The sequence below is a fragment of the Miscanthus floridulus genome, chromosome 6 (assembly GCF_019320115.1).
Source record: "Miscanthus floridulus cultivar M001 chromosome 6, ASM1932011v1, whole genome shotgun sequence".
NCBI classification, from domain to species: Eukaryota; Viridiplantae; Streptophyta; class Magnoliopsida; order Poales; family Poaceae; genus Miscanthus; species Miscanthus floridulus.
The window spans coordinates 71,773,622-71,845,710 of record NC_089585.1 but is presented as its reverse complement, the minus strand read 5'-3'; the positions used below and the strand labels follow the sequence as shown (position 1 = coordinate 71,845,710).

Genomic DNA, 72,089 nt, shown 5'->3' with positions numbered 1-72,089 from the left:
GGAGATCATCGAGGAGTATGAGGAGGAGATTCTCATGTAGGAGGAGGTCATAGAGCCACCGACGACTGACTCAGCTGACACTGTGCCTACCCAAGGCAAGCCCCGGTGCATAACCCTTATTTTTGATAATCACTGAATATATATGTGATGTGCATTTACATTATAGGAATTTTATGAAAACCACATGCATAGATATATCTGTCCTATGAGTCTTACTAGTGTAGGTTTGAGTAGATGCTATGCTTAGGTTTTTAGTAGTGTGAGTAACCTGCCGTTACTCACAATAGGTGATTATTATATTTACTCTCATGATAAAATGATGAAAGTAAAAATATAGATCGGGCAGGGATATGGTATGCGTATTGGTGGGTGTGACGAGTTGTGTCCTACGGCCATGTCGCTTAGCTTGGTTACACTATTTTCCCTGTCCGTGTCAATTGAGGACCGTCCATTGCTGTGGATGGTAGTCAGGTCATAGACTTATTATCCTGAGCACATACTTGCTTATGGGAGCGGAAAACTATTGCCTATCATACTCGGAGTTGGGAAACTATTCCCACTAGTCGGGTAAGTCTTGCGAGTACATTATGTACTCAGGGTTTATTTTACCTTATTGCAGGTATAGTTTGAGGAGTAGCTCTTATGTGGAGGATTCTTTTGGTGGGCATAGACGAATCCTTATATCGTTTTTGCTAGATGTTTAATTTCATTCCGCTATTTAATTATCGCACTCTGAACCCTGGTATTGTAATAAATAATTTCCAAGAACTCTTGTTGTATGAAATGGACTAAGTATTATAAGCTCGTACTCATTATTGGATTCTTGAGGTAAAACATGGATTGATTCGAGTTCTCCCATGGGGTGTGCTCAACAGATCTATCAGATGTAGCTAACTTTTGCGGTGCTTAGTTCTAGTGGAAGACGAGCGCCTCCAAAAACATGTTATTTTGGGTGGTTTTGCCACACATTGGACCCTTAGGACTATATACCAGCCCCTGCCCCCTCCCTCTAGGGAGATCCTAAAACCCTAATTCATATTCTGCTCATGAGGATTAGAGCTAGCTATCAAGAGAAGATTAGACCTCCATAGGATCTAGTCTTTAGAAATAGAGAGATGGAGAGTGAGGAAGAGTTTGGAGGAGATACTGACCTATCGGTGCTCTCTCTATGGCTTGTACCTTGGCGGAAGTTAACCTTGCATCTGAGATTTCTCTGGTAATCCATTTCTGATCAAAGTAAGTAACATGTTTATATTGTTCTTCTGGTTTGCGAGTCTCTTTTGAGTGCTTTAATCTATTGGCCTTAGGTTAAAGTATTATTCATAGTGTAAGTGTGGTGCTTAGACTCGGGTAACTCATGGATGTACCCTACATTCTGGATCAGTGGTAGCTCGCGAGGGTGACTCTTATAGCCTTGTTGAATCCTTTGTAGTCCACCTCCTGTTTGTAGGACTAGCAGGATTTAGTTATTGTAGGAAACATACTCTGTCTGTGCTTCTCTTGGTAATATCCTTAGTCGAACAATAGAAGACATAGCTTACTGAGATAAGAACTAGAAGACCTTAGCAATCTCCTCTACACTCCCAACTTTCTTAAATCTTGTTGCTACTCCGGGTTAAGTTGGACCGTAGTTAACCTCACACGTTTCCCTCTGGATACGATACTTGCAATACCTCCGGTTAATAGCTACAGCGGTATCCATGCGCTTGTAGATTTATCTACTGTGGGTGAGCTCGTGTAGGGCTCTAACTCGTTCAACTAGTAGCCTAGGCGTGTGTGTGAGGTCGAGGGAAACATGTAGGTGTAGGTCCATCAGTGAGAACCCACCGGTCAATGGCCGTGTGCACCATGGTCAACATGGGCACACTATGCGCTGACCACACGCCCTGCCTGTCAGTCTCTGTGGCTGACTGTGCTCGGGTAAGAAACGATTTTTATTCCTTTTTTAATTTTAGAAAAAGATTAAAAGTACTAATTCTTGTAAAATTCATATAAAATCATTGAAGTGTGATAAAATTATAAAAAATTTTGTGTAGCCTCTTCATGATATGCTCTATCTAGGAAAAATATGAAATCATAAAAATCAATAGTTTTTGCATGCTTAAAACTTACCTCTTTTAATTATAAAATGGACCTTGTATAATTTTTATAGGATAAAATAATTATGCTTTAATCATGAAACTTTTTGTGTATGCTTTAAATGCTAATACCCACCTTCACAAAAAGTTTGGTACTGTTTTGATAATTCTAAATTGGTTAATTAATTTAAGTGTGTTTAAATGCCTTTTTATTAATTAAATAAATGCCCAAATGATTTCTATAACTATTTAAATAACCTTGAAGTGATTTTGGACTTGATTGTGGATCTTGGAACACTAACCCCTTGGATGTTCCTTAGCAACTTAATCACTTTCTTGTTATGATCATAATCAACTTGGTGATAATGATAATAAGATTGATTTGTGAGTAATCAACTTAATTAACCCATGAAAGAAAGTTGTACTCAAGTTAATTAATCTTGTTTGATCATCTTAATCCATGTTGCATCTTTCATACATCATTTTTATTGCATATCATCATGTCAAGCATGCATCTTTTATCACGTGTAGTGACCGAATATTGATAGAATATCATCGACAGTCCTCCGAGGGGTATCCCACGATGGTAGATTGATCGGCAGAGATGTGTGTAATCGAGAACAAGACAATAGAGACACAAGAGTTAGACAGGTTTGGGCCGTCAGCGCGATGTAATACCCTACTCCTATGGTCTATTGGATTGTATTGGCTTTGTATGATGTTGCCTATGTTTTGAGCGTGTCCCTGCCCGCCTTATATAGTCTAGGGGAAGGGTTACAAGTCAGTTAGATCCAGGAGATAACCGGAAAGTAATAATAGATTACATGAATCATGGGATCGAATGTATCCTAACAGATCTCGTAATATCTTTAGGATATCACCCTTGATGTCTTGCGGTGCACGCTGAGTAGTGCCGTGCACCGTAGGTCTTCGTCTCATGGGCTGGATCACCCCTGGGAGCATGGGCCATGTAGTCTGTCATGGGTATCTGGGATCGTACCCCCCACAGCTAGTCCTCGAGCGCCTTGTATCCGCTATGCAGCACCATCTTGAGCTTGTCCAAGCTAGTGTAAACAAAGCCAAGCAATCAGACTCATGGTCCGACCACCATAATGAGTCACCGAGTAGTTGTGGACTGTAGCCGACCAGCTTAACTGTCCAGCCGAGCATGAGCTGTCCCAAGTAAGGCTTGCCAGAAGGATGTAAGGAGCTCAAGTTCAAAATTGAAAATTTCCTCATAGTGGACCAAGTGTGCCCACTTAGAGTCCAACCACAAGAAAGGGAGATAGACTTCTTCAACTTCAGGAGCCATAGAGTCTTCTAGATTAAAGAAAAACACACTCACCGCAAGGTGAAGTGTGTCCACATAGTCCTCGAGCCTGACAGTAGGTGACGTAGTCACATGGTGCTAGGGTCAGAAACAACAGTAACCAGAAGAAAGTCCCCAGTATGGTGAGAAGCCAAGTCATAATGATAATGATGTCCCTGAGCCACAAGTGGAAATTGTGGATAAAGCAAATCATGGAGAAAAAACTAGAGTAATGGCTATACAGTAGTAATTACTGAGCCTTGATGGTATTACAGAGAAGTCGGTGAATATTCGGTGTGCAGTTCCAAGTTACAGCGAAAAATGAGCAATATGGGTTATAGTTCCATAGAAGCCTAAATAACGGCCCACCACGCTGCTTCAGGGAATTTGGACGGGCACAAATTGTGGTGCGATTTCCCAAAAACCCTTGAATGCAAAAAAGTGGAGATGGTGCCTTTATAACTGAGTCACTGCACTCTGTGCTCCCACCTTTGCCACTCTACCACTTTGTCTTCCTCCTTGCCCTTACGCTCCCCCATCTGCATTCACACGTGCTTCCACCACCAGTTCCAATCCAGATATGAGGAATGGCGCTGAAGACGGGAGGTGGTAACACAAAGAAGGTAGCCATTGGGATGAGCCATGACAAGGAGTGGGTACCATCCCTGATAGGGGAGATGGAGCTTAATGAGATGGTGGAGGTGGGCATTCTTCCTCATCGTGTCACCATCGGATGGCGTTCGATCGACGGCGATCCCTACCCGATGCCGCATACTGACGAAGTTGTAGTTTTTGAAGATTATTTCTAGCGCGGATTAGGACTTCCTTTTCATCCTTTCTTGTGGGATCTGTTGGAGTATTGGGGAGTAAGCCTGTGCAATCTACATCCAAATACTATCTTGCATATTGCTGTCTTTATCCATTTCTATGAGGCGTATCTTGGTATTCTTCCCCACTTCAACCTCTTCTGACACCTATTCTGGCTAAAGAAGAAAGGCGAGGGTGGTTCTAGAGTGGTCGACGATGTGTATCTATAGCTCCACGATAGGATGGCGGGCGAGTACATTACTATGCTGCTAAGCACTTGCTAAAGGGGTGGAACGCTAGGTGGTTCTACATGAAGCAGAGTCATCCTGCCATCAGATGCGACATCGACCAGGTTCTAGAGAACCAGAGGAACTGGTCAGAGAAGCCGACTAGTGCTGATATGGATTAGGTGAAGGAGCTCCTCGAGGTAATGAGGGGTATGAAGATGAATGGCGTGGTCATGGCAGTGAACTTCATCATGCGCCATGTCTAGCCCTACAAAGAGAGGGCCCACGTGGGCTTTGACTTCAATGGGGATACCGATGGCACCCAAGAGAGGATGAAGAAACTAGTGAGGGAGACTATGCTGCACCGGGCCACTAAATTATTTGCCCCGAACATGCCATACACCATGCTGGGTCAGCCAAGACCCTTCAATAGCATGAACCCACCTCCACAGGTAGGAAACTCGACTATTGGTCCTGGTGTTTTTTTATCATGTGTTGTGCCGAGCAGTGGACTGATTCTCTTGTTGAAAGATCCATTTGTAGGAACGGGCGGCGTACTTCTTGGGCATGCCGAGGAGTGATTGGCCAAAGGCAGTAGATGCCAGGCCAGCCACTTAGCCAGAGGAAGGTACCATCAGTGCTTCATCCAAATCCCAAGATGAAGGTGCCGGTCGAAAGGAGAGTCCCCCCCGATATCGGAGAAGGTCTAGGGGAAAAGAACGGTGAGAGATGAGCCAGCCCGAAAGAAGAGGAAAATGGTGGGTGTAGCTCCCCGTAAGCCAGGCGGCATCTCGCTTAGTGGCGATCAGACCACTCGGACACGGAGTGCAGCAATGTCTAAGTGGTCAGATGACGATGGGGCTCTAGTAGCTCCTCCTCCAAGCACTGAGGCAGCACCACGCAACACGCGTGCAGAGGTGCAATCGGAGGGAGGGGAAGGAGTCCTCAAGCAGCAGGCAGAGAAGACGTCGACGGTGGGGGCTACACCTTCAGCCTAGGACACGCGGGTTGACCCTAGAGCGGTGCCTAGGTGCTCAGGGATGCAGCGCCAGTTTAGGACCATCTACCGGGAAGCTCATGTGTAAGTATTTTTGCCTTGGGATCATTTGTTGTCTGATCTTTATAGTTGCAGTGATTGATGAGCTGATCTATTGCAGAACAGGGTTCGTGGAGGATCTAAATCCTTCTAGCCAGACTGGCGAGCAACCGAAGGCTATTCCCGGCATGGAGACCATGCTGGCGGACTCTGTCCTAGTGTCCCAGGGTGCTCGACAGTTTGCGGAGGAGTAGACCGCCACTGCTGATGGAGTTGGCGGCAGAGAACGGTTGGCGATGATGGTGGCCGATGCGACGAAGATGGTAGGAGCAATGGCGAGAGCCGCTAAATCTTTAGAGGCGAGAGCGAGAGCTACTGGTGTTGTGTCAGAGCCTGAAGTGTAGAGGTTGGCAGTGTCGAAGGAGCAAGCGACATGCCCTGAGATGTCAAAAGGCATGGTCGAATGCTCTGTGCGGCCACTGAGCCCCTAGGGAGCGCCACCCACTACGGAGGATGAGGACAAGGTTGAGGAGATTGAGCGTGAAGAATCATGACCTCAAGCTGTCTGGATCCTCCACAAGCAAGGGGATGAAGAGGTTGTTGTGGAAGAGGATGACACCACCAGGGAGGTGAAGGGGCAGTGGTCCACCGTTTCCATGATTATGAAGCAAATTGTGGTTAGTATTGCGTTGGCAAAGTCCATCTTTGGCGTTGAAGAATAGGGTCCTTTACAATCTTGGTGCTTTGCAGGGCATAGCGCGAACTACCATACAATGGCAGCAGTTGATGAAGAGGATGGAGCCCCTCACCGAGGAGAACGAGAAGCTAAAGAAGGCGATGGCACTGATGGAGAAAAACGTCCAGAGGGCCTAGCGTGAAAGGGACCTTGCTGAATCAAACGTGAGGGACCTAGAGTACTAGAAGGGTGCCTTATCCGAGCAGCTGATGACCATCTCTGAGCAGCTAAGGCGCAACTCCGAGCAGCTAGAATGCAACTCAAGGGCAGCTGAGAAGCGTCTCCGAGCAGAAGAAAGGTATTGCGGATCGGTAACTTTTGTTCTGCATTGCCGAACAATCTTGATGTTGCTGTTGACCATTATGCTTGTAGAGCAAGATGCAGAGCTCGGCTAGTTGCATTTAATCATCTGTCAACTCCAAGAGGAGAAGGAGAAGGTGTCTGGGCGAGTAGAGAAACTGGACAAGAAGCTGAAGGGTGAGTAGTTCGTGGTCGGAGTTATTGCTAAAGTGATTTCTTCGTTTGATGGATCCTTTTGGTGCCTGTAGAATACCGTCAAAGGACTAAGGCATAGTTTGATGTGCTAGAGCTAGAGGCCAGAACCCAGAGGGGGAAACTTGATACCATGGTGGCTGGAGTCAAGCCTATGCTGATGGAAATGGGGGATCCTGATCTTCCATCAGGTAGAGGTAACTATCGTTGTGGCAAAGAATGAAACACCGATCTAGCTTCAGATTGAAAGATCAAACCCTACAATCTTAGCACCACAACTCCTCTAGTTATCAACCAAGACACAGATCTAGTTGACCTCACCAAGAAGGCTAATCCCTGCCTGCGCAACGAAGAACTCAAGCAAGAACAAGAAAGAAAATAACCAAATTGTAGATGAATGATTAATCTCACGAAGTTGGAGTCTCACAAACCGATGTACGGCAAAACTGTTTTTGACAGATTAATCTAAGCAAAACCCAAAACCTAATGATGGTGGTGATGTATGATTATAAAGGTCTTAGGGTCATTGCCTACCCTGGATGCGCCGCCCTAACGGGCTCAAAGATGATACATGGCCCATTGGACCAAATACTTGTTTCAATAATTCCCATGGATTCTGAAGAGCTTTTGATGTGAGACCACTTGCATTGGTTTCCTTATCAAATTATCTTTTCAACCATATGTGGATCGTTGAAAACGGAGTCCGGATGCGTCCTAGGTGACCAGTTTAAGGTAGACTGGTCTGGAGGCCGAGGTAGACTCGAAATCATGTTGGACTGGGCCTCCGATTTCTGTTGGACGTCCTTGCTGGTCACCATCGCCTCCACCTCTTCCTCTAAGTCCCTCATGACCCTCTCCAATGTTCCTAATTAATATAACATCATTAGGTAGCAATCTATTCTCAAAAGTATGAAAAGGATCACTTAAGAACGAGCTCACCTTTAAATTAAGTTGTCGCCTTCGAGCTCAGGTCATTGGACCTTGCATAATGGTTGGAGGATCAATGGGTGCATATGAAGGAGTGATGTCGTCATCATATGCTTGACTGCATTGACATGGAGGTGGCTCCCCTGTCCGACGATAGGCCGCCCCGTCCGGACGCCATCATTGATAGGTGCAGGGCGGCGTGAGAGAACTTCAAAGGGTTCAACTGAGACGCCACTATCTTCGTCATGATGCATGACCTAGTGGTGGTCCGGTCTCATTACCCTGCGGTCAATCTTCAAGCGATAGGGGCCAAATTCACCATAGGGACGGGCGCGACGAAGCAGGAGCAGCTAAAGGATGAGGTGAAGGATGTGGCGAAGAAGCTGGCCGGCGATGTCGATCTGTTTGGCAAGGTGGATGGTGATGGCCAAGCCCACCTGAGTGGAGAGGAACCTATATGCAACATCTGGAGAGGAGAGTTAGATGCGCGAAGGCATAAGTGAACATTTATGTATTGGTATAAATGTTGTAAAGTGACATGTGCATGTTTATGCATCTTGCTAACATGTGTTGTTAACCCTAACGCGTTTATACTTGGTACAAGTAGCGTCCGAGCAGTTAGCTCGTTACTAGGCTCTTGGCCTCGGCTAGCCTGTATTCCATGATGTTGAGCGCGGAGCCCATGCATGAGTAGGAGGAACAGACGTGACCAAGGAACTACAACCGACCACCCATAACACAGAGTGCGGAGCCCATAGCACGTGTAGGGAGAGATCGAAGACTAGGTTTTCTCCAAAGAACATAGAGCAGAGCGTGTGCTGCTCGATGGTTGGCAAAATATCTTAGACATATTTTAGTTTGAGAAACGTGGCGGAGCATATACGGAGATCACGTATAACTGTCGGAGTTTGTTAAGGAGTAGCATAGAGCTAGCGACCGCAAATGGAGATTAAATCAGAGCGGAGAAACAATGGAGACAAAGTATGGCGACGAAAACTTTATTCATCATGGAGTGAAGAGTACATATCTAGAGCATTTCAGGGATAGAAACATATGAGGTGCTTGATGTGCCACAAATTGGGGATATCGATTCCTTCCATGTCACATAGCCAGTAAGACCCTGGTTAGGTAACCTCTTTGACCATGTAAGGCCCTTCCTAGGGGGAGGAGAGCTTGTGCATCCCTTCAATTTTCTACTTTCTATGGAGAACGAGGTCACCGACCATAAATGAACGACCTTTGATATTGCGATTGTAGTATCTTCGCAAGCCCTCTAGGTACTTGGCTATGTGGATGCAAGTGATCAGCATTATTCTTGACTCTATCGACGTCCTCCGTCTGAACAGTTGTGGCTTGCTAATCATTATAATGCTCTACTCTGGGTGCTTAGAAAGCAATGTCCACGGGAAGTACGGCCTCTGAGCCATAAACCAAAAAATATGGAGACACATCGGTGTTGCGACTAGCTTGAGTGCGCAGTCCCTAGACCACAGCTAGGAGCTCTTTGAGCCATCTGCCCGGATGCTTTTCCTCTTTCTAGTATAGCCTCTTTTTGAGGGCATCGAGGATCATGCCGTTCACTTGTTCAACCTGGCCGTTGGCTCTAGGATGGGCAACAGAGACGTATTTGACGGAGATGCATCAGTCTTCACAGAAGTCCCAAAAATGGTGCCTAGTGAATGTAGTTCCGAGGTCAGTGATAAAGCTATTCGGGAGACCAAATCTATGGATGATATCTTCGAAGAGCTCGACTACATTCTTTGTAGTGGCCAAGACAAGTGGCTTGTATTCGATCCACTTGGAGAATTTGTCGATGGTGACGTATATGTACTAAAAACCGCCTGGCATAGGCTTGAAAGGCCTGATCATGTCTAGTCCCCAGCATGCAAAAGGCCAAGAAGCTGGGATTGTCTGCAATTCCTACGCCGACACGTGTATTTGCTTGGTGAAAAATTGACATCCTTCACAACATCAGACGAGGTCTTCTGCATCGGCGATGGCCATGGGCCAATAAAAACCAGCTCAAAAAGCTTTGCCGACGAGGTTTCTCGAGGCCGCGTGATTGCCATAGGAACCAGAGTGAATTTTGAGAAGTAGTTTCACTCCCTCTTCTTGGGTGATGCATTTCTACAGTGCCCCTTCCTTGGCACTTTTCCCCCATCAAGTTCCCATCCACCAGCACATAATGCTTGCTATGGCAAATGAGGCATTCGGTTTCGGTCTTGTTGGCAGATATGTTGGCGCTGGTGAGGTATTTGATGAACTATTCCCTCCTATCTACGAGCAACGAAGGCACTACAAGTACTAGCTGCTCGGTGGGGGGCATTTCTTGAACTTCCTTCTCTTCCTTAATAGATGGCGTAAAGAGGTCTTGAATGAAGATCCTAGGTGGAATCGCGGTGCGAGAAGAGCCTATCTTAGATAGGTGGTTGGCGAGCTGATTTTGATCTTGTACCACGTGGTGGTACTCGATACCGTAGAACTTCCCTTCGAGTTTTTTGATCTCGGCACAGTACGTGTCCATCTTCTCACTAGAATAGACCAATCTTTGTTGACTTGGTTGATGACCAGCATGGAGTCCCCATATACCATGGGGCATTTGACGCCGAGCTCAACGGCTATACAAAGTTCATGGAGACAAGCTTCATATTCCGCGGCATTGTTGGAGGCTGGAAAATGAATTTGGAGGATGTATCAGAGCTTGTCCTTAGTCGGAGTAATGAATAAAATGCCAGTACCAGCACCGTTGATGTTGAGGGCACCATCGAAGTACATCACCCAGTACTTAGGGCAAGTAGTGGGGATGGGCTCTTGGATCTCGATCCACTCAGTGACAAAGTTAGCCAGCGCCTATGACTTAATAGTAGGTCTGCCTCTGAATTCGATGGAGTAAGTGCCAAGCTCGACACTTGATGATGCAGCCATTGGCCTCTTTGTTATGGAGGATGTCCCCTAGAGGGAACTCGGTAACCACAGTGATCTTGTAGTACTCAAAGTAATGGAGGAGCTTGCATGACATGATCAGAATGGCATATAATAGCTTCTAGACCTGAGGGTAATGAGTCTTGGACTCATTAAGAAACTCACTAATGAAGTAGACTAGGCATTGTACCTTATAGGTGTGTCCAACTTCCTCGCGCTCGATGACGATAGCTGTGCTAACGACACGGGAAGTGGTGGTGATGTAGATCAGTAGGGTTTTGTCTGGTTGAGGCACCGTCATGATCGGAGGCTTCGTTAGAAACAACTTGAGCTGCTCGAAAGCCATATCAACCTCCTCCAACCAAGAGAAGCACTCGGAGGCCATGAGTAGTTTGAAGAACATTAGTCCCTTTTCACCGAGGCATGATATAAAGCAGCTGAGAGCAGCCATGCATCCTGTGAGCTTCTGTATATCCGTTATATAGGTTGGCCATTTCATATTGGTAATGGTGGAGACCTTGTCGGGGTTGGGTTTGATGCCGTGGGCGCTGATGATGTAGCCCAGGAGTACGCTAGATGGAACTCCAAAGATGCACTTTGAAGGGTTCAACTTCCATCGGTATCTTTTCAAGTTGGTGAACGTTTCTTTGAGGTCGGCGATAAGATTATCGGCGGTTTTGGATTTGATGACTACATCATCGATGTAAGCTTTGATGTTGTGGCCTATCTATTGATCAAGGCACATCTAGATGGCCCTTTGGTAGCTCGCCCCGGTGTTTTTGAGTCCAAAGGATATGGTGGTATAGCAATATGCACCGAAAGGCATGATAAACGACGTTTTGATCTAGTCGTCCTATTTGAGAGATATCTGGTGCTAGCAGGAGTAACAGTCGAGGAAGGAGATGAGTTTGTAGCTAGCGGTGGAGTCTACAACCTCGTCTATCTGAGGCAGACTAAAGGGGTCATTAGGGCAGTGCTTGTTGAGATCAGTGTAATCAACGCACATTCTCCATTCTTTATTCTTTTTTTGAACAAGAATAGGGTTTGCTAACCACTCAGGATGATACACTTCTTTAATAAATCTAGCAGCTAGGAGCTATTTTATTTCTACCCTAATAGCCTCCTTCTTGTCTAGCATGAATCGTCAGAGTTTTTGCTTGATCGGTTTGGTAGTCGACGAGACATTCAAGGAGTGCTCGATCTTCTCCCATGGTACCCTCAGCATATCTGCATGTTTCCAAGCAAACACGTCGGTGTTGGCACATAGGAAGGAGATGAACACGCTTTCCTATTTAGGGTCAAGGTGAGCCCCAATCTTGACAGTCTTGGTGGGGTCATCGAGGCCGAGGCCGACCTCCTTTGTTTCCTTGGACTTGGCGGAGGCATGAGGAGGCTCTAGCGCTAGGATCTCCAAGTCATTGGTGGGCACCGTCTTGGCGTCAGTGACCACGCTAGCCATCTAGATGGAGAGGTCGGTGGCTTCGGCAAGGGCGAGACTCTCTATCTCACAGGCATAGGCGATGGAGAGGTTGGCCCATAGGGAAGAACTCCTACAGGCAAAGGCATCTTCAACACCAGATAGGCATAATGTGGTATGGCCATAGACTTGGCCAGAGCTGACCAACCAAGTATGGCGTGCTAGGCGGTGTTGAAATCAGTGACATAGAAGTTGATGTGCTCAACACGGAAGTTGTTGGCCATGCCGAATTGCACTGGGAGGGTGATCTCTCCAATTGGCTTGGATGCCCTACCAAGTACCACACCCTAGAAGGAGTCAGAGAGAGTGAGATCTTCTATTCCAAGGCCCAACTTCTTTAGGGCTCCCGCAAAGAGGAGGTTCAGGGTGCTTCCGCCGTCGATGAGCACTTTGCTAAATAGTACTTTCTTGACGGTGGCATCAAGAACGAGGAGGAAATGCCCTATGTAAGGGATGTCCGCCGACTAGTCAGCCCTACTAAAGGTGATGGGGACCTCAGACTAGGGGCGATAGCTGGGGTTGGTGATGGCATCTTCTATGTCGACGGCGAGCACCCGGCGGGCGGTGAGCTTTCGATCTCTTCTGCTTTTGGTAGCGACGGGGCCTCCAAAGATAATGACGACCACTTTGTTGTGATCCTAGAAGGCATTGTTGTTGTCCCTAGGTGGTCGGTGGCCTCAAGTTCTGTCGTTATTGTTGTCGTCCGGCCTTTTGGCCTGTAACTCCTTAGCCAAACCAAGGCAGTCCTTCATCTTGTGCTTGTTGTTCTTGTGGAGAGGGCACGGGCCTTTGAGGATCTCTTGTACTGCTCGTCATAGTTGTGCTTGGCACAAGGTTCATCAATGGTGGCGATGATGTTGTCTAGTCGGCAGCGGTGATATTGACTAGCCTTGGACCCCTCCAGTCGATCATGGCCACTGTCCTGATGGTGACTGCGGTCATCATAGCGGCGGTCATTGTGGTGTCATTCGTTGGGGCGCTACTCGCTGTGGCAAGTTGAGTGGTGAGTGCCCGCATCCTCATTGAAGCAAACTTCAGCCTCTTCAGTGTCGGTGTACTAATCGGCGGTCGTGATCATCTCACCAATCCCCTTTGGTGGCTTGCGATTGAACTTGGAGCAGAGGTTGCGGTGATGGAGTCCTCAGACGAAGGCGGTGATGACTTCCACTTCTGTGATGTTGGGAATAGAATTCCTCATCTTAGAAAAATGCCTGATGTAGCTACAAAGGAGCTCGAACGGTTTCTAGTAGATGCGGTTCAGGTCATGCTTGGTGCCCGACCGAGTACACATAGCCATGTAGTTGTTGGTGAAGACCTTCTTCAGCTGTTCCCAAGATCCGATGGAATCCGGAGTGAGGCTTGTGAGCTAGTTCATTGCAGTTGGTGTGAGCATGATGAGAAGATAGTTTGCTAGGACACTGGTATCTCCCCTAGCGGCATGCATGGTAGTGGCATAAGCCTGTAGCCACTATGTGGGGTTCATCTGTCACTCATAGGGCTTGACCCCAGTGATTTTGAAACCATAGGGCCACTGGAGTGTTCAGAGTGCCCTTATGAATACTCAAGGGCCTTCAGGATCGTCACCGTCGTGATCTACGGCATTGTCGGCATTGAGTGGCTAGAGGGCTATGTCTGGATTACTGAACTCTTGCTCATATTCCTGACGCCGGCGTACTTCTTCTTCATGGCGAGAGAAATGGTGCCCATCGATATGACATCGCGCATCTTGGACATTGTTGATGTGTGCTCGGACATCTTGGTTGACTTCTTGGTCGTGTTGGCAAGGGTAGTCAATGTGGTTCCCTCTAGCTCCCCCTAGAGGGGTTGTCCATCATCACGATACCGGTCAGTGAAATGGCTTTTGCTAGGGTGGCGATTAGATCTTGGCATGGCAGATCAGCGAATCGAGCTTGTCAAGTAAGAAGGTCTTTGATCCTGGTGGATCTCATTGACCTGGTAGTGAGCCGCTTTAGGCATGGCAGCGACCGTGGTGACCTCTGGTGTTTGCTCAAGCCGGGCCAACTCATTAGCGGCCACGGCTAAGTTGGTGCTTGGGGTCTTGTAGACATCATGGCCATCGACATGGATGAACTCATCGTTGAGGTTGTGATGGACTGGTCATGGCCTTCCTTGTAAGTCAAGCTACTCTCCATTGCAAGCAACCTCGGCTAGCACAATGGTGGCCTCATTTGCTTGGCACTATGCATGGTTGGCGTTCCTGTTAACACGAGCGGCGTGGTCCTTGTTGGTTTCTCCATCCCGTGAGGGCTGTCAATGCTGATGTTAAAAATCCCACCTCCTCAGAAGGGTGGGAAAGGAGATTGGATGGCGGCAGTTTCGGTGTCAGTCTCCGTGGAGCCCTAGGACTCAGAGTCTGGGTTTTCCTCCATGATGGTGTGGATGGACGCTTTGGGACATTGGCCGATCTGCACCATATTGATAGTTGGCGAGAGCTGGTCGGCGATCGGATCGGCGAGGGGATAGATGTCTCCCACCTGGTCGGTGAATTTGCCCCTTAGGGCATCTTGATGGATGGTGGCCGTAACCACTGGAGTTTCCTGATCAGCCTCTGATAGATCTGAATCGGAGGGTGGTCGGTGCTAAACCGAAGTGGTTAGAGCCAATTATGTGATGGAGAGGTAGTCGGCGAGCTTCTGGCCAACCTGATCGATGGATGCGATTAGATCGTTGTTGTTGATCTACCTCCTCAGGTAGCAGGGGATCAAGCGGTGAATTGTTGATGAAGATGACCTTGGAGGTGGTTCCAAGATTGGATCTACAGTCATAGGTGTTGGGGTGATCGGCACAGAATTGATCTACACCAGCTCGATGAGCTCTCCATCTCCATCAGTGTTGATGACCCAGGAGACTGATCTGACCATAAAGATCTGGCCGAGCTAGGGGAGGGACGAAGAGCCTACAAAATGTACCATCTTGTTCATCATGGAAACAACACGCACACCCCTACCTAGTGCACCAACTATCGATAGAATATCATCGGCAGTCCTCCGAGGGGTATCCTATGAAGGTAGATTGATCGGTAGAGATGCGTGTAATCGAGAACAAGAAGGCAACAGAGACACAAGAGTTAGATAGGTTTGGGCCATCAGCGTGACATAATACCCTACTCCTATGGTCCGTTGGATTGTATTGGCTTCATATGATGTTGCTTGTGTTTTGAAGGGGTCCCTGCCCACCTTATATAGTCTAGGGGGTAGGGTTACAAGTCAGTTAGATCTAGGAGATAACCAGAAAGTAATAACAGATTACATGAATCATGGGATCGAACGTATCCTAACAGATCTCGTAATATCTTTAGGATATCGCCCTTGATGTCTTACGGTGCACACCGAGTAGTGCCGTGCACCATAGGTCTTCGTCTCATGGGCTGGATCACCCCTGGGAGTGTGGGCCATGTAGTCTGCCATGGGTATTTAGGGTCATAATCCCCACACCAAAGGTGAGGAAGTGACCGTTGATCAAGTTCCAGAGGAAGAGAATCCACCAGTGGAGGTTGGTTTCGATATTTGTGGTTCGTCAGGAGAACCTAACACCTCTACTAACCAAGGCAAGCCCTGAAACATTTAAACCCCTTCCTTGTGTTTTACAAATGTTATTACTCTTTAAGTCCTATGCTTTGTTCATTAAGTGATTAGGGTTTGGCTGATTACCAACTGTTGTAAGCCTGCCTTGATATTTCAATCTTTATCCTTGTCAATCTTGAAGTAAAGATGATATGTTAGCAACCCTTAGCCATGCTTAGATTATAAGAATTGAGTGATGAGTTCATCATTCACAATGGTTCTATGCTCGGGAAATGTTCTGAGATTAATAATGAATATGGATAAACTAGAGATCGGACGGGACATGGGTTATGTCTCTAGTGGTTAAGCCAACATGGTTGCCTGGCCGTGCTTGTCTCGTCTATGTCAGTTAAGGATTGTCCGTTGTTGGCCCTTGGATTAAGATTTTTGTAGTACTAGCCACATACTTTGGTAAGCCTAAGACCTCGGCTATTCCATTATGTGAAAAGCTAACTGTGCACTAGGAGTGGGAGATGGCGAGAGTAGCGTGTACCCACCTTATGGAAACATCACAGATGATGTAGGATGGTGGAGTACTGTATTCTCAGGTAGCGCAGACTGGTTCACGTTTTGAAGGATCCGAGTGAAGGTTGATATATGTAGGCCCGAGACCTGCATATGTCATGTGGTTGGGAATCCCTAGCTGGGTTTAATCAGTTCGAATCATCGTTTGCTCTACGATAATAGGAGACTTGATTCTCGCACCATCATCGTAGTTAACTAATAAAACAATGGTACTTTTGATCAAGAGAAGTGTTGGTTAAAGAATTGATTGATTTAGATCAGGTGCAAACACGAGACTTATAATGACTTAACTTGAGCTAAAACATTGAAAGTAAGGATAAATCTTTACTAAGCTTTCTATGCAAAAGCAATTCTTCATTCTTACTAAACCCTCCTTGTACCCCGTAAGCTTGCATATCCTTGGAGTCTTTTATTTTCGTCGGGTAAGTCTTGCAGAGTACAATTCAGTACTCAAGGTTTGTTAGCCCCTGTTGTAGGTGAACCCCAACAGCAGGTAGGCTTTTGTCCCTATTGTATGTCGGTTCTAGAAAATGATAGTCAACAGTAGATGTGTGATACTCTCATCCTTGGGCAGGATGATACCTTTATGTAATGAATAAAGTTGTGTTAGTCATGCTACCCTACTTCGTTTGAGAAGGCAAAAACTTATGGTTTGTAAAACTTAAATAAAAGGTTTGTAAACTTATGGTTTGTAATACTTCTACTCTTTAACTCTGGTGTAATATATTTGTATCAACTGTTGTAATACTGCAATGTCTTCTGTAATGATCCTGATCGGATGTGAAAAGTGGATGATTCGGGATCCCCGAGGACACCCGACAGACTACCAGAGTTGTGTGAGTCCCACGCATAATGGTTAGAAGTCTTTAAGACAATGATAAGTGCATGTGAATCATCATAACTCAGGCAGTTCTACACAGCCGGGACCGCTGCTCCTCGCCACCGTGGGGGAGAGGGGCGCCGTGGGAGAGAGCGGTGGGGGAGAGGGTCGCAATTTAGAGCATCGTAGGGGAAAGGGGCGTGTCTGGAGGAGAGGGGCTGGAAGAGTGGGCTAGGGTTTGCTCAGTATATATACTCCTAGTCAGAAATCGAGCTCTTATGGGCTTCGCCAACAATTAGTGGGTTCGGTCATATTAACCGAGGTGGGCCATTTTAACCACCTCAATTAATAGATTTTATGAGACGGTTATTTTTTTAACCGCCTCCGTAAATTGATTTTGCGAGGTGGTTGATTGTGACCGCCTCGGTTAATAAAAATGACCGCCTCTGTTAATCCCAGGCATTAACCGAGGCGGTTCAAATGCCCGCTCGCCTCCGAGATCATTTTCCAAACACCTCGCATAAGTTTTTCTGTAGTAGTGAATATAATAATACTAAAAGATAAAAATTGCAATTACTACTTGATATAGTATATGCTTTAGTCGTGCGTTGCACGGAACATGGTACATATTGGAATTGGACTCTGTATATCGCTAGACACGAGTTATTCTATATAAGCACGGCTAATGAGACCAGGTCATGTATACAAGATATCGACAGGGCGATCCAATACGTTTTGGACTCAGACTTTGTATCGATCATCGTTAGAGACACGTTATTCTAACTTGTATGAGCATGATCCCATGCGAGACATGGAGGTGTAAGTACAGTTTGAGAAATAAAAGAAGCAGGCTACAAGAAACTATTCACTACTTAGTAGTTAGAGGGAAGTTGAAAAAAATATAGGATAAATTTTTGGCTCTTTATTAGGTACTAGCAAATATGCACATGCATTGCAGTGGGGTTACAATCTATTATGCTGCTGGCAGCCTGAGTGTGGCTACATGGCAGAGTTGTGCATGGGCACGACTACAACGAGGTGGCTTGAACTTTTAGCATGGCGACCACAATAGCACGCGTGCAGTGTCACCAGCCACGGTCCAGGCAATTTAGGCTAGCGCTGCGGCAGCCACCATGTGGACCTGCCTAGCAATGCGAGGCGGCGCGGTTGGGCAGCACAGCATTTGTGCAAGCATAGTTTCAGTAGTCGCTGACCAGGCATGACTCCTGCGGTGATGTGCACGTGGCCTGATGACCGCTGTTGAGCAAGTGGGCAACCTTGATGGTGTCCATAGCGATTAAGAAGAGTAGTGCACATAGAGAAGAACTAATTGTGCCATCGGTGTGCACGATAATGGAGTGGTTTGTGGAGGTCAGATTGACAATAAGTAGCCACAGACGGATAATAAAACCTCACAAGGGTTCTTGCTCTCGATTCTCATTAACATTTCAGTTTTTTTATTTGTTAAGGATAATAAAAACTTAAAAAGTCAGAATAGAAAGTACTCCAAATGGATAGAAACTAAAAACACAAAAAAACTAAAAGGACATCTCGAAATGGAGGGCACTTGGAAGAAAAAAGACAAAAAATAGAAAGTAGACATAGACGGAAGCGTAAAATAGAAAAAAAAACCTCCCACAAGGCCACAACTCACTACTTGAGGACAACCGGAAAACTAGGTCACAACTATATATGTCCAAACGGGCCAGGCCCGCTAGGCTAGCATGGGTCCAGTCCGAAAAAGCACGGCACTATCCCGGTGCGACACGGCCTGCCTCGAGCTTGTGCCTGGCCCGACCCAGCATTGTGCCTATGGCTGGGCCGCCTCACCGGCCCATAGTGCTAGCATGGGCATGGCACGTTTTCTAGGCTGGCACGATGTGGCCTGGCTATTTCCAATCATTGGATCCTCTTTAGATGAATAACAGCCGTTGGATGAAACCCTAACAATAAAAGCAATCTCCCACACCTCTGAGTTTCCTATCCTCATCCTACCACTTCCTTCGACACCCTCACGCACACAGGACATGGCTTTGCTCTAGGCCGCCGCTCCCCATACCCCGTGCCTTCCCTCCTAGGCCGCCGCTCCTCGTTCTCCATTCCCTCCCATAGCCTATCCTCATGGCCTCCTTCACTGCACGGCTCTGGTGGCAGCGGTGTAATGGCTCTAGCAGTGATGGTGTGGTACAGCAATGGCTCCTCTGCTCCCTAGGTCGATGGTGGAGTGGAAGATGATGGCGGCATGAGGTCTGCAACGGTGTGGCGTGGCAACATCATGGGGCACGCGGTGGCATGGCGTGGCCTCACTCATCGAGCCAGGGTCGGCACACGGGCACTGCGGGTCGCCATGCCCAGCTAGCAGCATGGCACGACACTATTCTACGGCCATAGTGCCATGCCTGGGCTACGACCTTGGCATGACGGCACTATAAGGCACGGCACGGCTGCGCCGCCATGCCCCGTCGTGCCATGCCTCGTCGTGTCAGTGTCATGCCATGCCTAGGTAGCCCATTTGGCCATGTATAGTTGCAACGCTAGGAACACCTAGCTTCTATCTAACAAAGAAACAACAACCAAAACACTACTACACTCGCACCATTCATAGCCACATCGTAACCCACATCGCAGTCCAATTTTGGCCTCGGTAGTAAGCTGTCGACAGTGATGGTCATAGCCTTCACCATCGGCATCTGGGACTGACTGCGGTGTACACTAACACCACCAAATGGCTTATGATCCATCCGTGATTAGGTCCTTACTTCAGTCGTATTGGAGCACGACCCGGCTGTGGATATACACTAACACTACCGCATTGGCAAATGATTCGCCTATGTCGAGGCTATCAAAATCTTCATGTGGGCACATCAACCGCCTATGTAGTGGTCACTAGCACCGTTGCCTTGTACTTTGACCCGACTATCAGTGGTGTGGGTTCACTGTCGGTTCGACGGCTGAGACGCCTGTGTAGAAGTTAACACCACCATCGCTTCAGCGTATGATCCGCCAGTACAAAGGTCATGGTCATCGTCACCTTGCACTACGATCCGCCTTTGATGATCGTTTAGTCGGTGTCGGGTTACTAAAGGATTCGGTAGTGATATACTTTTCATCCCTGCCGCATGATACGTATAGCGACGATGACAGAATTTCATCCAGTTTCACAATAGTTACTAATTCAGTAGGGCCCTTAATAGCTTCATGAACACAAAGCATATAGATATATAATCATTATATCCATAAATCATGTTCACAAACAAGAGTACTTTTTACAATAACAATGGGCGCTACCATAACATCTTTCTCAACTAATGTCCTAACACAAGCGGTACATAGAGCATACTAAATGTACTGATATATACAGACTTACATAACAAAATGATGTAGCTATGCTCCTTCTATGTGGCACTCCTGCTTGCAAGGAAAACGAATATAATTAGTGCATCCATCGGTTTGGTAGCCAATGCACCATTGAACCCCTCTTATTCATCTCTAATCCACAACCTGAACAAAGTAGTAGAATTAATAATATTGAACATACCATTCCTTTAGTTAACAAGCCAAAATTGTCCTATACATAGATAGAATGAAAACAACTCCCTACCTAAAAAAGACTATCGTGACGATGAAATGCAGGAAATGCACCTTTACTGTTCTGCTAAAGACTCCATGAACAAGGGAACATAAGGAAGATAGTAAGGCCTGTTTATATGGAAACGCCCACTTGATCTACAAAAGCGGATGATACAAGCATGGATGACATGAATCTTTCTGCGGTCCATGTCATATATAATCAATGTTCTATCCTTCCCAACAAGGAAATTGAATTCCATTCTAGGTGAACTGTAATCACTCTGTACTCCTCATCACAAAGCTCAGAACCAACTTTAATATTCATGCGTCCAAACAGTTCCTCCATGTCCACAACATGCTTCAAACTCTAGTTATCAGTACAAAAGTCTTCAAGTATCCACACTAAAAGCCTAGACCTATTGCAAAAATCAGCACAACACACACACAGGTGACCCTGAGCTTGATGGATGGACATTTCAGCACCACCTAGTTTATGAATCTGAAAGCTCTAGTTTGGTTTTGGTTAATTAATGAAACCCTAAGTGCTAACCTAGTTTATCAAGATGATTATGAGATAGGTAGCACTACTCCAAGTGATGAAGCAATGGCGAAGATCATGACAATGGTGATGGCATGGTAATGGTCAAATGCTTAAACTTGGAAAAGAAGAAAGAGAAAAACAAAAGGCTCAAGGCAAAGGTATAAAATGTAGGAGCCATTTTGTTTTAGTGATCAAGACACTTAGTGAGTGTGATCACATTTAGGATAGATAGCCATACTATTAAGAGGAGTGAAACTTGTATCGGAATGCGGTTATCAAAGTGCCACTAGATGCTCTAACTCATTGCATATGCATTTAGGATCTAGTGGAGTGCTAACACCCTTGATAATATTTGTGAAAATATGCTAACACATGTGCACAAGGTGTTTGCAGGGTTGAGATGTCTATTTTCTATTGCGCCGGATGCAAAATTCTTGGTGGTTGGCACATTTGAGCAAGGGTGAAGAAGTTAGAGTTGAAATGGAGTTGGTCGAAATGATGCTGGCGTCGATCTACTGACTGGACGCTGGGTCACTCAGCGATCGGACGCTGAAAGGCTACGTCCGGTCGAGCTGTCAGACGGCACAGTGGGTAGGGTTGAGCACCGGACGCTGGTCTGCGTCCGGTCATGGTGGACCGGACGCGTCCGGTCGAAAAAACATGCCTCGGGGAGCTTACTAGAAATGACCGGACGCTGGGGCTTCAGCGTCCGGTCAGTTTTGACCGGAGCGTTCGGCCAGCTTTGTAGCCGTTGAAATCTGACGAACAGCGTTTGAAGCTGGTGACGCGTGGCATCCATCAGGCGACTGGACGCTGAGGGCCAGCGTCTGGTCGGTATGACCGGAGCGTCCGGTCAGAGCGTGTTTTGCCCAGTGAAGGGGTACAATAGCTCTATTTGATGGGGGCTCTATTTATAGCCCCATGGCCAGCTCAAGGGTAAACTCTTGCACATTTTCATTGACATAACAACCTTGTGAGCTTAGCCAAAGCCCTCCCACTCATCTCCATCATTGATCCATCATCATTGTGAGATTGGGAGAGAATCCAAGTGCATTGCTTGAGTGATTGCATCTAGAGGCACTTGGTATTCGTGTTGCGCTGCGGATTTCGCTTGTTTCTCTTGGTGGTTGCCACCACCTAGACGGTTGGAGCAGCGGTGAAGGATTGGCATGAGTTGGTGATTGTTCATGGCCGCCTTCAGTGATTGTGAGGGGAGTTGTACCTTCCCCGGTGGAGCGCTGAAAGGTAACTCTAGTAAATTGCTCGTGTCATTGAGTTACCTCACTTATGGGTCGGTTCTTGCGGTGTCCAATCGTATGGACAAGGTTTGTGAAACACCTCTTAGCCGCCGAACCACCAAGTGTTGGTCGACACAACGGGGACGTAGCGTGTTGGCAAACACGTGAACCTCGGGAGAAAATCGATTGTCTCTTGTCTTTGGCATTCTCCCGGTGATTGGCTATATATTCATCTTGTGATTGGTTCATCCCCTACACATTGGTATAATCACCTTACTCACTTATTTACATTCTTGCAAACTAGTTGACACAAGCTCTTTAGTGTAATTAGATTTGAGAGCTTGCTTTATTATTTATATTCATCTAGTTGAGCTCTTTAGAGTAGCAAGGTTGAGAGCTCTTAGTGAGTAATTACATAGCAAGTTTGTGTGCCTAAGTAATCATTGCAACTAGAATTGTTAGATAGGTGGCTTGCAACCCTTGTAGAGCTAGAGCAAGTTTGCATTACGCTATTTGTCATACTAATCAAATTGCTCTAGTTGATTTGTAGATTTTTAAATAGGCTATTCACCCCCCCCCCCTCTAGCCATATTAGGACCTTTCAGAATCGTCCTCCATGTCTTTCCCTCCATATCCACAACAACTATCGCAGAGCACTCAAGCATGTGCATAAAACCATTAAGAAAAACACTTCTCGATTTTGAACATAGAACAATACTCTCCTCGCCCCATTCAGATTCCTTAAAGATCAATGCTATAGTTTTAGATGAGTATATCTCCACACCTACACATGTACACTCCACCTCAACAAATTCAATCACATGGAAGTGCGAGGACGTTGGGTCAAAACCTAAGCGAGCTTGACCAACAGAGTGGATGCTACATGGTAGTACATGCCATTTGTGGGTTGTTGGATTGCAGACAACATAGCGATATAATCCATCAGGCCCAACACACCAGCAAACGATGAGGTCGCCGCAACAATCTGAGACTAGGATTTTTAAGGGGAAAGGGCAAGGACAAGGTGGGCCATTCATCGGTGATGCTGGTGAAGTGGTGATTGCCCTTCCACCAGTTGCCATAGAAGAAGCCAATGATAGTTTGTGAAAGCTTCTTACATTGATAGGAGTCAGAGATTGTAACACCTCGGGTGTTAGCCTTGCATAACTTGACTTGCATAACATGAGCATGAGCATCAAGCATTCATAAATCATCATTTGCAATTGAAACATTTGATCGAAACATATGAAACATTGCTTGTTATTTCATGTTTCTTGGAACATATGCATATGATCATGTACAAATGAATGCAAGTGGGTAGTGCTAGTCCCTACAACACCTTAGCTACACTTAGGTTAACAAAAGGAACCTTGTTCATGAAGGCCACATTTCTTGATCAAAGCATTTAAGTGTTATTTCATGTGTTAAACTAAATAGCTATATGAGTGGCAACTACTTGGAATGCTTAGATGACCTTACAAATTGTTTTAACATGCTTATAGTATCATCATGAACAACTTTGGTATTTAGTGCTAGGGCTAGTTTGGTCATTTGGCCATGGTTTGAATGTGCATCATGATTTTAAAGTGACATGTTTGACTAAAGTTGAACTAGGTGTTAGGAACCTTGCATGGAGGAGTTCACTAAAGCAAAGTTGTAGTGTTGGACATAAGGAACAACTTTCATTTTTATGTCATGGACTGATTTTGCTTCTAACATGCTTGAATGGGTCCCACAAAAACCAGCAAAATCCAGTTTTCAACACTTAACAAAATTTTCTAAGTCTAGATCCCTGACAGCCTGACAAGCCCACCTTGAGCACGATTTTTCCACGTTTCTGTTGCGAATCAGAGCTTACTCTCTTAATAAAAGTTGAAGCTGGTACATGGGGCTAGGATTTTTGTTAAGATGGTTTACGCTTTGGAGCCTTGGATTAGCCGTTGTATCATCGTGAAAACTCGGCGTCAGGCTCGGCTTCGGGTGTCTGAACGAACTGAATCAAGTCCGGCACGTCGACTTCGGTGGCCGACACCGTCAGGGCGTGCGCGCCGCGTGGAGCCAGCGGCGGCCGCGCGTCACCAGCACCCTGCCCACCGCGGCCAGGGCAGGCCAGCTCGCGCCTTTACCCTCCCAGCGCTCGCCCGCACTCAGCCGAGCTCACCAGTCGCCTCACCTCGGCCTTTTCCCTCGCCGCAGCCGCTGCAACCCCGGTGCCGAGAGCCCGCCATTGCCATTGGAGGCGCCAGCTCGCGCCTAGCTCGTCCATCCCCACCGCAACCCTCCACCATCTTCCCAGCAACCCCCTGCGCCCTACCGTGCCCGCTGTTAGCGCTCGGTAAGCCCCAGCGCCGTGCGCTAGCTCGCCGGAGCTCCGCCGCCAACCTCGTCGTCGCGGCCACGCCGTTTTAGTCTACCACTCCACGCGTTAGTTGATGCGCTAGGTTTCCAGTAGCTCGTAGATGCTTGTCCGCGCATTTGATTGAGCCTCCGAGGTCGTCACCGGAGTAGCGCCGTCGTCCAGCGTCACCGGTCCGCCATGGCCGCCGCCGCTAGCTCTAGGGTCAGCAATAGGGCCGGCCAAGTGGCTCAATAGGTTCGCCAGGTCATGTAGGTCCTACCCTGATGACCTCGCCGCCGGCGAAGCTCGCCGTCGTCGAGCCGCAGCCGCGCAGTGCCCAGCAGCGCCGCTGCTCTGCTCTGTGTCGATGACGTGTGGGGTCCCCTGACCAGCGGGTCCCACCTGTCAGCGACAGCAGTAGTGTAGGCTAAACCATTTTTGAATCCAGTTTTGAGTGGTTTTGTTATTTTTGTATCTGCAGATTGGTAACTCCAAAAATGTTGAAATAAATATGGTTGTGTTCCTTAGGAAGTGTAGTATTTAGGAAAAATATGTTCTTGGCTTCAACAGTAGAAATTTTTGGAGATTTAAATAGGGATTTCAAATGTGCTTTTGAATGCATTCAAATTTGTTTATTTTATATCTAGAGTTCCTGTGCTCCAAAAATTATGAAATTTTTGTGGTAGGCTATTCTTGTTATACATGAGCTTGGATAAAAATTTGAGGACCAGTGCATGTGTAGATCTATAGTTGTAGATTTTTCTTTTATAAATAGTTAATCCTTGCATGAATTTTTATAAATTAATTATAAGTCCAAAATTCATGAGATTTATTGGAGATGATACTAGTACCATATGGATGTTAGGAAAAATAAGAAATCTGTTGCTTGACACTTTTCAATAGGATTTTCCATTTATGCTATTTCAAGCCTTGCTTCCTTATCATTTTTGTATAGAATGTTTTACTGAGTAAAATGACCTGAAATTTTTATAGTAGTCCTTTGATAGCATTATTAAGGCTCTGTAAAATTTTGGGAATTTATTAAGCACATCTGATATATATTTATTATTTAACCTAGATATCTAAATAAAATAATAAAGGCAATTTAATAAATAGTTTGGGCTTCACCATTATATTATCTTAACTGTATTTGGTATTCTTACACTGTTGGTAGGTTCTAGGTTGTCAAATTTTGAAGGATTACATAAAGTAGAAGTATTCTTACTTATATTGCATGTTAAGTCATTTCCGGACTGATTCTAGAAAATGATGAGTTGCATGTTGAAACTGATGTAGACTGTAAAAATGGTTAATAACAAAGTTGTAGAAAATTTGATAAGCTTTCCAGAAAGTCCAAGATCACTAGATTTGGAATTGTCGAACTCCATTTATGAGTGAAACAAGTAGATACTGTTTATGGCATAGTCGATGCATTGTAGGAGTAGTTAAGTAGTAAGCGAGAAGAGATATGCACCTACTCAAACAACGTGATGCACTTGTTAACATATATGCATTCGTAATACTCATACCATACTCATGCATCTAGGATCGGAGGAAGAGATCACGTTGCTGGAATTCGAAGAAGCCGAGGAAGGGAACCCGCAGGAGAATCCGCAAGTCCCCGCTCCCGAAGGCGTGGAGCAGAACCCTGAAGAGCTTCCGGAGTGCCCTGACCATCGTCCTACTTCCTTTCTGCGAGGCAAGCCCCGGAGCATTATAAGTCTCCCAGTAATTTACAAATGTTTACTTACGTATTTATGATTGACGCATTAGGTTATAAGAGTTGAATGAAACCACTTGATGCATGTACATTCCTTGTCCAGATATTAACCCTTTAACCGGTATAGGTCCAGGATCGAATTTATGCTTAGCCATGCTTAGACCGGTAGAAGTCGGGTGATGTCCTGTCACCTGCGAGATATAGGTGGATACCGGAGCACGGTTGGCTATATCTGCTATCGTGGAACAGAACCATGTGGTAAAAGTAAATTGAGACCGGACGGGAGGTCGATAAGGAGACAACAAGGCATGGAGGTCTTGGGTGTGGACTTATCCCCGTCTGTGTCGATCAAGGACCGTACCGTTGTTGGAACTTCTGACAAGATTGAACGCATGCCTCTCACTTAGCTGGCCGGATAACTCGTTCCGACCGCGAAGCCGAGTAATTCAACTCAGGCCGGGAATCGTTCTGTTGTGCGCTCCTTCCGGGGAACGATCAGACTGAGCCCAAGGGCAGGCTTGGCCTGAGCATCCTGGCATCTGGTGTTCCAGATTGTGCGGCGCAGTACGAACCCGCGAAATGTGTACCTGAGTTGTACCAAAGGTGACCTAAGACTATCGTGGCTGGTAGATCTGGGTTTGTGTTAGGAATAAATTCCCAGCTGGTTGAAATCGATTCGAATCGCCGTCTCTCCCGGATAGTGAGAAACTTGGCTAGCTCCAACATCGTAGTAACTGTGTTATGAAACATGATGGTTCAAATGAATATGGAATTACAATACTTGCTATGGTTACTATTGTATGATTCTAAATAATATACCACATGTTTGGCATAGGATAGTTGCTAACCTAGAAATGGATAGTTATAATTAACTTGATAAAAGAATCACAACTGTACAACGGTTAATTGCTTTTTTCGCAAAATGTTGTCCAGATACGTCCACTTATACAGCCATGCATAATCCTTGGAGTCATTTTATTTCTGGTTCATGACGGGTAAGTCTAGCTGAGTACCTTCTCGTACTCAGGGTTTATTTTCCCATTGTTGCAGATGGCACTGTGTATCATGGTTATTGCAAGAGTTGCTTCTATCCCGCTGTGGATGAGGAGTAAGCCTTGGGCAGGCTTCCTTAGTAATTCCTATCTTTGCTTTTGTGGATCGTGATCTGGCATGGCACTGTATCAAACTACGTTGGAAACTTATCTTCGAACTTATTTGCTTCCGCTTAAATTATCAAACTCGGTTTGTAATAACTTTCTATTCGCACTCTGATGATGAAAAGTATCTGTGAACTTTATGTAATATGTGGCATGTATGTTGAATCCTGTACGATCTTGGTTGTTGTAAATCGTTTATCGAGACCCGTCGTGGTACTCGACGGACTACCGGGTTTATATGGGTTCAAGTATGACAGTGCGACCGCTTGCGGATTGCCATTATACTTGTATTCTTATAAATTGGTCGGTTCTGCGACAGCTGGTATCGGAGCAAGATTCAACGTTAATTGTCACAAGTGTATTTAAAACAAAAGTTTTTGTTTCCGAAAACCCTTCTTTAGCAACTAATAGTTATATAATAGGTATTTGAAATCTAAAGTGTGCCAATGATCACTTTCCTTATGCCCAAATTAAGGACTATTAGGTGGCTAATTAAGTACTAACATGGGGGTTTTTACTTCGTCGTCCATACGGCGTGCTATAGTATGGATGCCATTCACTTGAATGGTAATGTATGGATCACTGCCTCTACGCCAAGGTAAGATGAGTGTATGACCGCAAGATGTGAGCGTGCGGTCAGGAAGAGTTAGCTTTGGTACGGCTATGTATGCATGCTTGCATGTGTAGATGGTACGTATTTAATTGTGGGTTTAAATTCTTGTCGGGTAGATTGATATGGAAGTATATGTATGGGTATACATATATGGAAGTATTTACAATTACATTCTGCATATTCTTTATGGGTTTAGGGCTGAAATGAAATTTTATGCAGGTACACTAACAACGAAACGTGTAGCTCGACTAGTTACGCTAATTATGAGAGAACGTATGTACGCCACCGTGTCTACCGTTAGAAACAAATTTTTCCTAAGTTTGTGAGGACGTACGGCACGAGCATGCATCATGTTAAAATACTATTCACATAATTACATTTGTTCCTCCCCTTATAAGATTCTTACTCGGTTATGTAACTCTTATCCATTATGGCATTGTCTCACCAAAGGGTACATGTTGATGGTGCAGATGGCACGCACCAAGCAGACTGCTCGCAAGTCCACCGGAGGTAGAGCTCCTAGCCGTCAGCTTGCTCCACGTACCCGTCAACGTCACACGTTCCTTGGAGAGTTTGGGATGCCTACACTCTTGTGGAGAGTGCTCAGCTATGTAGGCTATCCTGATGGAATGGAACCCCGCTACTTCTGGGCGAATGAGCGGTTGGGAGAAGGTCTCTTAGTTACCGTGGAGGCCGTTGTCCGTCCCCGAGGTGACGAGTCTGAGTGGACAGGTTGGTGTTATGAGTCGACTGGCAGGACTGCTGAGGAAGCAGCTGGCAGGGCAGCCTTTGGAATCTTGAGGAATATCATGGAACGTTTTCCTCAGGAACTGGCAGCCGCTTTGGTTGGAGTCTTTCCAAGAGGTAATCCCTCCACTGACTCATGGCAGCAGGCAAGAGGAAGACCCTTGGAAATTGGTGCCGTAGAAAGGCAGAACAGCGATAACCCTGCAATGAGCGCCATGTTTGCAATGATGAGAGTGTTAGATGGAGTTGAAGGTAGCCTCAGACGTGTGTCTGGTGCTCTTGGTCATGCCCGCGAGGACCGACGTCAGCTTCAGAGGGAGCACGACGCCGAGATTGAAAGGCTTACCGAGGAGATGACTAGGTTAACTCATCAGCGGAATGCAGCCTGGTCCCGGGAAGATGTCCTGAGAGCTCGACAGTTTGAGCTGGAACAGCAGCTGGCCAATGCGGAAGAGTACAATGATAATCTGCATGAAGAGGTTCACCTACTGCACAATCAGCTCCACCCTTATGTACCACCTGGAGCCGCAGAAATAGATCTAGAAGGGTACGAGGAAGAAGAAGAAGTGGCACCTGAAGAAGAAGTAGAACCTGGGGAAGGAAATGATTCTGCGTCCGACCTCGATAGTGATCATGATGAGGATTAGATCACTTAGCGTGTAGTGGGAAGACTAATGTATCGCCTTTATTTATGTAATGGACCTGTAGTTCCAAGTTGGCATTAGTAACCAGACTATCATGTAATGCTAATCGCACGTTTGGGTAAACGTTAATGCAATTTTAGTTCCTTGTCGGTCATCACGCTTTAACTTGCATGCGTTATGAGCACGATAAGTGGTCAAATTGGCGATGTCATGTTGCGAGAATGAATTATTATGCCTCTGTTTTTATTGTGCTTTCGAGAATTTTTCTCCAGTAATTTCAGTTTGGCATGAGTACCTAATTCGTCTGCAATCTCTTGGCATCGACCCATAATCGCTTATTGTTGCAACTTCGCAGATGACGCGCACCCGTGCAGGAGCTAGCAGCAGCCAGGATGGCAACCATGATGACTTGCCACCCCCACCGCCACCATCTGCTCAGGAGTTCTTTACCTAGTTCTTGGGTAGCCAGAGGACAATGGAAGAAGCCTTGCGCCTCATCGCGCAAAACACTGCTCGTGGCCACCCACAGCAACCAGGGGCCGAGCCAAATCAGCACAGTACATTCAAGGAGTTTCTGGACACGAAGCCTCCGATCTTCAAAGTGGCTGAGGAACCACTGCAGGCCGATGAGTGGCTGAATACCATCGAGCAGAAATTTCGTCTGCTAAGGGTCACCGAGCACCTCAAAGCTGAATATGCTTCTCATCAGCTGCAAGGACCAGCAGGAATCTGGTGGACGCACTTTCTGTCGTCTCTGCCTGCTAATGCGAGAGTGACCTGGGATCAATTCAAGCTGGCTTTTAGGGGACACCATATTCCCCCGGGCCTGATGCGCATGAAAGCAGCAGAATTTATGAGGCTCACTCAGGGAACCAAGTCACTCACAGAATATATGCACGCATTCAACAACTTGTCAAGATATGCTCCCGGTTTCGTGGACACAGAAGAGAAAAAGATTGAGAGTTTCAAGCGAGGGTTGGGTACCAAACTAATGAAGACTATGGCAAATTCTCGATGTGCCACGTACAATGAGTTTATTAGTGATGCCTTGACCCAAGAAAACCACAACAACCTGCATGCAGTTGCTAAGGGTCGCAAGAGGGCATATGAGGCCAGTGCATCCGAATCTTTTCAGTCAAAAGCGCCTATCGCAGCTAGGCCACCATTTCGTCCACCTGCATCCAAGTTCAGGCCTCCACCACCGAAAGCTCAGAATAACAGGCCACAGAAACCGTTTCGTAAGGCGTTTACTATTGCCTTACCAAAAGGGAATGGTAATCAGGACAGCTCCACCGGATTCAAAAGTAATCAACCTTGTTTCAACTGCAACCAACTAGGTCATTGGTCCAAGGAGTGCCCCCACCCTAAGAGGAATGGCAACCCAAATCAGAACAATCAAAGGCAGATGAATGCCAGGGCACGTCAGGGACAAGTGCATTATACCGCTGTGGAGGAAGTGCCCGCCGGAGAAGTTGTCACGGCTAGTATGTTTCTTGTCAACAAACACCCCGCTGTTGTTTTATTTGATTCAGGAGCTTCTCATTCATTTATGAGTCAAGCATTTGCATCTAGACATGATCAAGAAATAATTGAAGTAAGTAAAGGGGGTTTTAACATAAGTTCAGCAGGGGGAACTGTTACTACCAAAAAGATAGTCAAAAATGTACTCATCTTGATACAAGGGCGGGAGTACACCACAGATTTGATAATATTGCCGGGATTGTCGATAAGTGTAATCTTAGGCATGAATTGGATGAAGTATCATGGTGCTCTTATTGACACTAGCACCCGTACTATCATGTTGAGAGAACCCACGGGAGGGAACGCTTTTCTAGTTCCACTCTCCCGCGATTTCGAACCCCAACATTTAGCCTGTGCTATCCAAGCCACCACCATATGTGATATCCCAGTGGTTTGTGAGTTTCCGGATGTATTTCCAGAGGAATTACCAGGTCTACCACCGGATAGGGATGTGGAATTTAAGATCGAATTAGTGCCAGGTACCGCACCCATATCCAGAAGGCCCTATAGAATGCCACCCAATGAGTTAGCAGAACTCAAGGTTCAATTGCAAGATCTATTGGACAAAGGTCTTATCCAGCCTAGCTCATCTCCGTGGGGATGTCCAGCATTGTTTGTGAAAAAGAAGGATAAGTCACTAAGAATGTGTGTAGATTACAGACCACTCAATGCTGTGACCATCAAGAACAAATATCCGTTACCCCGCATCGACATCTTGTTCGATCAGCTAGCGAAGGCAAAAGTATTCTCCAAAATTGACTTAAGATCAGGTTACCATCAGATAAAGATCAGACCGGAGGATATACCGAAGACTGCCTTCTCTACTAGGTACGGCTTATACGAGTATTTGGTTATGTCTTTCGGACTAACAAATGCTCCAGCCTACTTTATGTACCTAATGAACTCGGAATTCATGCCCGAACTTGATAAGTTCGTGGTCGTGTTTATCGATGACATATTGATTTATTCGGAAACTGAGTCAGATCATGAAGAGCATCTGCGGATTGTCCTATCCAGACTCAGGGAACATAAGCTTTATGCCAAGTTTAGTAAATGTGAATTCTGGATGAGCAAAGTACCTTTCTTAGGTCACATTTTATCCAGAGATGGAATCTCAGTAGACCCATCAAAGGTGCAAGAGGTCATGGATTGGAAAGCCCCAACTTCGGTGCATGAAGTTTGGAGTTTCCTAGGGTTAGCAGGATACTATCGTCGGTTTATTCCAGACTTCTCAAAGATAGCTAAGCCTATGACCAGACTACTTCAGAAAGATGAGAAATACAAGTGGACACCAGAATGTGAAACAGCTTTTCACACCCTCAGAACCTTGTTGACTACAGCACCAGTGCTAGCACAACCAGACATTGAAAAGCCTTTTGATGTATTTTGTGATGCATCAGGAATAGGTTTGGGATGTGTACTTATGCAAGAAGGGAGGGTAATTGCATATGCCTCTCGGCAACTGAGAAAACATGAAGTCAACTACCCTACACATGATTTGGAACTTGCAGCCGTTGTCCATGCACTAAAGATATGGAGACATTACTTGTTGGGCAATGTATGTCATATCTATACTGACCACAAAAGCCTCAAGTATATCTTTACCCAGCCAGAACTGAACATGAGACAACGTAGATGGTTGGAATTGATTAAGGACTATAATTTGGAAGTGCATTACCATCCGGGTAAAGCAAATGTAGTAGCTGATGCACTTAGTCGGAAGTCCCATTGCAACACTATGGAAGCACTATTGGAAGATGGATTCAACTTGTTACATCCTGCCGTACTCCACAATATCACAATCAGTTGTTCGCTTGAGAGCCGAATCATAGAGCTACAGCAGACAGATGTAGGAATAAGTCACATCAAGAGAAAAATGCAAGAGCAAGAAACAAAACACTTTAGATTGGACGAAAGAGGTATATTATGGTTTGAGGACCGGCTAGTGGTGCCGAAAGACCATGAGCTAAGGAATCAGATCTTAGAAGAAGCTCACTCGTCCAAATTGTCTATCCACCCGGGTAGTAGTAAAATGTATCAAGATCTAAGAAATCGTTTTTGGTGGACTAAGATGAAGAAAGAGATCGCAGCCTATGTTGCTAGATGTGATAACTGCAGCAGAGTGAAAGCCGTCCATATGAAAACCGCTGGATTACTTCAGCCATTGCCTATTCCAGGATGGAAATGGGAGGAGATCAGTATGGACTTTATCACAGGCCTTCCAACGACGCCCCAAGGTCACGATTCAATCTGGGTCATTGTTGATCGTCTCACAAAGTCAGCCCATTTTGTACCAGTTCACACAACATATCACGCGGGCAAATACTCTGAGTTATATGTTTCCCAGATCGTGAAATTGCATGGAGTACCCAGGACCATAATCTCAGATAGAGGACCACAGTTCATAGCTCGTTTCTGGGAACACTTACACCAAGCTTTGGGAACCAAGCTAATCAGAAGCTCGGCTTATCATCCGCAAACTTCAGGACAAACAGAGAGAGTAAACCAAATCCTAGAAGATTTACTTAGAGCTTGTGTCATATCTTCAAAAGGCTCATGGGAGAAATGGTTGCCTTTAGCTGAATTCTCCTATAACAACAGTTATCAAGCGAGTATCAAAATGGCTCCATTTGAAGCCTTGTATGGCAGAAAATGCAGAACTCCATTGAATTGGATTGAGCCCGGTGAAAGGAGATATTTTGGTATTGATTTTGTCAATGAAGCCGAAGAACAAGTACGTATCATCCAACAACACATGAAGGCAGCTCAATCAAGACAGAAGAGTTATGCCGATAGACGAAGAAGACCACTAACTTTTGAAGTAGGTGACTATGTGTACTTGAGAGTATCACCCATGAAAGGTGTAAAGAGATTTGGGATGAAAAAGAAGCTTTCACCAAGATATGTAGGGCCATACAAAATCTTGGAACGAAAAGGAAACGTTGCGTACAAGCTACAACTGCCACCAGAGATGAGTGCAATCTTTGATGTGTTCCATGTTTCGCAGCTAAAGAAATGTCTTCGAGTACCGGAAGAAGCTATTGCACCCACCAACGTGCAGCTTCAATCGGATTTGACTTATGAAGAAAAGCCAATTCAAGTATTAGAAGTGATGGAGAGAGTAACAAGGAGTAAGATCATTAAGTTCTATAAGGTGGTGTGGAACAATCATAGTGAACAAGATGCTACATGGGAAAGAGAAGATTATCTGCAAGAAGTTTATCCCGCCTTTTTCCAAGAATGGTAGGTCTTGCAAATCTCGGGACGAGATTTTTATAAGGGGGAGGGGCTGTAACACCTCGGGTGTTAGCCTTGCATAACTTGACTTGCATAACATGAGCATGAGCATCAAGCATTCATAAATCATCATTTGCAATTGAAACATTTGATCGAAACATATGAAACATTGCTTGTTATTTCATGTTTCTTGGAACATATGCATATGATCATGTACAAATGAATGCAAGTGGGTAGTGCTAGTCCCTACAACACCTTAGCTACACTTAGGTTAACAAAAGGAACCTTGTTCATGAAGGCCACATTTCTTGATCAAAGCATTTAAGTGTTATTTCATGTGTTAAACTAAATAGCTATATGAGTGGCAACTACTTGGAATGCTTAGATGACCTTGCAAATTGTTTTAACATGCTTATAGTATCATCATGAACAACTTTGGTATTTAGTGCTAGGGCTAGTTTGGTCATTTGGCCATGGTTTGAATGTGCATCATGATTTTAAAGTGACATGTTTGACTAAAGTTGAACTAGGTGTTAGGAACCTTGCATGGAGGAGTTCACTAAAGCAAAGTTGTAGTGTTGGACATAAGGAACAACTTTCATTTTTATGTCATGGACTGATTTTGCTTCTAACATGCTTGAATGGGTCCCACAAAAACCAGCAAAATCCAGTTTTCAACACTTAACAAAATTTTCTAAGTCTAGATCCCTGACAGCCTGACAAGCCCACCTTGAGCACGATTTTTCCACGTTTCTGTTGCGAATCAGAGCTTACTCTCTTAATAAAAGTTGAAGCTGGTACATGGGGCTAGGATTTTTGTTAAGATGGTTTACGCTTTGGAGCCTTGGATTAGCCGTTGTATCATCGTGAAAACTCGGCGTCAGGCTCGGCTTCGGGTGTCTGAACGAACTGAATCAAGTCCGGCACGTCGACTTCGGTGGCCGACACCGTCAGGGCGTGCGCGCCGCGTGGAGCCAGCGGCGGCCGCGCGTCACCAGCACCCTGCCCACCGCGGCCAGGGCAGGCCAGCTCGCGCCTTTACCCTCCCAGCGCTCGCCCGCACTCAGCCGAGCTCACCAGTCGCCTCACCTCGGCCTTTTCCCTCGCCGCAGCCGCTGCAACCCCGGTGCCGAGAGCCCGCCATCGCCATTGGAGGCGCCAGCTCGCGCCTAGCTCGTCCATCCCCACCGCAACCCTCCACCGTCTTCCCAGCAACCCCCTGCGCCCTACCGTGCCCGCTGTTAGCGCTCGGTAAGCCCCAGCGCCGTGCGCTAGCTCGCCGGAGCTCCGCCGCCAACCTCGTCGTCGCGGCCACGCCGTTTTAGTCTACCACTCCACGCGTTAGTTGATGCGCTAGGTTTCCAGTAGCTCGTAGATGCTTGTCCGCGCGTTTGATTGAGCCTCCGAGGTCGTCACCGGAGTAGCGCCGTCGTCCAGCGTCACCGGTCCGCCATGGCCGCCGCCGCTAGCTCTAGGGTCAGCAATAGGGCCGGCCAAGTGGCTCAATAGGTTCGCCAGGTCATGTAGGTCCTACCCTGATGACCTCGCCACCGGCGAAGCTCGCCGTCGTCGAGCCGCAGCCGCGCAGTGCCCAGCAGCGCCGCTGCTCTGCTCTGTGTCGATGACGTGTGGGGTCCCCTGACCAGCGGGTCCCACCTGTCAGCGACAGCAGTAGTGTAGGCTAAACCATTTTTGAATCCAGTTTTGAGTGGTTTTGTTATTTTTGTATCTGCAGATTGGTAACTCCAAAAATGTTGAAATAAATATGGTTGTGTTCCTTAGGAAGTGTAGTATTTAGGAAAAATATGTTCTTGGCTTCAACAGTAGAAATTTTTGGAGATTTAAATAGGGATTTCAAATGTGCTTTTGAATGCATTCAAATTTGTTTATTTTATATCTAGAGTTCCTGTGCTCCAAAAATTATGAAATTTTTGTGGTAGGCTATTCTTGTTATACATGAGCTTGGATAAAAATTTGAGGACCAGTGCATGTGTAGATCTATAGTTGTAGATTTTTCTTTTATAAATAGTTAATCCTTGCATGAATTTTTATAAATTAATTATAAGTCCAAAATTCATGAGATTTATTGGAGATGATACTAGTACCATATGGATGTTAGGAAAAATAAGAAATCTGTTGCTTGACACTTTTCAATAGGATTTTCCATTTATGCTATTTCAAGCCTTGCTTCCTTATCATTTTTGTATAGAATGTTTTACTGAGTAAAATGACCTAAAATTTTTATAGTAGTCCTTTGATAGCATTATTAAGGCTCTGTAAAATTTTGGGAATTTATTAAGCACATCTGATATATATTTATTATTTAACCTAGATATCTAAATAAAATAATAAAGGCAATTTAATAAATAGTTTGGGCTTCACCATTATATTATCTTAACTGTATTTGGTATTCTTACACTGTTGGTAGGTTCTAGGTTGTCAAATTTTGAAGGATTACATAAAGTAGAAGTATTCTTACTTATATTGCATGTTAAGTCATTTCCGGACTGATTCTAGAAAATGATGAGTTGCATGTTGAAACTGATGTAGACTGTAAAAATGGTTAATAACAAAGTTGTAGAAAATTTGATAAGCTTTCCAGAAAGTCCAAGATCACTAGATTTGGAATTGTCGAACTCCATTTATGAGTGAAACAAGTAGATACTGTTTATGGCATAGTCGATGCATTGTAGGAGTAGTTAAGTAGTAAGCGAGAAGAGATATGCACCTACTCAAACAACGTGATGCACTTGTTAACATATATGCATTCGTAATACTCATACCATACTCATGCATCTAGGATCGGAGGAAGAGATCACGTTGCTGGAATTCGAAGAAGCCGAGGAAGGGAACCCGCAGGAGAATCCGCAAGTCCCCGCTCCCGAAGGCGTGGAGCAGAACCCTGAAGAGCTTCCGGAGTGCCCTGACCATCGTCCTACTTCCTTTCTGCGAGGCAAGCCCCGGAGCATTATAAGTCTCCCAGTAATTTACAAATGTTTACTTACGTATTTATGATTGACGCATTAGGTTATAAGAGTTGAATGAAACCACTTGATGCATGTACATTCCTTGTCCAGATATTAACCCTTTAACCGGTATAGGTCCAGGATCGAATTTATGCTTAGCCATGCTTAGACCGGTAGAAGTCGGGTGATGTCCTGTCACCTGCGAGATATAGGTGGATACCGGAGCACGGTTGGCTATATCTGCTATCGTGGAACAGAACCATGTGGTAAAAGTAAATTGAGACCGAACGGGAGGTCGATAAGGAGACAACAAGGCATGGAGGTCTTGGGTGTGGACTTATCCCCGTCTGTGTCGATCAAGGACCGTACCGTTGTTGGAACTTCTGACAAGATTGAACGCATGCCTCTCACTTAGCTGGCCGGATAACTCGTTCCGACCGCGAAGCCGAGTAATTCAACTCAGGCCGGGAATCGTTCTGTTGTGCGCTCCTTCCGGGGAACGATCAGACTGAGCCCAAGGGCAGGCTTGGCCTGAGCATCCTGGCATCTGGTGTTCCAGATTGTGCGGCGCAGTACGAACCCGCGAAATGTGTACCTGAGTTGTACCAAAGGTGACCTAAGACTATCGTGGCTGGTAGATCTGGGTTTGTGTTAGGAATAAATTCCCAGCTGGTTGAAATCGATTCGAATCGCCGTCTCTCCCGGATAGTGAGAAACTTGGCTAGCTCCAACATCGTAGTAACTGTGTTATGAAACATGATGGTTCAAATGAATATGGAATTACAATACTTGCTATGGTTACTATTGTATGATTCTAAATAATATACCACATGTTTGGCATAGGATAGTTGCTAACCTAGAAATGGATAGTTATAATTAACTTGATAAAAGAATCACAACTGTACAACGGTTAATTGCTTTTTTCGCAAAATGTTGTCCAGATACGTCCACTTATACAGCCATGCATAATCCTTGGAGTCATTTTATTTCTGGTTCATGACGGGTAAGTCTAGCTGAGTACCTTCTCGTACTCAGGGTTTATTTTCCCATTGTTGCAGATGGCACTGTGTATCATGGTTATTGCAAGAGTTGCTTCTATCCCGCTGTGGATGAGGAGTAAGCCTTGGGCAGGCTTCCTTAGTAATTCCTATCTTTGCTTTTGTGGATCGTGATCTGGCATGGCACTGTATCAAACTACATTGGAAACTTATCTTCGAACTTATTTGCTTCCGCTTAAATTATCAAACTCGGTTTGTAATAACTTTCTATTCGCACTCTGATGATGAAAAGTATCTGTGAACTTTATGTAATATGTGGCATGTATGTTGAATCCTGTACGATCTTGGTTGTTGTAAATCGTTTATCGAGACCCGTCGTGGTACTCGACGGACTACCGGGTTTATATGGGTTCAAGTATGACAGTGCGACCGCTTGCGGATTGCCATTATACTTGTATTCTTATAAATTGGTCGGTTCTGCGACAGAGATGATGCACCACTAGGAGCGATAGACATACTTGCAACAGCACAAGGACTAGGCGGGGAGGTAGCTGAAGATGTCGGCAAGCACATCGTCTGAGAGGTTGTCCACTGCATTCCTCATGTTGCGGGCCTCCTTCATCTAGAAGGACACCAGCAGCCAAAGAGATAAGGCTGCCCTGCCATGGAATTGCATCTATAAACATTAGTAAGGAGATGAGTTTCGAGGAGAAGGGACGACGATGCAAGTAAGGCCTTATTACACTTGCCTTTGGATCTGGCGATGGTGAGCACGAGTGGCAACATCGGTGATGGTAGCAGTTCATATGCTGATGGATCTATGCAGGCAAGCCAGCGATGTGCATTAGCGCGGAGCAAGAGCTAAGCAGTGGTGATGAGCAGGAGTGGCAATGATGAACAGTAGCAATGAGGACAAGAAAAGCTATGTGTGTGGGGGGAGGGAGGGGCGGTGGTAGGGGGGAAGGGTTAGGGGGATGTTGGGGCAGGGGTTGCTTGCTCTCTGCATAACTTTTATGCCACACAGGAATCGAACTTTCATCAGTTTCGCGCGGGAGGGTTCAAACGTGGGATTGAAAATTTTACAACTAAGCGGCGGTGAATGCATAGTACCATCACCGGTGGCTAGGTCCTATTACCACCGTATGATACTGTGATGAACACTAAGGCACACAATCTTAACGTTTGGCATTGAAACAAAGCAAAACTGCACACTTAGAAAACTAAGAAAAGCACAATTCTAGTACTCAGATTGAAAGGAAGCCAACTTGTGTTTGATGGTGAATAATAAAGCACACATATTTACATTGAAAGAAAGCCAAACTGCACACTTACAAAACATATGGAAAGCACAATGCTAGTACTCTCGAATTGAAAGAAATCCAACTTGAGTTCTATACATTCATACCGAATAAATAGGTCAACACTACCAAGCTAACAAGCATGTCGAAAGCTAAAATGTAGATACTAATTAGGCCGAGACTATACAAAAGTTAAAAGGCCTTCATATGTATATCATTGGTTGCATAATTCATCATTCTCCATGCAGATCCTAGTCGACCTCCATGGGATCATTGTCAATCTCGATAAGATCCTACAAATCGTTGTCGACCTCTACATGACCATTGTCAATCTCCATGTCATCTCGAGCCTTGATAACCCTGTCCACATCTATTGGTACACTTTCATTTAGCTCATCGACTTTGTTCACAAAGTACTAATTCAGTGAACTAATATTGTGGACAATAAGGCACACAAGCTGCACTCCATAGAGGTAAAAGGCCACAAAATCCAGAATGAGAAGACGCATTTTCATCTGCAGATCCAAGAAAATTAATGTAGCTAGGTTGGAGGTGAAGGACCCGAGAGCACGATAGAGCAATATAAAGGAATATAGAATCCAGTGAAGGAGTAGATCTAGTGCAGTTACCTTAGATCCGGATGGACAAGAGAAGCAGAGACGGCGTGCTGAAGATTTGTGCATCGGTGAGGTTGGAGGTGAAGGAGCAGTGAGGACACAAGAGGCTGCCTTTTGTCCAACGCTAGCAAGGTGAAGCAGAGCAAGGGAGCAGAGTGGGGAATGGATGGGAGGAAGGTGTGGTAGGACCATAGGAGAGTGTATATATAGTTCAATAAATTGGTTGCCCCTGTACCAGGGCCTAGTGTCCAGGGAAGTAGGATGCCTCCAACACATCAATTGATACTTAGATCTACTATCATTTACAGTTCAATAAATTGAACACCTGGTTAATCACCTTGCATTTAGTTCAACAATAGTTATACAACAGTGATAGATTTCAGTTCGACACATCAATTGATACTTGGATCTACTATCATTTACAGTTCAATAAATTAAACACCTAGTTAATCACCTTGCATTTAGTTCAACAATAGTTGTACAAAAGTGATAGATTTCAGTCTAATACATAAATTGATACTTGAATCTACTATGCTGAACTAAGCAACTTGCTAATGAACATACCAAGAACTAAGGTAAGTACAAAATAGGTGAAAGAAGAATAGGAAGCACATTTCTTTCTCAAAGGTATGAAATCTTTCATCATCTTCGTTGGAACCCTGGCCATTTCTTCAATCTGTGGTATAATCTCTTCTCCCTCCGGCAGATGTTCTTCATTTGTTGTAACATTGGCCTCCTCCTTTAGCTCCCAAATCTTGTTACGTAAATCCAAAATCAAAGTCCTCAAATATTTTCCATATGGGGGATCGTGCCACTTAAAGAATCTGCAATCTAAGTCTGGCTACAAAAAAACCAAATTACCATAAGTACAGCGGGATTTCAACATTTGCATTGTGAAAATAGAATGAACAAGAAAGAAATTGAGTTACATTATTTACCCTGCAGCATCAGTGGCACCGATGTCCTGGGTTTCCATCACTCCACGAAACCCATTGAGGCATCTTCAAGTCACAGCGACACAAAAGTGGTGGCTGGTATGCGTAGGGGTGGTTCTCGACATGGCACAGGATGGACGGCCCCCACCTATTGTAGCCTCCTCCGTTGGAAGCTAGTGTTCTTCTCGCGATGGCGCCCTAGGATGGTGCTGACCACTGGGAGGAGTTGGAGCTAGATGTTGCTATGGAGCAATCAGGGTTCAAAGTGTTGCACACTCTGAATGAAGAGGTCGGCCCGAGCCTTTTATTGTCTACGCTTTTGCCTCCCGCCAAGGCGCCAAAACATCCTAGAAAACCCTCGCACTCCTGCCAAGATGAAATGCTATGTCTCCGGCTGTTCAGGGTACTATCCGCCTGTAGAAGAAGGCCTATTTTGGATCCTCTATGTTTACATAGAGGTGTACATGTGGACCACAGTCAAGACCAACTAATTCAATTAACAGTTCAACCGAAGTAATAGTTCAATGAATATGCAGTACTCATACATATTAATCCAGAGGCTTCATCAGTACATCTAAACTTCATTAACATAAATGTTTCATAAATTCTAAGACTTAATGTCGGATGGGTAGGCAGTTGCTAAGGTACTCAATTCGTTGATGTGGTCCCGAAAGCCAGAGGTAGTGAACCATAGCGAAGATGACATCATCTCCGTCCACGGACACATTGTATCTATAAAGTATGTCCACTTCCTATCTAGTCCTACAAAGCACAAAAATCTCTCCACAAACATGGTCTTGAACGATTCTTGTCAAATTTTATGGTCCGAGAAGGTGACGAACAACGGCTTCAACAATCAACAGTCGGTCTGGGTGAATGCTTCATCCCCAAGTAGCAAACAACATCACCTGGGGTCCTGGTGCCACCCCTAGCCGCCAAAATGCAAGGTTGCTCTCATTGAAATGGCTTCTTCCGAAGTAAGACATCTGTTGCAATGAAGAAATTCCTAATATGAACAAAACTGATACCGAACCCAAAATCAATTGGAACTAAATGCAAACAGGGGGGTGACCAAATCCATCTAACCTTCATAGGGCATTGTCCACGACGACAATGCAAGGTGCTCGAGGCAGAGCAAGTATAGGCAACAGGTCAAAATGAAGATGAAGCAACGGGTGGAGAGAATGAAGATGAAGCAACAACGGGTGAGGAGAACTAATGGTTTCATATTAGGGTTTTTTAGTTGGTCGAACTGCCGCCAAGGCGCCGACAGGACCCGAGGGGAGTTGGGAACGGACCAGGCGCTTCTAGGATTGCTGCCAAACGGACGGTCCAGATTGACCGACAGTGAGATCGGACGGCACGGGATAAGTTAAACAGTGTCCATATTAAACCGACCATTGCCATGCTAATCCAACGCTATAATACGGCGATTGTCAGCGGTTAAACTGCTTTTATATTCTCTTGGAAACAACCACAACCGTACATGATAGTTTTTTTCCTCTTCATTCACAAATATATAGAAAAACAAAAAAGCATTCGTCGAAAGATCAAATCAGTGCACTGGCATTTTGAAAGTAGTATTGGAAAGAACTTGTTTGCATTTCATATAAAAAAGGTGGCATTGAAGAGATCAAATCTGCGCAAATAGAATTTTTTTCATTGATTCATTATATATATGTAACATATAGATACAATTTGGACGAGTATATGATTGTACTCGTCCAAAGCGTAATAACTAACCTAAACTATTAAAACTACTTATACTAACTATAAACTACTTTAATCTAAACACATGATCCTCTCGCTCGCTCGCTTGGGAGGAGGCGAGGCAAAGTCAGAGTCGGAGTTAGAGTCGGAGTCGTCGGAGTCATTGTTGTCATCTTCGGTGTCGGCATCGGCATCGTCCCCATCCTCCTCCTCTGGGTCCTCCTTCTCGGAGCTCCACGGAGGACTATAATCAGAAGACCTCTAGTCGTCGGAGGAGACATCATCCTCGGAGGACTGGTGGGCTGCAAAGTCATCCTCGCTGGACGACGGGCTGCTTGGAAACTTGATGGGGTTGTCCGACATTTTCTTTGCAGATTGGAAGAGAAGGGGATGATGGATGAAGAAGAGGGGTGGTTTCAGAGGGCACCGGGCTTGAAGAATATGTAGAGCAGTGGGTACGGCTCTTTGGCTTCAGGCGCTAGAAGTAATGGTGATTTGATAGCCCTGGAAGTTGAGGGCATTCAACAGTCACATTGAATTTTTACCGCCGGTTGACCAAATGCTAGTTTTGGACCGCCGACCAAAATGTGTATCCCAGTCGGCCCGATTTTTCATGTGACGGAGGAAATTCAACCCCAATACCACTGTCGCATCTACCGTTAACCCGTCGGTGGTAGCAGTTTCAACTGCCGGTTTCCTCCCTTAGGAGGCCTCGCTATTGGTCAACCGACGGTGGAGGTATCATACCGTCGCTTCTATCGCTACGACAGTGAAAATAGCGATAGTGATAAATCAATTTATAGTAGTGAAAGATTCTACTATATAAACAAACTAGAAACTCGAGGCTATCCATCCGCAGTCTTGTTGCCATCTGGAATTATTGTATCTCATCTTTACATAGCAATACAACTTGTGTTGGTTGTAGGGAATTTTGTTGGAAGGTTCTTCTGTTTGGCTCTTTCCAAACCCTCCACCAAAAATAGATTATATATAATGGGAAAAGTCTACGTAACCCCTGACGTATCTAGTGTGGTCTACATAATTCCCATATAACTATAAAACTAGGTATTATACACATTAAACTTTGCAAAACAAGACAAATAACCCCCTGGACTGGTTTTCCTAACGGTTTTGCACATGTGACACTCCACGCTAGCTTGTTTGGATGACGTGACCACCAAGGTTGTCTTCTCCGACATCGGTCACGCTGCTCACGTACCTCGCCTGGCACGGGCCCGTCCACGCCTCACCATGTGCACCCTCATCAGCGCCTGCTTCATTGTCCACCTCCACATCAACACTTCACCCAGCAAGCAGCCGCAGTCCACGATGTCTCAATCACCATCGGGTCTCCGTCTTTGCGTATCGTCTCGCCGTTGTTCTTCGCCGCGGACATAGCAAGCGTCGGCTGCAACAAAGAGTCGAGCCGCAGAGCTAGCCACCGCGAGGCGAGGCCAGAACACGACCCCGCGGCGCACGATGGTGGCGTGCAGTCCGACGGCGAGCTGGGTCCTGCCGATCCTAGCGTCGATCACCTCTGCTTCTGGCCTCCAGCTTCTTGCGTCCGGGGAGTAGCACCGGAGCCGTGAAGCTGTGGCGGTTCTAGAGGAGGAGCACACGGTAGGAAGAGTACTGCATCACATGACGGTCGCTGCTGCATTCATCGGCCACGGTGATCACCGTGCATGCGTGGGGTCCAGTGGGGCTGTTCGTCGAGTTCGCGCCCAGCCTGACGGTGTGGGTGACCCTCGAGTTCGCGCGGTGGCGGCGAGGCGGCCATTTTGGGATGCCACCACGCGGGATGCGCCGTCCATGAGCGCGGTGAACGAGGGCTGGAGACGCGAGGCCATGACGGACAAGGGCAAGGGCCAGTAGCAGCAGATCGTGTCGTGGATAGGCCCTTGTGGGGCGAGGTCCGCGAGCTGCGCGGCCAGGTCGGTGACGACCAACAAGACGACCTGGGGTTGATGTCATCGAAACAAGCCAATGTTGCACATGTGCAAAACCGCTAGCAAAACCAGCCTAGGGGTTATTTGCCTAGTTTTACAAAGTTTAATGTGTATAATACCTAGTTTTATAGTTTATGGGGTCATGTAGACCACCTAGGGGTTTTGTAGACTTTTTTCCATTATATAATCCCATCCACCTTTCTCTTTGTCCCCTGTCAAATTAAAGATGACATTTGCGCTAGTAACCATGTAGCAACCCGTCATTAGCACCAAACCCACAACTGTCAATCCAAACCATTGTTTTACAACTTTACCGTGCCATCGATTCAATTTAGAGCTCTGCCATGGTCGATTCATCCTTTCTTGCTCGTCCTTTCTATTTTTCGTTCGATAATGATTTCATACTATACGGGCGTCCATGCGGACGGACGCATCTCCCCCCTCGCTATCGCGTCTTCACTCCCTCTTGTCCGCACCCTGCCAAAAAAATAAAATTCTCCACTGCGCCCTCTCTCGCTCCTATCCGCTTCCACTGCACTGCTTGGTTGCGTGCGACCGCCTCCACCATGCTGCCTGCTCGCGCGCGGCCGTGCTCACCGCGCCCGTGCTCACCGCGGCCGCGCTCCACTGCGCTGCCTGCTCGCCGCGGCCACCTCCACCGATCTGGTGAGCCGGCGAGGGGGGTGAGCTTCATGTGAAGCCATCCTGTCGCGCGAGTTGCCCTCGCCGCTACCGCATGACGAGCTCCATGCGCCGCTGTCGACCTCTGCGCCGGTGTCGAGCTCCACAACGACAAACCTCAATTCGTCCAAGCAACAAGATAACATTGCATTGAAAGGCCGAGTTGCAAGCGTATGTTTTAAGTGTTTCAGATGTTTTATTTGGATGTTGCAAAAGTAGATGTTGCACATGTTGCAATGGCTATATACATATGTTTTAAGTGTATGTTCTGAATGTTTCATATGTTTTTCCAGACTATGTTGGCAAGTGTTTCATCTAGATGTTGCATATGTTTTTACAAGTGTTTCAGACGTATGTTCCAAGTGTTTCAGTTGTTTCCATACGTATGTTGCAAGTGTTTCATATGCATGTTTTAAGTGTTTCATCTACCTTCAGACGTATGTTGCAAGTGTTGCATCTGGATGTTTCAAAAGTAGATCGGATATTGCATCTCCCTCCTCGCTTTTCTACTGCCCCGCATTGGTGTCTCTTCCTCCTCCGGCACCAGCTGGGCATCCGCCGCACCCTCCCCCTCTTTCTCGATGATGGTGATGCTCGGGCCAACGCGGGTCTGCGTGGGCGCACAAAACGGCACGATAAACGACTTACAGACGCGGACGTCCAGATGTCCCCTTCATCCAGATGTCCAGGCGCTAGTCATTCATTTTTTAGTTTGGTCTTCGACTTTAACGTGTCGTACCTAAACTCTCGTGGTGATCACCCGTGAGGCTTACAACATCATTTATACTGATACCGTTAGTATTCTTTTATTTTTATTTTTATTATTATTATTATTATTATTATTATTATTATTATTATTATTATTATTATTATTATTATTGTTATTATTATTATTATGTTTTTACATGGCTGTTCCACATTTTTGTTATGAAGGAAGGGTTTTGGTCACGAATTGGATCAGAAAAGTACGATTTGTTAGTTAGTAGGAAGAAGGCCAGATAAGAAAATAGAGGGTATAAATATAGATATAGATTCCTCAGCCTCCGGTGAGCTGTGAGTATACTTCATTTGCTTGACTATAGAATGGTTCGATTGTACTCGTAAATCGCAATACTTGACACTGCGCATGAATGAATTATAGTTGATAGTGTTAGCTGATATTTTCATTATTATACTATATCATTAACAAATATTTTTATACCCAGTGCGTGCATGGATGCAAAGGTAAACATGTCCGGGACGACTGGAAATCCTGCCAAACTGCAGAGGTAACACAAAGGGCCCACTCGCGAGCTTTGATGGGCTCTCTACCTCTACGCTGTTGGTGAACTAACTCGTTTCACAAAAGGAGCCCGTCGTACCGCGCAAAAGCCCAACCCAACTTTGTGGAATGGGCCCCACTTCTTCGTCACCGCACTTGCAGGGTCCCGCTGTGAGATGCCCATGGGGCTAGTGCCTTGTGATGAGCGATTGACAACACGGTGTGCGTGTGACGTGTCTCTTGGCAGGCTGTGGTTGCAGGTGACAGGTGGAGACTAATCATGCGGCGATCTGTGAAGAACGGGGATAGGATGCCATGCTGATGAATCGCGGGACGGTGAAGGGTGGTTCGACGCTCGCGTTCGAGGGACGGAGATTGTGCGGTGTACGTCTACTGTATCTGGCTACACGGCGGGAGGACGTCGGTGGACGGTTTCTTGGTTGAGCCACAAAACTAAGGACGTACCGGGACGCTCGTGCGGCGGGCGTGGCCGGAGATGGAAATTTCCGGCGATCGCGATATGATTTCGGATGGTCGTGCGGCGACATCGCGAGGATCACATCGCGGAGATGGAGGGATCACGAACATCGCGGAATTTGCCATGGAGGACGTGATTGATTGGATATGATTATCATGCCATTACGTGTCGTTTATGTCGCGTAATGACAGTCTTGTAATTTAGGTGGGACACCTTTTGGAGATATAAATATGTGGCACCTAGGGTTGAGAGGTGGTCGGGCTTTTGGGATTTTTGGGGCGAGTTACTGTTCATGGGGGAACAGTACCTGTGCCTAGGGTTCCAGGGAACACACCTTCTCTCTCGATCTAGCCTAGGTCTTCAAGTCTAGAGAGAGATTTTTATTGATCTCTCCAATCAAGAGAGGGAGGACGATCGGGCGAAGGCTAGATGCATTTTTGTAGAACAATTACTGGAGTTAATCATTCATCTTGGTGAATTGTTCCTTTTTGTTTGCATCTACTTTTCCTACCGTCCGTCGCTAGGGTAGTTGTGTTTGCTTTTGGTTCTGCGTTCTGCACTGTTCCAGATTGTCACCTGGGGGTCTCAGTTCCGCCGTCGCCAGGGACCTCCCGCGCGCCGTCGCGGAGTCCAGTTTCTGCCGTCCGCTGGGTGTTGTTGCCGTTCCCTGCTGCTGCTGGTCGAGCACGCCAGGACGGAAGTTCAGCACTTGCTATTTGCCGGCCACCAGCAAGCTGCTGTCAGGGTCAAGCCATTGGCAACAGCTACTCCATTCATCAACATCTTGGCTTCCGGTTAAATCCATACGTTTGCCTATTTACTTGTTTTATTATTCTGTTGATTGCTTGTCGATTGTCGCTACGTGTGTGTGATCTGGACATGAGTATATACGATGACTAGTTGTGTTTTCCGTCAGTAATCTTGAAGATTGATTGATAGGGGCGTTGGACATAGGCCGAGTTTCTTATTGAAGAAACTTTTATCGGCTCCCATTCATCCCCCCCCCCCCCCCCCCCCCCCCCCCCCCCCCCCCCTCTGGTCGCCTGTTCAGGTGTTGCGCTCGCAGCCGAGGCGGCCGCCACCCGCCGTGACGGCGATCTCTTGCAGGCGCCGCCCAAATTCGTTGAGCTTGATTCAACATTCCACTGCCGGTTAGGAAGCCTCACGTATTTCCCTATACCCTATAGCTCCGCTATTCACCCCGCCATGCTACACCTCAACGGCTAAACCGCTGGACGCTCTTGCTCGCTCGCCGGCCTCTCTGCTCCTCGCTCGATTCATTTGAGATCCTCCTTTTCCTTCGAGGTAATAATCCTTGTCGCCTGCTTTCCACTAATTTTAGCTTTGCAGAATCTCGGAGTATAAATTATGGTCAAACCCGCGTCCATCCATTCACATTTTGCAAATATATCATACAGTAGCTGGGATGGAATAAAAATGACATGATTGGCCTAGGACTCTCCTGTGGAGTTCTCCATCTAGTGCTGAATTACTGACTCAACGAGTCACTGATTATGCAAGCAGTGTATGTTGCTTTTCCCTGAGTGCTGCACTGGGGAAAAGGAAGACTGCATTACAGAATAATAATTAAGTAGGCTGGACAAATCAGTGCAAGAACAGAATAATGAAAGGAAAAGACGTTTTGTCTTTGAACTATTAAATTACAACTCAAGTCCAATCTGATGCGCTGCAAATAACTGTAGACTTTTATTCATAAGCCTAGTCCTGATACAGTGGGAAGATTGAAAACCATATTATGCTAGTACTATGCATTGCTGTGAAGCCCTTGAGTAACTAGATTTTTCTCTCAATTATTCATTAAAAGTAATGGTAGCGTAGTAGCTCAATGTTTTATGGCACCTCGTGACTTTCAGATGAGACAAAAGGCTTTGCGGGCATCTGTAGATTCTCCAATCTTCCTGTTAGCATGTTTACAACCCTTATCATTGACGGTCGGTTTCTTGGGTTCCATTGAACGCACCATAGTGCCACGATGGCCAGTTGTCTCACCTTTTCATTCTCTTCTCCTGTTGTTTCCCTACCAAGTATCAAGTCCTGCCCAATGATTACCCTCTCAAAGATCCATTCTGGGAGGTAGACCTCATTTTGGCCGTCAACACTTGGGTCTGAGTTCCTCCTTCCACTTATCATTTCTAAAACCAGCATGCCAAAACTGTAAACATCCGACTTGTAGGATACCCCACCAAAATTCCGAGAGTATAGCTCTGGTGCAATATATCCCATAGTGCCTCTTGCTGCTGTCAAGGTAACGATGCTTTGATCTCTTGCACACAGTTTTGCTAGGCCAAAGTCTGAGATCTTTAGATTAAAGTTGTAGTCTAGCAAGATGTTGTGAGGCATGATGTCAAAGTGGAGGATGCGTTTATTGCATCCTTGATGTAGGTATTCCATTCCTCGGGCAATACCTAAAGCAGTATCTACCATTTTCTTTGGCACTAGTAGTTCCTGGTAAATATTAGAATCACGTGAGAATATATATTTTTCTAGTGACTCATTAGGCATGTATTCATAAATAAGGGCACGCCTTGTTCCTTCAGAGCAAAAACCCAGGAGACGCACAATATTTGCATGGTGGATTAGTCCTATGGTTGCAACTTCATTGATGAATTCTTCTCCCTCTCCTGTAGAGTTCTCTGACATTTTGACTGCCACTGGCACTCCGTTTGGTAGCTCTCCTTTGTATACACTCCCAAATCCACCCTGGCCTACTTTTTCCTTAAATCGCTTTGTTATCTTCTTGACTTCAGCGAAACTATACCTTGTGGGTTTTGAGGTGCCATATGTCTCGAGAAACATTTCGACCTTCAAGTGTATCTCCTCATTATATCTTGTCTTAAGTGAAAGATACAGTCCAGTGGCCACCGTCAACAAAAGAAGCACTATTGTGGCCACCGATGATGTTGCTGGCAAGCAGAGAACAGGAAATCAATATACTGTCTGGATAAGAAGGCACCACTTGGTGTTGTTAATGGGTATGAGATATTGTTAAGAGCCATAGTCGAGAAATATGAGAATTTGTGTGTAATAGATATCCTTTTTCATTTTGGATACAAGGAATGTTTGATTAGCAGCAGTACCTGCAATTACTTTGACGTGTGAACCTGCAAACACCAAAGAAGAAAATAAGTCTCTATTGATGGTTTAGTATGAAATGGTGATTTGTTGAGAAAGAAAAGGTAAGATTCAATATTTAGTACAATTAGCTGCATGATGTGACCCCGCCCCCAGCATGTACAATAAAAGTTCTACTAAGAATGACTATACTGTATTTGCATGAATATAATGTAAAAGAGTAATGCTCCTTACATATTTCTAAGCATGTTTGATCACAAGCAAGGTTCCTTAAGAGAAAATGCAAATATCAGAGGCAAGTTTGTGGTGCCATCTCTGGTGGTTAACCAGGCTATAGTCCCTACTCCCTACTAGTGTGTCCTTTTGCCCCAGTCAACTGTACGCTGCAGTCTCTGAGTCCCAATCTCTCAGAACTACCTGGTTTTCTACTGATAACCAATTCCACATTAGTTCTTTATTCATTCGCTTTATGCAGTGTTTGTTCTCTTTCTGCTTTAATCCCTTTCATTGCCCACTCGTAGGTGGTTTTTATCTTGCAAGCATACCACTTTGTACTTTTTGTATTCACTTTCAGCAGTATTGTACATCATTTTGTTTCCTGTTTTCACTTCTTAAGTGTTTTCGTCTATTTTCTTGCTTCAGACAAATTGAGCTACAAATTTATTTCCCTTTTTCAAGAGCACACATCATTGACATTTGCAGCTACTTTGGTTGCAGGCTCTACTAATGCTATTATAGCATATACGGACAAGGAAGGGTTTCTTGCTAGGACCTAGGATGATGCTATCTTAATAATCTCAATGTCAAGATGGTAAAGAAAAGCTGATAGACCTTTAATCCTAGCTCAGTTGCCGAGTAACTTGTGTTTGTTTTTTTTGAAACTTCAAGTAACTTGTGTTCTGAGTCCCAGCCTAAATAAATTCCATTTATCTGGTAATCTCTAAACTAAATATGTTACATTGTAGGAATTTCTTTGCTTTTAATTTGTCTTAGTTATGTATTTTGTGATCCTTACGAAAATGCTCAGTTGTAGTCCAGTAAATTTTCCATGTAAAAGTTTTGGTCACCAATTGCTTAAATTAAGGTGATGATGCGAATTGCCATATCCTCTATCAAGTGATCATCTGTATTTGAAACTGCATTACAATAATTATCACATAGAAATTCTTAACAATAGTGTTATGTATTTATTTTACCTTTGACTTTACCAATTTAGCTCCTAATTTGTCAACCTTTTCCCTTAATTAGTTGAAGCATCATTTTATGGGTATTTTTGGTTGTAGTGCCCAGCTTTCTACAAATAACTGATTGTTGTCGACCATGAGAAATCGAGTATTGTTTTGGCTTGATCCTGGAACGTTGAACCGTCATTGCGAGTGCGTATCGGAAAGTGGCTATCAGGCACAACCTTGCAATCTAGTGGAAGCATAGACATGGATGCAGAACCATCCACCAAATAGGAGAACTGGGACGTGCTGCTAAGGCACGAGATCGGGCCAAAGATGTAATTAGCAGCAAGATTACTTGGTGTGAACTCTTTTAAGCAGCTAGCTATCGTTGCATATTCAAGAAGGCATAGCAAGGTCCAGTGGTTGGGACCTTGCCGGCCAGGGATCGAGCCCCAGTGGCTGCGATTTCCTGGTGTCCTCACCGGGGTTAGTCCTAAAATAATTCTGTTGCCTCTCGCGCGTGGAACCACAAAGGGAATGTGACGCACCTCGTCGTCTACGGATCCATGGACCCGGTGATCTAACAAAGGACGTGATCGTGGAATCTAGGTGTAGTTGTAGGATCTGTTTGTGTATATGTGGTGTGAGTGCGGTGTGTGTGAGTGTGTGATGTTGGTGTGTGTCTGTTCATGAACAGATACTACAGTTGTACCTAGATGAGAGGTGTAAAAAAAAAAAGAAGGCATAGCAGTGAGGAACACGGGTCCTCACATTTGATAATGCTGCGAGGTAGGGACATGGACTTGAGCTTCTGCTTGCAGGAGGGAGACGAGTCATCCACACGCGGGGCGATCGTCAGGGCGCCACTCTTGTAATCTATGGCGGTCACTTTGTATATGATATAACGGCTGGTGGGAAAACCAGAATGGTGTCGTCGCCATAGCATGCTAGCTTCATGCATGGTGCTCCGCATAATGACGAGGTATTGCTGGATTCGAGCTTGAAAGGGTACCTGATCTCCGGACCATGTTCACTGCACCGAGATGGCGGGCAGTTGCTGAAGAAGTCCGCATCATCCCACCCTGTGGCCTCGTACACTCCATCTACGAGGAGACACAACAGCAGGGCTATGACAAGAAATTCAGTCATCTCTTTTTTTTTGGACAAGACACAGCAGCAAATGCAGAGCTATGATAAGAACTCCATTCATGCTTCTGTATCAATAGTAACTGAGAGAAGGAAGAAGATGGCCTAAGTTTCCATGAAACTTCCTGCTGAGTCAACGCTCCATCTTTGAGAAGACACAGCAGCAGAGCTACGATAAGAAATCCACTCATGCTTCTGTATCAATACTTCAATAGTAACTGAGAGAAGGAAAAGGAAGAAGAGGTTGAGGAGGTGGAAGTAAATAAGAGATGGCCTAAGTTTCCATGAAACTTCCCTCTGTGGTCAAGTAAACTTAGTCAACGCTGATAAAAAATCATACCAGGCCTGCAGCGCTTAAATAAAACTAACGCGTCCGTTCTCGGCTTGTCCAATATCAACACTCCTAGTTAGCATTCCTGCATCTAGAAATCTCTCATGGCGAACCCATGTGCATTTCTTCATCCTTCTGCTACCTGGCAAGCTTTACTTGTCATTATTTCTGTGACTGCTGTTCGTGCTGCAGTTTCTGGGGGCCAAGGTCAGTGTCCTCATTTCTCCTGTGGTGATCTCCTCAACATCTCATCCCCTTTCCGTAGGCCAGGCGACCCACCTGAATCCGGTGTACAAGCATACGAGCTGGCCTGTAGCAGCAGCAAGGCTACCATTCGCATTAATACGGGGACATATTTTGTGAGTAACATCAGCTATACCGATCAGTCCTTCTGGGTTGTGGACGCCAACTTGGACATGCACAGTAGTTGCCCTCTTCCTCACTGGGATCAGTTTCCTTACTATGGTTATGATGGGTCTTACACGGACAGCGGTTTGCTTTTCCATTTTGATTTGGTCACTCAAGCCCCTTATTGGGCATGCTTTATTAATTGTTCGCAAGAAGTAGGGAAAAATAGTTGGTACAAGCCCGTTAATTGCCTGAGTGCGAACAATTCCTTTGTTTCTGTCATGACTAACGATGATTACTATGGTTGTAATGTCAGCTCTCTTGAACCTTCTTGTGGATACTTGGCCATGATCCCCTTTGGTAGCACATACCGAGAGTTAGAGAATGTCAGTTATAAAGATATCATAAAATTGGTAACGAAGGGGTTTTCTGTTTGATTTCCTTGGGATGATTATTTAGGCCACAATGCTTCTTGGATACCCAAAACATGCCGAAATAACTCATCCAAGTGAGTCTGTGCTCTGCATCGAGTATGAAACCGATTATCTGACATGCTTCTTTGGAATTTATTTATTATCAGATAATTATCCACAACTGTATGCTTCCTTCTTTAATCCTTTATTCACAACGGTGTCTTGCAGCTACTTCCATGACCAATTATCTAGCACAAGCATCCTGAAATGGACTAGTGCTTTCTTCTAGAGTGAATCACATTTCGCACATTGTGTATACTCTTACTATTCCCCAAATCCTATGTTCCAGAGGGTTGTCATAGCCATAGTATCTGCTATAAGCGTGGCCAAGTTACATTTTGGTACGTGGAGTGTGCCTACCTCTTTCTAATCATCATTGGCTACAGTTTTTAGTAACCTACTTATGTTGTCTAACTTTATATATATTTGCAACTTGTTTGGGTAGTATTATGCAGGCTCGTACTCCTTGCACTGGTAGTATTCATATTCCTTGCCCACAAGTATTGGAAAACAAGGATAACCATTGATGCAGTAGAGAAGTTTCTCCAGATGCAACAAATGCTTGGTCCTACTAGGTTTGCCTACACGGACATCACCGCGGTCACTAGCCATTTCAGAGACAAGTTGGGTCAGGGAGGATACGGCTCTGTATACAAGGGTGTCCTACTCCCGAGAAACGTGCATGTAGCCGTCAAAATGCTGGGCAACTCTAACTGCAATGGGGATGAGTTCATCAGCGAGGTCTCCACAATCAGTAGGATCCACCATGTTAACGTGGTTCGTCTTGTGGGCTTCTGTTCAGAGGAAATATGGAGGGCACTGGTCTATGAGGTACATGTCCAATGGTTCTCTTGACAAGTACATATTCTCCGCTGAAAGAAGTTTCTCTTGGGATAAGCTCAACAAGATTGCTTTGGGCATTGCAAGGGGAATCAACTACCTGCATCAGGGTTGCGATATGCAGATCCTTCACTTTGACATCAAGCCACACAACATCCTTCTTGACAGCAATTTTGTTCCAAAAGTTGCCGACTTTGGCCTCGCCAAGTTGTACCCGAGAGACAAGAGCTTTGTGCCAGCGAGCGCCATGCGGGGAACTATTGGGTACATAGCTCCTGAAATGGTATCTCGTAGCTTTGGTGCCATATCAATCAAATCCGATTTTTATAGCTTTGGTATGCTACTGCTAGAGATGGCAGGAGGGCGAAGGAACGCAGACCAAAATGCAGCCAACTCAAGTCAAGCATACTACCCGGCCTGGGTCTATGATCGTCTAGCCACACAAGAATTTGGTGAGATATCTATTGTGTCCGGCATGCATGAGTTGGAAAGGAAACTGTGCATTGTTGGGCTACGGTGCATTCAGATGAAGCCGCAAGATCGTCCAATGATGAGTGAGGTTATAGAGATGCTTGAGTGTGGCACTGATGGCCTCCATATGCCTTCTAGGCCATTCTTCTACGATGATCATATTGTCGATACAGATTCCCACCATTTCTCCTCAGAGCTCAATGCAATTGAGTAGGAAGATGATTGAATTGTTTACATATCTGTGCTCAGGTAGTAGATAAGGTGAGCAGAGCATTAACTTGTGAAACCTGAAATAGGCTGTTATGTGTGTTAATCATTTTCATGATGTCCAATCAGTTTTATGGTACACAGTTTTCTGATCCCTGAAAATGTTTGTGAGAAAACATGTATAACTTAAGATGGAGATTGACAACTGTTATAGTTATGCTGGGATATAATAATTTTCCTGAAAGCAAGATGCCAAGACATGCGTTTCTGGACTGCTAATACTGCAAATGTATTTGCCTGAGATTGGGATGGATACTGGAAAATGCACTGTGAACCAGCAACACAGTGTAGGAGCACTGTTGGTGCATGGCTGAATTATAAACATGACAGCTTCATCCATGCCATGGAGACCGGAGATGTGTCCAAGCCATATTTGATTCTTATGGTAAAGCTTGAATGTATCTTTTTGCGGTTGACTTCGATCAATGTTGGTCTGAGCCAGTAAATTGTCGTCCTCGTACCAACTAGATCCACAGAAATATAATATAAATAGAAGCAATGTTACTAAAAGGATACATGATTAGATCTTAAATGGTCAGCCAGAGTTACTTCATTTTCCTATTCATGCATGTTATGTTCGAGTTCTGCTGCAACTCAGTCTGTCAGTCCGGGCACTTGCTTGTTCTGCTGGGCAGGAGTTTTATGGGCGTTAGTGGAAAACTAGAAACAAGATGGTGGATAACAAGCTGGTGGGAGAAGGTGATAGTGGAAGGTGGCGCTCAAGGAGAAGGAATCAAACAGGTGGATAGGATCCTAACGGTGTTGGGACAGTTAGCTGTGGTCCCTTTTGAGATGTTAGTTACTCTACTTTGTTTCCACGGCGGTGGATGGGTGTGCTTCGTAGAGGACTAGAGATTGCTTTTAAGGAGACTTTCTTTTAATCTGGTTGAGGTAGGAGTCGAGTCCACAAGGTTGGTGCCGTTTTGCTTCATTGTGAGAAGCCATAAACTCCAGTACTATGTTATAAGCTTTCGATAGAAGTCTTTGTCTAATGAAAAAAATACCGTGATTACCTGGGCAAAAGTCTCCATTCCACTTGTAATTGGAAGAACTGTACCACTAAATAAAAACGACTGATTGTTACGAGGAATCACATCGGACAGAATGATGACAATGCAAAATTTCAGTCCACCAACAATAAGACTGAGTTAATTAATTATTGGTGGCACTGCTGTTAATTTTTCTATGTAGTGTATGTATGGACACAAACCTAGCAAATACAACTCAGATTCTTTGGTAGGCAAATGCAAATCCGTTGTCAGATTTTCTAACCAGTCTGAATTCTTCGGCCGGCACACCTGCAATCTTTGATGTGCTCTGCAAGGACTGGATCTTTCTTTGTTACTGGGCTGGCTCATTTTTAGCCCAAGCGGCCAAGCCCAATCCACTTTGGTAGAACGGGAGCCCCAATACCCACATGTTCTACCCACCGACTGGTGCTCATCATGCAGTCAACCAATGCTGAAACTCACCAAGCTTTCAATAGGAAATTTCATGTACTTCTTGCGCTGTTGCGCCTTTGTCGCCTCCATGTCATTCTACACCGTGATGCCCTGGCTCGCTCACCGGTCTCTTTGCTCCTGCAACGGACGCTAGCGGCAGCTTAGTGATTCGAGATCCAGAATCCTCCATGGCAATGGCAAAGGTAACGAGTTACTATTACCTTTTTCCTTTTGTCTTGTTATTGCTTTGCAAAATCTCAAGTAATAGATGTGCTCAGACCCATGCCCACCCATGACCCATCCATTAGCATCGTAGATCATTAGGAATTTTTGTCCAGCTTATTTTGAATTTTTATCTCAACTTATTTTGATTTTTTGTCTCATTGAGTTGGAAAAAGAATATGTACTACAGAAAGGGCAGAATAGGATGGAACTAAATCATGGCAAGATCATTAGGAATTGAAGCAACAGGACTCTTTAAACTATTACACACAAGCCAAGTCCACTTTAAATTTGATGCGTTGCAGATAAGTAGCACTACATGGTGACAAGCCGACAAGTTACTATTAATTCATCAGATACAGATACGGTGGAAAAACTCAAATACATTTTCATGCAGGCACTATGGACTACTCTACAACACAGCAGGAGCTAAGTTTGTCTCGAATATTCAGTACATAATGACAATGTATTCTCCAATATATTTTTTATGACACTGGATGACTTTCAGAATTCAGATTAGACGAAAGGCTTTGGGGGCATCTGCAGATTCTCCAACCTCCCTGTTAACATGTTCACCACTTTTGTCATTGAGGGTCGATTTTTTGGGTTCCACTGAATGCACCATAGGGCCACCATGGCTAGCTGTCTCACCTTTTCTTTCTCTCCTCCAGTCATTTCCCTAGAAAGTACCAAGTCCTGCCCAGTGATTACTCTCTCAAAGATCCACTCTGGGAGGTAAAGTTCATTTAGGCTATCAACGCTTGGGTCTGAGTTCCTCCTTCCACTTACCATTTCTAACACCAGCATGCCAAAACTGTAAACATCCGACTTGTAGGATACCCCACCAAAATTCCGAGAGTATAACTCTGGTGCAATATATCCCATAGTACCTCTTGCTGCTGTCAAGGTAACGATGCTTTGATCTCTTGCACACAGTTTTGCTAGGCCAAAGTCTGAGATCTTTGGATTGAAGTTAAAGTCTAGCAATATGTTGTGAGGTTTGATGTCAAAGTGGAGGATGCGTTTATTGCATCCTTGATGTAGGTATTCCATTCCTCGAGCAATACCTAAAGCAATATCTATCATTTTCTTTGGCACTAGTAGTTCCTGGGAAATACTAGAATCACGTGAGAATATATATTTTTCCAGTGACTCATTAGGCATGTATTCATAAATAAGGGCACGCCTTGTTCCTTCAGAGAAAAAACCCAGGAGACACACAATATTTGCATGGTGGATTAGTCCTATGGTTGCAACTTCATTAATGAATTCTTCTCCCTCTCCTGTAGAGTTCTCTAGCATTTTGACTGCCACAGGCACTCCATTTGGTAGCTTGCCTTTGTATACACTCCCAAATCCACCCTGGCCCACTTTTTCCTTAAATCGCCTTGTTATCTTCTTAACTTCAGAGAAACTGTACCTTGTGGGTTTTGATGTGCCATATGTCTTGAGAAACATTTCGACCTTCAAGTGTATCTCCTCATTATATCTTGTCTTAAGTGAAAGATAGAGTCCAGTGGCCACAATCGACAGAAGAACCACTATTGTGGCAACCGATGATGTAGCTGGCAAGCAGAGAACAGGAAATCATTAACTGTGTCTCGATAGGAAGGCACCACTTGGTGTTGTTAATGGTTCTGGGATAATGTTAAGAGCCATAGTTGAGAAAGATAAGAATTTGTGTGTAATGAATATCCCTTTTTATTTTGGATAAAAGGAATGTTTGATTAGCAGCAGTACCTGCAATTACCTTGACATGTGAACCTGCGAACAGCAAACAAGAAAAATAAGTCTCTATCGATGGTTTAGTATGAAATGATGATTTGTTGAGAAAGAAAAGGTAAGATCCAATATTTTAGTACAATTAGCTGCATGATGTGACCCCGCGTACAGCGTGTACAATAAAAGTTCTGTTTTTTTAAGAATCAACATACTGTATTTGCATGGATATAATGTAAAAGAGTAATGCTCCTTACATGTTTCTAAGCATGTTTGATCACAAGCAAGGTTCCTTAAGAGAGAATGCAAATGTCAGAGGCAAGTTTGTGGTGCCATCTCTGGTGATTAACCAGGTTGTACCGTTTTGCCCCAGCCAACTGTAAGCTGCATCCAGCATGCAATCTCTCTTCAGAACTACCTGGTTTGCTACAGACAACCAATTTCACATTGGTTCTTTATTCATTTGCTTTATGCAGTGTTTGTTCTTTTCTGCTATTATCCCTTCCATTGCCCACCTTGTAGGCAGTTATTATCTTGCTAGCATACCACTTTGTGCTTTCGTTGCATTCACTTTCAGCAGTATTACACATCAATTTGTTTTCTCAAGTGTTTCTGTTAATTTTCTTTCTTCAGACAAATTACCCCTTCAAATTCATCTCCCTTTTTCAGGAGCACACATCATTGAAATTTGCAGCTATTTTGGTTCTAGCCTCTACTAGACTACTACTGCTGCTCTAGCATACGGACAAGGAAGGATGTCTGCTAGGATCTTGGATGATGCAAATATATAATCTCAATGTCAAGATGATAAAGCAAAGGTGGTAGACCCAAACAATCCTAGCTCAGTTGCCAAGTAACATGTGTTCTGAACTCCCAGCCTAGATAAATTCCATTTATCTGGTAATTTCAATAGTATATGTTGTATTGGAGGTGTTGCTTTGCTTTTATTTTATCTCAGTTATGCATTTTTTTTATCCTTATGAAAATGCTCAACAATAGTACAGTAAATTTTGCATGTAAAAGTTTTTGGCACCAATTGTATATGAAAGCAATGATAGGAGCTCTGCCTTTCAATTATGAAGAAAGCAAATAGAGTTAATTACAAGAGTGTCAAAGGGGCACCTGATAGGCTCCCCAGCCTGCCAGTACACAAGGGAAGAGATAGAGTGCCAAGAAGCAGAAATGGTAAGGCCTTCACAAAGTCCAAGCAAATGCTATCCTTCTCAATGCTAAATCCTCTCAGACTTTATTAGTAACCTGTTGCTCCGTTTGGAGCTCATTGTTAAAAATTCTTATGTTTCACTCTTTCCAGACGTTCCACCAAGTGTTACAAGTGCGTTTTTGGTCTTTGGGTATGGTCCTCACCGTAGCTTACCACCATTTAGCTATGGTGTCAAAATTTTAGTGTAAAATCTGTTGGGCTGCACTGAAGTGCTCCCGGTCCGAAAAACCTTCCGCACTTCTTGAGCTTATGGGCAGTGCAAGGGAAGATGAGGCGATCATGTGAATTGCCATTATCCTCTATTCTAGTCATCTAATTTTGAAACTGCATTGTCATAATTATCACATAGTTACAAGTGTGTTCTGTATTTATTTTACATTCTGCTTTACCAATTTAATTCCTTTTTTCCCCCTTCCATTAATTAATTATTTGAAACATCGTTATATGGGTATTTTTGGCAGTAGTGCCCAACGTACTACATGTAGTGAAGGGTTAGGGTGTTAAAATGCTTGTAAAAATGGGTCTGACTACTTGTATATCAAGTGCATGTTTATAATTTATCTCTTTTGTGATTTTGATTAGATTGGTTGGCATTAGTTTGCTTGGGTGAGGCTCCCCAACAAATGAGCTGCAGTACTACTCTGTAAAATAAGCTGACAATTATCTACGAAACATCAAAGAATTGCATAGTAGCATTTGAATAGACGTAAATGAATAATGTAAGGAGTTGTAATGTAAGAAACGATAGGACTATGTGGTGCTCCTTAAAAAAAAGAAAAAAAAAAGATTGAACCATGTGGCTGTATGGTTTTGTCCAATTAGAGATAATACCGTGATTCATGCAGAAGGTTTGATTCCTGTCTGGTCTGAACCCACAGGGTTGCCCACCTTGTTCACACAGTGTGCAGTTTAGGATGCCACTGCCATCAACACTTCTATTATAATAATACCAATCGATCGTTCTCGACCCTGAGAAATTCAGTATTGTTTCTGCTTGCTCCTTGAATGTTGAATCGTCATTGTGAGTGTCCATCATCAGAAAGTAGGTATCAGGCACAACCTTGCAATCTAATGGAAGCACAGACATGGATGCAGAACCATCCACCAAATAGGAGAACTGGGACGTGCTGCTAAGGCACGAGATCGGGCCAAAGATGTAACTAGCAGCAAGATTACTTGGTGTGAACTCTCTTAAGCAGCTTACTATCGTTGCATATCCATGACCGCATAGCAGTGAGCAGAGGTCCTGGTCCTCACATTTGATAATGCTGCGAGGTAGGGACGCGGACATGAGCTTCTGCTTGCAGGAGGAAGACGAGTCTTCCACACGCGGGGCGATCGTGAGGGTACCACTCTTGTAGTCTATGGCGGTCACTTTGTACTGGATAACGGCTGCTGGGAGAGCCAGAATGGTGTCGTCGCCGGAGCATCCTAGCTTCATACACGGTGCTCCGCATAATGATGAGGTATTGCTGGATTCGAGCCGGAAAGGGTACCTGATCTCCGGACCATGTTTGCTGCACCGAGATGGTGGGCAGTTGCTGAAGAAGTCGACATCAGCCCAAACCATGTACACTCCATCTATGAGAAGACACAACAGCAGGGCTATTACATGAAATTCAGTCATCTCTCTCTTTTTGTTTGTTTCTTTTTTCAGCAGAGCTATGAAACAAGAGCATGCGGAAGAGGATCGGAGGAAGTTGTGGAGTAGTGGTTATGTCGATGTGGAGTGGAGGACGTCCAACTCAAACTCATAACTGTAGTAACTGAGAGAAGGAAGAAGAGGTTGAGGAGGTGGAAGCAAATAAGATGCTCTAAGTTTCCATGAAACTTCCGTGTGCTCAAGTTGACTTAGAGTCAACGCTGCTCAGTCCTGTCTTTGTTGAAGACTTGGAAAGAAAGAAGTTTTGTCCAAGTCAAAAGACATCTCAAATCATGCCGGGCCTGCTGTGCTTAAATAACTAACTAAAGCTTTTTCTTGACTTTATTTCCGTGACTGCAGATCACAGCTGGTGGGCGAACCAGGGCTTTGCTAGTTTCATGCTCTGGCGTGTCAGATTCTTTGCCATTTAGATTTTCTTTTTTTTTATCAGAAAATTGTCATCATCGTCTGGTCATCCACATTATTATCGTTCTCGATATGAAAGGATACCTGATCTCTGGACCATGTTTGCTGAACAGACATGGCGAACACAGCAGCAGAGCTATGATAAGAAATCCACTCAAGCTTCCATATCAATAGTAACTGAGAAAAAGAGGAAGACGTGGAAGTTTTTAAATAAGTCTGTGCAGTTAAATTAGTAAAGACAATTGTATGGCTGAGGAGAAATTCCAAGTTTCCATACAGCCCACTGTTTTCTCGTGGAAAGAAGACCACCAGTCAAAAAGTGCGGTGATGCATGTTATTTGACTTGGAGAGTATCTGGTCCAAGTCAAAAACGCATCCCAGTCATGTCAGGCCTGCTGTTCTCAATCAAATAACTAAGCGTCCTTCTCAGCCTGTCCATAACCAATTAACATCATATCTAGCATTCCTGCATCTAAAATCTCTCATGGCGAACTCGTGTGCAGCATTTCTTCATCCTTCTGCGATCTGGCAAGCTTTACTTGTCTTTATTCTGTGGCTGCAGTTCGGGCTACAGATGCTGGGGGCCAAGGTCAGTGTCCTCCTTTCTCATGTGGTGATCTTCACAACATATCCTACCCTTTCCGTAGGCCAGGCGATCCACCTGAGTGCGGTGTAAAAGCATACGAGCTGGTCTGTATCCACGGCAAATCCACAATTCGCATCAACACGGGGACATATTTTGTCACCAGCATCAACTATACTGATTCGACCTTCTGGGTAGTGGACGCCAACTTGGATATGCACAGCAGCTGCCCTCTTCCTCGCTGGGATCAGCTTCCTTACACTAATGAGGGATCGTACTGGACAAGTGGTTTGCATTCCCATTCTGATTTGGGCACTGTTTATACCGATAATTGGGCATGCTTCATTAATTGTTCAAAGTCAATAACAAATAGTAGCAGGTACAAGCCCGTCAATTGCCTGAGTGCGAACAATTCCTTTGTTTATGTCATAGTTAGTTATGATTCAAGTGGTTGCCTAGTCAGCTCTCTTGAACCTTCTTGTGGATACTTGGCCATGATCCCCTTTGTTGATAGAGGTAGCTAGCGTAAGGAGTACCCGTTTGAGTACCCGTTAGAGAATGCCACTTATACAAATATCATAGAATATGTAAGGAAGGGATTTTCTGTTCGATTTCCTCTGGATTATTATTATCCAGGCCAGAATGCTTCTTGGATATTCGAAACATGCCGAAATGATTCAACCAGGTGAGCCGATATATCTTGTTGTCCCGTTTCCATTGTAATATATATCATATAGTTATCCAAAACTGTATGCTTCCTTCTTTAATTCCTTTCTTTATAACGGTGTCTTGCAGCTACTTCCATGAGCAATTATTTGGCACAAGCATCCTGAATTGGACCCGTGCTTTCTTCTGGAGTGAATCATATTTCGTACAATGTGTATGCTCATACTATACCCCAAATCATATGTTCCAGAGGGTTGTGATAGCCATAGTGTCTACTATAAGTGTGGCCAAGTTATATTTTGGTACGTGGGGTGGGCCGACTTCTTTCTAATCATATTAGCTACCGTTTTCATTAACCTGCTTATGTTGTCTAACCTTATATTTGTTTCAACTTTTTTATGTAGTATTATGCAGGCTTGTACTCCCAGCACTGGCAGTATTCACATTCCTTGCCTACAAGTACTGGAAAACAAGGATAACGATTGATGCAGTCGAGAAGTTCCTCCAGATGCAACAAATGCTTGGTCCGATTAGGTTTGCCTACACGGACATCACTGCAATCACTAACCATTTTAGAGACAAGCTAGGTCAAGGAGGATATGGATCCGTATACAAGGGTGTGCTACTCCTAGGCGATGTGCATGTAGCCATCAAGATGCTGGGAGGCTCCAACTGCAACGGGGATGAGTTCATCAGCGAGGTCTCCACCATCGGTAGGATCCACCACGTCAACGTGGTTCGTCTTGTGGGCTTCTGTGCAGAGGAAATGAGGAGGGCACTGGTCTATGAGTACATGCCCAATGGTTCTCTTGACAAGTACATATTCTCAGCAGAGAGAAGTTTCTCTTGGGATAAGCTTAATGAAATTGCTTTGGGCATTGCAAGGGGAATCAACTATTTGCATCTGGGTTGTGATATGCAGATCCTTCACTTTGACATCAAGCCACACAACATTCTTCTTGATAGCAATTTTGTTCCAAAAGTTGCAGACTTTGGCCTCGCCAAGTTGTACCCGAGAGACAAGAGCTTTGTGCCAGCGAGCGCCATGCGGGGAACTATTGGGTACATAGCTCCTGAAATGGTATCTCGTAGCTTTGGTGCCATATCAAGCAAATCTGATGTTTATAGCTTTGGTATGCTACTGTTGGAGATGGCTGGAGGGCGAAGGAATGCAGACCAAAATGCAGCCAACTCAAGTCGAGCATACTACCCTGCTTGGGTTTATGACCGTCTAGCCGCACAAGAAGTTGGTGAGATATCTGTTGTGGCGGACATGCATGAGTTGGAGAGGAAGCTGTGCATTGTTGGGCTACGGTGCATTCAGATGAAGCCGCAGGATCGTCCGACCATGAGTGAAGTTATAGACATGCTTGAGTGTGGCACTGATGGCCTGCAAATGCCTTCTAGGCCATTCTTCTGCGATGATCATATGGTTGATACAGATTCTTACCATTTCATGTCAGAGCTGAATGCAATCGAGGAGGAAGATGATTGAAATATTTACATATCTTTGTGCTTAGGTAGTAGATAAGGTGAGCAAACATTAGCTTGTGAAACCTGAGATAGCCCGTTATGTGTGTATCCTGTTAAACATTTTCATGATAGTCCAATAAGTTTTATGGTACATGGTTTTCTGATTACTGCAAACGTTTATGAGAAAACATGTATAGCTTAAGATGGAGTTTGATTGACAGCTGTTTTTTCTGATAAGAAGATTGGCAAATGTTATATCATGTTCGGATGTAATATTTTTCCAGAAAGCAAGACATGTGTTTTTCTGATAAGAAGATTGGCAAATTGTATTTGCCTGAGATTGGGATGGTTACTGGAAAATGCAGTGAACCAGCAACAGAGTAGAAGCATCGTTGGTGATTTGTGAATGGCTGAATTCTGAATATGGCGGCTTCATCCATGCCAATAATTACAGTGTTAGACAGAAGGTGGAGACCAGAGAGGTGTCCATGCCATATTTGATTCTTGTGGTGAAGCTTCAAATGAATGTTGAATTGTAGCAGCAGCAGCAATTGCATTGATGAGAATATGTTTTATTGCGGTTGACTTTGCTCATTGGTATACAAAGCCAGTAATATAAATTGTCGTCCTATGTGCCAACTAATCTATAGAATTGTAATAGAAACCGAAACAATGTTGTTAAAAGGAAACATAATTTAATCTTAAATTGTCAGCCAGAGTTACTCCATTTTCCTATTAAACTTCTTGCATGTTGTGTTCTGACACTTAGACCACTTGCAACTCAGTCCGTCAGTCCGGGGCAACTGCAGACTACTGAAACTACTTGAAAAAGGCCAAGTAGTTTCCATCTAATCTCCATCTACTGATTGTTGCGATTGTTGTCCGAGTTGTGCAACACCTTTTTTTACTTTAGTCTTTTTCTGCACCACCTCAAATGACTTGGTGAGAGAGTCCGATTTTGACAGGGTCTTTGAGATTCTCACTTTTTCTGGTCCACCTTCTTTCTTAGAAGATCTGGAGGTAGGTAGAAGTACGGTTTCTCCGGGTTCTCCCTCGCTTCTCGTTGCTTTCTTACTTTTTCGAAGAAACTATTCACATTTTTTTTTATACTACAGCATTATCGATACGGGACCCACCGGATACCCCATAAAGAAGGGAGAAGATCTAGTCTAACTAGGATTTCTTTCCCTGTAAACTTAGTGGTAGTATTATTCTGTAATCCTACTAGGAATCTCATTGTAAACCGACTAGGACTCTGGCCTCCTGACTATATAAAGGAGGGCGGAGTTCCTAGAGAGAGGACGAACAACGCAACACAACACTTTACAATCAATCCAACGCAAAGACTAACGCTGACTGGACGTAGGGCTATTACTCGATCACGGTTGAGGGCCCGAACTAGGATAGATCGACTGTCTCTTGCGTTAATCGTCGAGTTCTACATATGCTGAAGCCCGAACAAACTGCCCCGGGTACCCCCGTGGCAGGCTATCGGTGATGAAATATCGACAAGCATTTAATTCCTTTTCACTTTTCTCGTATGACAGTTTTTAGGGAATAACTGGATTAGAGGAGGCTTTCTTCTTTGCCAGCTGGTGGGCCAACAGCTTCGTTTGCGGGGCGGACCTCTTAGGAGCTGGCTGCTTCTTGGTCATCAAGGGAGGCGGGGCAGCCGTTGGAGACCTCTTTGGAGGCATTGGAGACTTTCTTGGAGGCGTTAGAGACCTCCTTGGAGGTGGCAGCGGTGGCGGCGTTGCCACCTGATTGTCCGGAGCACTATGATGATCTAGAGATTGAATAATTAGACTTAGGTTGGCGGAGGCCCTGCTGTGTGAGTACAAAAAAGAATAATTATGTATAAGAAATTATTATTATTAATCATACATGTCAATAGAAAATTAGTAAAAAAAAATTATTTCATTCACTTTTGTCCGCATCTATCGTCTGGCAGCTGAGGAAGCGGCGGTGGACTAGAGACCCCGGGAATAATAATGTAGCACTTGCGCTATAGTATGAATGTCTTCTCTGCTTCTCCTAGAGTCTTCTCCCCATCACCTCCTAGAATGTCAAGAGCTAGATCACTAAAATCTTTGTTAACTCTATCCACTGAGACGCTAACATATCCATGTGTTATTATTGCCCTATAGATTCTAGGTGTCTTGGTAGGATCTGGAGGAGAAAAAACACCGAGAGCCACCATGGTTGTGGTATTCCCTTTTGGAATATATAGCTCACATGATGTAAACGGTGCAGTGATGTCATCCACGGGGAAACGTAGTATTGCGTCATCTTGATTTGGCAACTCCGTGGAAGCGCAGCTGCTTTTCAACTGATTATGGGGGCTAATATTAATGTTGATTCCTGAATCTGATGCCTACCTTTGGGCACTCATTGTTATTTGCACTTGCTTTATGATTTCGCCCTGCATTCTAGCTTGCATGTCTTTTTTGCGCTCCTGTGCTTGAAGCAACGCCTCCCGTGACTCACGAACATATTCCTCCAACCTGCTGATCCATGCTGCTTCCTCATCCTTCCTTCTCTGCCAGCTTCTGTAGGTATCTCTATCGTTAGGAAAACCATGCTCCCAAGAAATATTCCGTCCTAAACCTCTCGTTCGACCACTGTGTTCAGCAGTCCCGATGGCATACGTCAGTTCATCCATCTCTCTATTAGGTCTGAACGCACCAATAGCTTTAGCTTGTAGAGCATAAGAAAATCTTTGTGTTGCTCTTTCGAGTTTTAGGCCATGAACCAGCTTCCCGGTCTCTAGGTCCAGTCTTCCCCTATGAGCGAAAAACTAATTCTTCACGCGTTTGGGCCAATTGAGTGATTCTGGTGTGATACCCTTGGCAAGAATGTCCGCTTCCATTTTTTTCCACTTGGGAATGGCAGTCGCGTAGCCACCTGATCCCATGCCATGGTGGTATATCTTCTGTCGGGCATTCTCTTGGTTCCTTCTCACCCGTTCCTCACCCTCTTCCGATGTCTTGTACTGTACAAAATCATTCTAGTAGGGCCTCAACTTCATGAGCGGGCCACTAGTATTGAAATTGGGCGTTAGGTTCTTTTTGATGTATTTCGTGTATAGGGATTTCTTCCAAGTCTAAAATTATGTGGCCATCTTCTTCATAGCCCACTTTCAAACTAGCTCCTTCAATTCATCATCGTTGATATCATCATAATCGTCCGCTTGCAACGTGAAATGTTGAAGGATATAATCCCAAATTAAATTCTTATCAAGATCAGAGACAAAACTAACATGAGGCTCCGTTGATCTTTTGCTTCTATTCACAGGTACTGATCGGAAGTCTGTCCCTTACAAGGTACCCACAGTGTTGCACGAATTTCCTTGCATGTGGACCAAGTGGTTCGCCTGTCTCGATATTAAATTCCGATATTATATAGCGCCCCTCCAATGACTTTTTCGGACCTCAAATATTTTTGCTTTTCGCCGTTGTGGTCGTCGATCCAGAGGGCTACGTATAAAAAAAGAATAAATAAATATCATGTATACATATAATAGATGATAGATATTCAAATATATATATATATATATAATATTTATATATATATATATATAAATATATATACCTCGCCAGTATTTTCTTACACAATATTTTCTTGGTTATTTTCAAGAGCCAGGTATTGACTCCCGTCATCTACATCCTGCTAGTCACCATTGGCAAATTGAGTGCCGGTGTTACTAATATCCATCATTTCTTCATCCATGTTGTCTCTCGGTGGTTATTTTCAAGAGCCAGGTATTGACTCCCGTCATCTACATCCTGCTAGTCACCATTGGCAAATTGAGTGCCGGTGTTACTAATATCCATCATTTCTTCATCCATGTTGTCTCTCGGGGCAGCTATCTAGCTTTTACACCACTAGATATATCTATAAAAAAATAAAAACCATATATCTATAAAATGGATCGAGTCATGTGCTTAAAATTAATTAAATAACTACACTCAAAATTCAAGTCTCCAAAGCATAACTTTGATTTTTTATTTTCTAGAAATATTTATTGGCAAGTGATATATATATAACAAATTTATATATATAACAATATAAATTTAAAACTCTCTAATATGTATAACAAATATATATATATAATAACAATACAAATTTATAACTCTAATATATATGTATAACAAATTTAGAAAGGGTCTCTTGGAAACTATGAATGCATTGTGCATAGTACCGTACCACGTAGCTGTAGCTTGTGTGGCACATGTTTGAATCTTATATAGAAGAAAGGGTATGTTTAACAAGGATCAGGATTATTTTAGCTCTAGGCTACAATTGCATTGATTGATTGATTGAAGTCGTATTTGTTATTAATTATCAAGTATAATCTCCCTTTTAATTTGGACAGTACTAGTTGTACACAACTTGTACGTGCTTTCTGATTTGAAAACTTTTAGTTTCTGATAGAGCCTTTCAGAAATCAAATCATAGGGCCATCCAGCGAATCATAGGGTCAGAGTGTCAACTACTCCCTCCATTCCAAATTATAAGATGTTTTGCTTTTCGACATACATTGTAGACATATTGTATATTTAAGTACATAACAAAATTCACGCATCTAGAAAAATCAAACTGTATTGTAATTTGAAATATAGGGAGTAGATTCTACCCTAATTTTTTCACAGGGGTGAGACACAATTAAACGAACGTCGTCATGTATGTCTTTGTTCTATCAAGATAATTTTGGGGAAAATGAGTCAAAATATTAGAATAACTGCATTTTTTAAATGAAATTCTAAATGGACAATGTGAAAAGCATCTCGTGATGACCTAACAATCATAGCAAAACGGAGGAGTTGCTCAAAGAAAAGAGCAAAACGGAGGGAGTAGTTCTCTCGTTGTTCTCATGGCCGAACAAGTAAGTAAATATTGAAATTCTTTAGGTTCTTTCTCTTAGAAAAAAAAAACTTTATGGGTTTCCTAGAAATTTTGTTTTTCGTCGGAACAAAATTTTCTACCTTGAATATAGTAGATTCGCACTTTGTTATCCAAAAAATTATCGCAGCATCCTAAAATGCACTGGCCAGTGCGATTAGCTAGCTGTGTCATGCTATGCCAATAGGCATCCTATCAGATTTTACCAGCGTCGTCCTGGATCGTGTTCTGTCAGGTTTGACAGAGACTGGGTAATCCGGCAGTTTATGAAGCAAACAAAATTGAGAAAAAACACACGCTCTCATGACCTCACACATCTTCTAAGATCACGTAAGCCACCGCTTGTCGATCCGATCTGATAGGGTTTTACCAGCGCTGAGCGTCGTTTAGGTTGCCTTGTTTGATGGTTCATTCATGATTCATGCTACTGACAGGCACATACAAGAGATCAAATGAGCCCTAGTCGTCGTCTTCCAAACACAGACCCAATTGATGTCAAGCCGCAAGAAATCGAAACGAGCAAAACACAGACCCAATTGATGGCTCTAGGGCTCCTCGTCCTCGACGGTGCGTCGGCTCGGGGGCGCGTGCGCTCTTCGGTGTGGATGAGGACGAGCGAGGCGGCGGTGGGGCGCCGGGGGATGAGGACAACACGCGCTCCGGTGAGGACGAGGAGGACACGCGCTCCAGCGAGGACGAGCGAGGTGCGCGGGCCAGGGACGAGCGAGGTGTGCGTTGGTCGGCTAGAGAAGAAGCGCGCGTGATGAGGCGAGGCTAGGGTGGTCGCCTAGGGGCGGCGGTGCTGCTGGATCGGATCTGGTGGAGAAGATGAGGCGACGACGTGGCTTGGCGGCTACTGGATCCGGTTGGAGAAGAAGGCGCGGCAAACGGTGTGGGGACGGCGGCAAAGATCGAAGTGAAGCATGGCGATGGTGGCGCGGCCGGGCCTAGATCGATCGGGCGGCGGAGACAGAGAGGAAGAGAACTAGAGAAGGGAGAAGGGCGTGGTTTATAAAGGGGACCTTTAGTCCCGGGTGATGGTTAGAACCAGGACTAAAGGTTTTTTAGTCCCGGGTGATGGTTAGAACTAGGACTAAAGGTCTGACCTTTAGTCTCGGGTGTAGCCATGACCCGGGACTAAAGTTATTTTTTGGCGGGCCGCGAAAACATAGCCCACCTTTAGTCCCGGGTGATTGATCCACTCGGGAGTAAAGGTGGGCTGCAGTTGGCTTTCTACCAATTTCCAGAAGTTTTTCCTTTTTTTATATATTTCTTTTATATAAATATGCAGAGAGTTATTAATTGCCTAATAAATAAAATATTATCCAAAAAAATATAAAAAAAATTCCTGAACTTGGTTTTGCATTATTATATACAACAAAAATTTGTAACCTAAACTCTTTTGTTTTACTGTATAAATATTTAACATAGTGTAAATAATAATTATAATTTGCACCATGCAAAAATATACTACTTGATTAAAATCATGAAAACTATTGCTTTTCGACAAGAAATTAGTTTTCACATCTTATTAACGTTGATCATTTGGTTTTTCATCACACATTCTCCACAAGAAATCCACCGTCAAGCAGAAAATTTATTTAAACCGTAGAAAATATGAAAACACGACAAAAAAATCTAAAGTCACAATTATTACATAACAGGTCTAATACATCATCATATCAAGCCGAGACTAAAACAATTTTTTCACTAATTTTTTCACATCAGATGCATTGCTTTTGCATTTTGCTTTGTGCGACATGGAAATCCCACCATCAAACACAAATTTAATCTGAACATAGAAAAAAGGAAACACCTAATAAACATCTCTGAATTCATAATTATTACATAATACATCTAATACACACTATTAAACATCACTATATATATCAAGCGGGCACAGTAGTGAACTTCTTCTTAACGTATATCCATTGGTTATGATCGCGCCGTAACCATGGAGTATCCTCATCATTTAGCTGGATGCTTGGGTCTTTGTTCATTATGAATGGTGGAATTCGGTCATCATTTTCATAATCTTCTGATATGTCTGACTTGTCTTCAATTCCAACGATGTTTCTTTTCCCTAGAAGAACTATGTGGAGCTTTGGCTCATTAATTGGGTCGTTGTTGTTTTTCCCTCTCTTCGATTTTGTAGACATGTCTTTGACATAGAACATCTGATTTACATCCTTGGCAAGGACGAATGGTTCGTCTCTATACCCAATATTATTGAGGTCCACGGTTGTCATTCCATACTGGTTGTCGACTGCTATCCCGCCTCCAGTCGCCTTTACCCATTGGCACTTGAACAAAGATACCTTAAAAGTAGGTGCATAGTTTAGTTCCCATATCTCCTCTATGCGGCCATAATATGTTTGCTTATTTCCATTAGGGTCGGTGGCATCTATGTGGATACCACTATTTTGGTTGGTGCTCCTTTTATCTTAGGCTACTGTGTAAAATGTATTCACATTTATCTCGTACCCTTTGTATGT

At 44.6% G+C, this 72,089-nt stretch overlaps 2 protein-coding genes and 3 pseudogenes across 2 annotated transcripts; 2 read left to right on the top strand and 3 right to left on the bottom strand.

The window, feature by feature from the left end:
• Positions 1–49,010: 49,010 nt before the first annotated feature.
• Positions 49,011–50,276, bottom strand: LOC136458366 (rust resistance kinase Lr10-like). The gene is made up of 2 exons (XM_066458313.1): positions 50,258–50,276; positions 49,011–50,083 (listed from the first exon to the last, which is right to left on the bottom strand). Exon 2 carries the CDS (start codon positions 49,974–49,976, stop codon positions 49,011–49,013), a length of 966 nt encoding a protein of 321 aa, XP_066314410.1. The 5' UTR covers positions 49,977–50,083; positions 50,258–50,276.
• Positions 50,277–51,546: 1,270 nt separating this feature from the next.
• LOC136460688 (rust resistance kinase Lr10-like) lies at positions 51,547–52,570 on the bottom strand (annotated as a pseudogene).
• Positions 52,571–53,002: 432 nt separating this feature from the next.
• Positions 53,003–55,256, top strand: LOC136458365 (rust resistance kinase Lr10-like; annotated as a pseudogene).
• Positions 55,257–57,281: 2,025 nt separating this feature from the next.
• On the bottom strand, positions 57,282–61,905 carry LOC136456128 (rust resistance kinase Lr10-like). The gene is made up of 3 exons (XM_066455912.1): positions 60,734–61,905; positions 58,702–58,725; positions 57,282–58,526 (listed from the first exon to the last, which is right to left on the bottom strand). Exons 1-3 carry the CDS (start codon positions 61,527–61,529, stop codon positions 57,478–57,480), a joined length of 1,869 nt encoding a protein of 622 aa, XP_066312009.1. The 5' UTR covers positions 61,530–61,905; the 3' UTR covers positions 57,282–57,477.
• Positions 61,906–62,454: 549 nt separating this feature from the next.
• LOC136456125 (rust resistance kinase Lr10-like) lies at positions 62,455–64,836 on the top strand (annotated as a pseudogene).
• Positions 64,837–72,089: the final 7,253 nt, after the last annotated feature.

What these genes read in the sequence shown, in the direction of transcription:
- LOC136458366 (XM_066458313.1), bottom strand. Translation starts at nt 49,976, where the DNA reads ATGTTTCTCGAGACATATGGCACCTCAAAACCCACAAGGTATAGTTTC.
- LOC136456128 (XM_066455912.1), bottom strand. Translation starts at nt 61,529, where the DNA reads ATGACTGAATTTCATGTAATAGCCCTGCTGTTGTGTCTTCTCATAGAT. An exon ending in AACCTTCTGCATGAATCACG is followed by an intron (nt 58,726 to 60,733) that starts GTATTATCTCTA and finishes TGCTGTTCGCAG; the next exon opens with GTTCACATGTCAAGGTAATT. An exon ending in ACATGTCAAGGTAATTGCAG is followed by an intron (nt 58,527 to 58,701) that starts GTACTGCTGCTA and finishes TCTGCTTGCCAG; the next exon opens with CTACATCATCGGTTGCCACA.